At 39.2% G+C, this 72,089-nt stretch overlaps 3 protein-coding genes across 6 annotated transcripts; 2 read left to right on the forward strand and 1 right to left on the reverse strand.

Moving 5' to 3' along the window:
* Positions 1 to 20,041: 20,041 nt before the first annotated feature.
* On the forward strand, positions 20,042 to 20,686 carry LOC128133417 (uncharacterized). Its single transcript, XM_052770844.1, has one exon. The coding sequence runs from the start codon at positions 20,042 to 20,044 to the stop codon at positions 20,684 to 20,686; it is 645 nt and encodes a 214-aa protein (XP_052626804.1).
* A 1,105-nt stretch (positions 20,687 to 21,791) lies between these two features.
* On the forward strand, positions 21,792 to 24,014 carry LOC111914749 (probable anion transporter 5). Its single transcript, XM_023910460.3, has 2 exons — positions 21,792 to 21,960; positions 22,492 to 24,014. Exon 2 carries the CDS (start codon positions 22,552 to 22,554, stop codon positions 23,866 to 23,868), a length of 1,317 nt encoding a protein of 438 aa, XP_023766228.1. The 5' UTR covers positions 21,792 to 21,960; positions 22,492 to 22,551; the 3' UTR covers positions 23,869 to 24,014.
* A 462-nt stretch (positions 24,015 to 24,476) lies between these two features.
* On the reverse strand, positions 24,477 to 26,989 carry LOC111914750 (uncharacterized). 4 transcript variants are annotated; one of them, XM_023910465.3, is made up of 8 exons: positions 26,558 to 26,989; positions 26,046 to 26,380; positions 25,813 to 25,965; positions 25,621 to 25,713; positions 25,468 to 25,526; positions 25,208 to 25,301; positions 25,011 to 25,073; positions 24,742 to 24,881 (listed from the first exon to the last, which is right to left on the reverse strand). In XM_023910465.3, exons 1-7 carry the CDS (start codon positions 26,919 to 26,921, stop codon positions 25,053 to 25,055), a joined length of 1,119 nt encoding a protein of 372 aa, XP_023766233.1. In that variant the 5' UTR covers positions 26,922 to 26,989; the 3' UTR covers positions 24,742 to 24,881; positions 25,011 to 25,052. The 4 variants fall into 4 exon arrangements, with proteins under 4 accessions (XP_023766229.1, XP_023766233.1, XP_023766230.1 ...); XM_023910462.3 differs by having other exon boundaries at positions 25,011 to 25,085; XM_023910463.3 differs by having other exon boundaries at positions 25,011 to 25,089.
* Between the last annotated feature and the right edge of the window lie 45,100 nt (positions 26,990 to 72,089).

Consider the following 72,089-nt stretch of genomic DNA (forward strand, 5'->3'; position numbering starts at 1 on the left):
ATTATAATTGTATTGAATTTAGTCTTAGTATATTCATTTATGAATATAGTATAGTGTATTCATTTCTGATCACAATTGTATTGGATCCGGTCGATATAAATATATGAATTTGTAGTATAAACATATGAATTAGGTCATTGATATATTTATTTATGGATATAACTAAATTAATATAAGTTTATGAATTCAGTTGTATTATATTCATTGAAAATAAATGTAATAATTATGTCATGTATATTCATTTATGAATCGCTATATTTATGTATGAGAGAACTTCCAAATATAACTTTATTCGTATATGAATACATATGTTGAATTTTTTATTTTTGTTAAAAAAAAAATTAATATAATTATGAAGTCATGTTGTATTGTATATTCATCTACTAGGTGTGAGACCCATGTATTACATGGGTTTATTTAAAAAAAATAAATATAAAATTTTAATAATTTGAGAAGTTTGAATTTATAAGAAAAATGAAAAAAAATTTGAATTATTAAAATTAATGAGACTTTAATACATTTAATACATTACATATATAAATCATTTCTAATAAATATCTTACATATATATTACCTTACATATTAAATGTGAAATTTTAATTTAATAAAATGAAAATTATAATAAAATGACAATTGGAAAATAGAAAATTCAAAAATTCTAGAAAATGCCATGTGTCCAAATGAAGGAGAAAATGACATATGGCAAAAAAAAACCTTCATTTATTAAGGAGGATGAAATGAGATCACACATAAATCAAATGATAGAAGGAAAAAGCGTTGCTTTTATTTTGAAAGGAAAAAAGTTAATAAAATAATTTTTGCAAAATATTAATAAAGAAAAAAAGAAAAATAAATATATAATTCTTTTTTTGGTAACAGAATCCCTAGATTTTTGAAAATACAATTTTATTTAATTTTATTATAATTTAATTAATATACGTAATTACTAATATACCTTTATATCTTGATTGGTCCAGAATTGTTCTCGCGTTCTCAACCTTTTAGGCGTTCTCATTTGATATATATATATATATATATATATATATATATATATATATATATATATATATATATATATATATATATATATATATATATATATATATATATATATATATATATATATATATATATATATATATATATATAGATCAATTAAGTTGTCTAACAATTTGTTTTGTTGAATAATGCTCTTACTAGTTTCTTTAATTTAATCAAAAGAATAAACAGTAAACATGTTTGATAGTAATATAAGCCTAGTACTAAAAGTAAATCAAGGAGTACCTCTCATTACAGCCACGTCATCATCTTCATGACCTCATGTCAATGAACCCAAATAAACCAACCACTTGACCTACGCTCTTTACCGAAAGCAAAACCTTAGGATAACAAGGCCGACAGCCTTGGAACTCTCTCGCCGGAAAACACAATCACCCACCCTTTCACCGGAAAATCAAAACGAGTCAGCAAACCTTTGATGGAATGTTACCTTGGTAGAGGGTTGCACATGAATGGTGGGCAGAAACGAACCCATTTGTCATTCCTTCTCTTCCTGTTCTCGGCTCTTTCTCTCCATCATATTCTTTATGTTCGTTTCTTTCCCTCTTCCACTCTCTCTCGTTTGTTTTTTTTTTTTCTATCGACGAAGTAGCAGTCCACAAGAACGATACATGAGATCTTTTAAACGCCCCATGGTAGCCCAAACGAAAGAAAACGAAACTTATGGAGTAGGGCAAGAGATCAACGCAAGAATACAATGGCATGGGTTTTATTTATTTCATATTTACCGTTTTGGTCCCTGCCGTTATAAGCTTTATACACTTTTGTCCTCATATTCATCTCTTCTTATAAATTCATACTTCTAAAATTACATTTCATCCCCTTTACTTGTATTACTTTCATATTCTTTATTCAGTTAAATTATTAGACTTTGAGATATATTCACTAATACTTTTACGTACTAATTAACGCATTTTTTTCTTTACCTTATTTCACTTTATACCCTTAGATTCGAAATAACTTTACAAAAATTAATATCCATGTAACGAAAGACTAACATTGTTAGCATAATAATTTTTGGGTCGTTACATTTTACTGGCACAATCGGACCCAGTCACTCTTTCAGAAAAACCTTTGAATAGTAAAGTGAAAAGACCATTCCATTGAGGAGACAGATTTGGTTTCCCGAACTTCGAGATGGTGCTTAGGGTTTCTTTGTAGCCCATTTGGTAAAACATCTCTAGAAGGGTCGTACTAGACACCGTTTCAGGGTTGATCATCTCGTCTATCTGTGGAAGCCTTAGAAGTGAACAGAATCGAGTTTTGGTGATGGAAGTTGTGTGGTTGTGGATTTCAAAAGTAATCCTCTATTCTTCATTGATATAATTGGCAGAAAAGTAAGATTTATACAAGATCAACATCGGAACATTCTCCATCTTGGTGAGTGCAACAGTCAACTGAGAATACTTGAGACATTCAACGATTGGAAGCATAAAACTGTTGTACTTGCATGGCTCGAGATCGATCACCAAGTTCTGATGTTGCTTGATGGCTAGTAGGGAGGAGTGTGCAGTTTGATCTTGAATTGAACAGAGACATTTTCAGAGGAACCCGCCATTGTTGAAGCTTGAGAAAGAAGAAGATGAACAGGAGAATGCTATGATCGTCAGAAATCTTTGAGAGGATTTATGAGTGGTAAAGAATGAAGAGTCGTCAAAATCCTTATATATTGTTTGATTTGTGAGAGCGATCTGGAGAGAGAATACATTGGTTACTGAAATGTTGCTTGAAAAAGCGCGACTTGACAATTATAGATGTTAGACCCATGCGTCATACGGCGGTAAAGTAGTTGTCCATTCAAAATTTCATGCGCCCATTTGAATTCTTATCGACAGGAATTTCCGCGTCAGCATTGCCCTTTCGCAATTATAATTCTCCAGTCTCTTATGAATATGAATTTCGTTTTAAGAGAACATAAGTTGAACTGCGAACCTGAAAATAAATATAAGTACCACGAACCATACTTTTTGAAAGTCACAAAGATTTTCGTGCAAGAGTGTCAAAGATAAACAAATAAAACATCACTTTTATGTGGGATTTTGTGATGTCTAACTAAAGACACGAAACTGTGGATCTCGGGCATAAATATCTTCCTTCGAAATCAAAAGAGACAAAGAAGTGTCTGTGTGGTTTCCTGTTGAAATACAATCAAGTGTTTGATAAGAAACATTGAAAGGCATCTTTTAGTAGGCTTACAAGGTGGCTTCATCTTCATCCAAACTCCGAAACTTGACATAAGTCCGAGAGTTGAATAAAGTACTCGTGTGACCAGTGTAGTCAGTTGAACGAGTAGGTTTAGAATTATTTTGGTGACAAGATTAAATTTTGAAATCTCAAAAAAAAAAATTAAAACTGGATATTATGGGAAGAAGTGTATTGGGATAAGAACACGTCATAAAGATGTCGCAAAAGAAAAAGAGATTTCTTGGTACAAACCATAAAAGTGGCTTTCGTTAATTCCATGGTGAAAATCTTGAATATTTAATTGTTCGCCGTCAATTCAATTAAGTGTGTTGGATTTTGGGTTTCACTCAGTTCGTGGTAGACAAAGCTAAGATCATTAACACAGATGTTGACCATAAACCTCAGTGGTATTGCTAAGAGTCTCAAGAGTTACATTCATGAGTGCGAAGGCAGTGGAGAAGTGAGACGGTAGTTCCAAAGAAGTGAATGTACCTTTGTTATACAAAAGTGACCAAGCAGATAACTCTTAACTCAAAGTGAGAAGAGTAAGGTAGCTCATGAATAATGTGAGTTTAATAGCCTGGTTGGGAAGAAACGATTGGTAGAATCAGTTCATTAAGGCTTCACATTGAGTCAATTGAGGCTTCGGACAACATGCAACAACATGCTTCTAGGGACACTTAGCTAATACATAGATAAAGAGATTTATACCTGCCCCATTACACAAATTAAGATATGATACGAATCTGTGCCTCCATGATCTTCTTAAGATATATATATATATATATATATATATATATATATATATATATATATATATATATATATATATATATATTGTTTTTGAGGTTTGTGAAAATAAAAGAAATAAAAATAAACACAAATAAAATATTTTGTATTTTGAGATTTTCTGAAAAAGAATTAAAAACAGAAAATATTGAAAAACTAAATAAAGATAAGAAATAATATACATAAAGTACAATAGGATATAGGAAAATCCGAACCACGAATGAACAGTTGACTGCGAATTACTACGAGCGTTCACACCGATTCGCAATGTTAAAGTAGATTGCGAATGAAGAGTGGACTATGAACTACTGTGAACGTTCGCACCGATTCATAGTGTAATCATTATGTATGCGAAAGTGGTTTCGAAACAGATTCAGCTTCCATCATTCCTAGGCCTATAAGAACTCTATTAAAGGTGGTTTCAGGCAAGGCCTTTGTGAATATGTCAGCTAACTGATCAGAGGATCTTATGAAGTGTATTTCGACATTTTCATCTTCCACATGATCCTTGATGAAGTGATACCTCAGTGCTATATGTTTAGTCTTTGAGTGTTGCACTGGGTCGTGACAAATGTGAATGCCACTTTCGGAGTCACAGTATAAAGGGATTCATTTCATGCTTAAGCCATAATCACGAAGCTGGATTTGGATCCAAATGACCTGAGATGTATATGTGGCAACAACAATATATTCAGCCTCAGCTGTTGACAAGGATATACATGTTTGTTTCTTGGATTGCCAACTGACAAGTTTTCCATCGAGAAATTGGAATCCTCCAGTTATGCTTTTTCTATCTAATCCACATCCCCCAAGGTCAGCATCCAAAAACACTTGTATGAAGAAGCTTGAGTTCGCAGGATACCGTATTCTAAGTGATAAGGTTCGTTTCAAGTATCTGAAGATATTCTTGACGGCCACCATGTGCGGTTCACGAGGATTTTCTTGGAACCTAGCACAATAACAAACGGAAAACATAATGTATGGTCTACTAGCTGTTAGATACATCAATGATCCTATCATCTGACGGTAAAGGGTCATATCAGCAGCTAGTTTTTCCAAAGATGGTGTCTGTTTCGCTTTAGATTCTCCCACCATGCCAAACTTAGTGAGCAAAGTCTTCGTATATGCTTCCTGATTTATGAAAATGCCCTCCTGTCCTTGTCTTACGTTCAATCCAAGGAAAAACTTAATTGGAACCATGGAGCTCATCTCAAATTTAGTTTCCATCAACTTTCAGAATTCAGTTGTTAGGCTGGGATTCGTAGAACCGAAAATGATGTCATCAACATAAATTTGGACGATCATCAAGTGGTCACCCTCTTTCTTGCGAAAGAAGGTTAGGTTAACTGAACCTTGTTTAAATTTAGACATTTTAAGGAAACGAGTGAGAGTTTCGTACCAGGCTCTTGGAGTTTTCTTCAGACCATAAAATGCCTTGTCTAAGATGTAACAGTGATTGGGATACTTCTTGTTTACGTACCTAGGTGATTGTTCCACGCATATAGTCTCTTTTAATTCTCTCGTTCAAGAACGTGCATTTAACATCCATCTGAAATACCTCGAAGTTCTTGTGCGTTGCGCATGCCAAGAAGATGCGAACAGATTCCAACCTTGCAACAGGTGCGAAGGTTTCTTTGTACTCGATGCCTTCTTCCTGACAAAACCCCTTAACCATGAGTCTCGCCTTGCTTCTAATAACATTCCCTTCTTTATCCATTTTGTTGCAAAACACCCATTTTAAACCTACAACTGATACATCTGGTGGAGATGGAATTAGCCTCCAAACTTTATTTTGTTCAAACTCGTTGAGTCTGTCTTGCATCGCTTGCACCCAATCAGAATGATCGAGAGCAAGATTAACTGTTTTAGGTTCTACTTTGGAAACAAATGAGTTAAACATACAAAATTCCACTTTAAAGAATAATGTACTTTGTTTCACTTTTTTTGAGATCTCGTAAGGACTCCTGCAGAAGATTCGCCAATTACTTGAGTTCTCGGGTGATCTCTTGTCCATTTGGTTAGTGGAGGATAGTTTGGATCATAAGAGGGATCCAATTCAGCATTTACTTCTTCGAATTCTGATTGAACGTCCGAATCATCATTCGCATCTTTATTCTCCCCCTCGAATGACGAGAGGCCCTCTTCTTCAGGAATTAGAGTATCTCTTGTGAATGGAGGTTCGTGAGTCATTGTAGGAGGTGAGTCATCTTTATCATAGGGTGGTTCATAAGAGCAAGATTAAGTAAAACCCACCCCCTGTGATGGAATATTTGTCTCTTATGGGGTAGATTGCTCTCCCTGAGGACTTGTATTGGAGTCAGAATTCTCCCCCTGGAATGTAGTATTCGTGGTTTGAGGGATGTTCGCACCAGGTGGTTGTTGTGGTAAATCCTTTGCATCAACGTCAATTATCTTCTTTAATTCATCCTCTTTGTTGTCAGCTGCTTTTGATTCGGATGAAATGGACTTCTCTGGCTCATCAAAAAGCAACATCAATTCCTCATACATATTGGCTAAACGAATCATGGTTGGACATGGCTTAGGAAAGATTTCCTTCGATTGACTCTCATTCGACTGAATCCTCTTCAAGTAGTTGTCGTCAAACGTGACATAGTAGGTTTCTTCCATCTTTTTGGATCGTTTGTTAAGAACCCTATATGCCTTAGAGGTCAGCAAATATCCCAAAAATATACCTTCGTCAGCCTTCGCATCAAATTTGTTTTGTTGTTCCTTGGAGTTGAAAATGAAACACCTGGAACCAAATACATGGAAAAACTTAACATTAGGTTTGCAATTATTGATCATTTCATAAGGAGTAATTGAAAATATGGATCTGTTTTGGGTAAAGCATGCAGTTACGATGGCATTCGCCCAAAAATAGAGAGGTAGACATGCGAATGACAACATGGTTCTTGCAGCTTCGCACAATGAGTGGTTTCGTCTTTCAACTACATTGTTCTGTTATGGAGTGTAGGGAGCAGCAAATTTGTGTGAGACTCCCTTTTCATCAAGAAATTCTTCAAACACTTGGTTTTTGAATTCCAACCCATTGTCGCTGCGAACATTGCAAACCAGTTTTCGCAGTTTAAGCTCAATTTGCTTTATGAAGTCCTTGATTTTTGGTGTGGCTTCAGATTTCTATTTAAGAAAGTACACCCAAGTGAAACGTGAAAACTCATCAACTATTACAAGAATATACTTACTACCACCGACACTTTCAATTGCAGAAGGTCCACAAAGGTCTATATGTAGAAGTTCTATAGGTTCGATGACTTTTGTGTTTACTAATGTTGGATGACTTTTTGTGCTCTGCTTACCCATTTCACAGGCTGCACATAAATGATCCTTGTCGAATTTTAAGAGAGGAAACCCTCGCACATGATCACCAAGAACAAGCTTGTTGATGTCTTTGAAGTTAAGGTGCAAGAGCCTTCTATGCCATAGCCAGCTATCATCTGAGTGACCTTTTGTAAGCAAGCAAATGGCTGGCTTCCCTCGTATTGGATTCAGATTCAAATGATACATTTCTCCTTTTCTCTGTGACTTTAAGATAACTGCTTTCATCTTCTTATTTATAATCTCAGATCCTTCGTCGTCAAATGAGACTTTTAAGCCCGTCAGCATAACCAGCTGCGAAACACTTATGAGATTGTGTGCAAGCCTTCTACATACGCCACCTTACGAATCGAAAAATCTCTATTCGTTATCATCCCATAACCTTTAATCCTTCCAAAAGAGTTGTTTCCATATTTCACATTTTCATCATCATTGAGAGCATGAAATTCTCGCAATTCCTCCTTCCTTCCGATCGTGTGACGTGAGCAACCACTGTCGATGTACCATTTTGAGTCAAATTGCTCGTCACATATTACCTGCGAAAATCAAGCACATTTAGGAACCCAAAGTTGCTTGGGTCCTTGTGAGCCTTTAAAGAAAGGGGAAAAGTAATTTCATGATCAACCATATAAGTACATTTAACTAATGTGGTTTCATATTTCTTTGTTATGGTGAAAACTTTTATTTTATCTTTTACGTTCGTTTCTTTTGTAAAAGATTGTTTTTGTTTATTTTGAGTTTGACTCTTTATGAACCCTTTCTTAGCTTTCTTTGAGTTAGTTGTCGTTTTCTTAATTGGAACATCAGAATCCGAAACTAACTTTCCTTTTCCTTTATCATCCTTGGATGAGACTTTTGTGGGAAGACAATGATGAGGTTTTGGCTTCTCCATAGGTTTCTTTGAAAAAGAATGTTTTTGAACAAAGTTCCTTTTGGATTTCTGTGGAGTGCAAGAGTGACAATACGAACATTGACTGGGGTTCGCATGAGAACAAGCTCTCGCATTTTGATTGGAATACTTTTCATTGTGAACATAGTTGGGATTTCGGGATTGCCAAAATTGCTTCCTTTCATTGAGATTTCTTTGATATCTCAAATTCCTTTGCCATTTTTGATCTGCAAGTTTCTTTGAGGATTTGTGAATGTTCGCCTTAGGTTTCGCTTTTCTTGCATGAGATTCGTTCATCACTGACTTAGGTTTGCTTGGAACATCCTTAGTTCCACTTGGACTTCCTTTTTCAAAACTTGAACGATTGTTTAGTGGTTCTGCCACATATCTTCCTTTCACCTTCCAAGGTGTCATTTTTGATATACCCTTCGTTTCATGTGCATTGTCTATTGGAGCTGACCAAAAGTACTCATCGCAACCATCTTTATTGTCATCGTTGACGATGGACGTTAATTCAACAGTTTGATTTTTGTCCACTCCATTAGTTTGAAAGATGTATTAGGTATAATTTGGACTTTGGGAAAACGGTTGCTTCTGCTTTTAAAATTTATGGTTTATTTTGAGAAATGCGTGCGAACTCAACTAAATTTTTAGAAATCAAAGCTTTCGTAGGTTCAGTTTCGGTTTTAACAAACTCTGAGCAATCTACCTCATCCTCTACAGAGATTTCTCTCATATCACTATCCTCATCAAATTCAGATGTGCTTTCAATATTTATTTTGTTTTCTGAACTCAATTTGGCACTCAATGAATCGAATTTCTGTATAGTATCAGGTTTGATTTGCTTTTTGTCTTTTTCATCCAAAATATGTTTTGACATATCTTTATGGTCTTTGGACTTAATATATGATTCACTTCTTTCTAGTCCAACTCTGTAAGCATCAAAGGTTTCATCAGATGAGATGATGGATTCACACTTATAACAATCGGCATCAATTTCATCTTCCTTTAATTCAAGAAATGGTAAAATCATCTTGTGAATTCTCTTACCAATCTCACAATTAAGGTGCAACTGAGTAATGTTAAAATAAAGCCTTTTAGCAATCAAACAAAAAATGTTACGTTGTTTTAAAAACATCAAATTGTATTGTTGGAAGTAAATTAATTGATCCCTAGACTTAGACAAATCCGACTCGATCTTCTCTATCCACATTCGCCTCTCATTGCTTTTCGACGAAACCCTGCTGATTTGATCAGTTAGGTTAGAGTTTGTCAAACGAGTTCTTTTTAAACTATCACTAATGCTTGAAAAGGTTAATTTTAGGTCATTTAATTCAGTTTCGTATCTAGACACAGGTATATTGAGAGTTTCAAGAATTAGATTTACCTTTTTGATTAGTTGTTCGCACTCATTGATTTGTTCAGGAACTGGTCTTGTTGCAAAACAATTGGCGTCTCCTCTTTCACTCTCAGTGGCACTCCCCCTGTATCTGTGACCCTTCGTTCATCACCATCAAGCATCTTCCTCCAAAATGCAAACTCTCTTCTTTTGCATTGAACGCCCTGCCATGTGTGGGCTTGCGAACCTCGTCATCTTCAGATTCTGTTGACCAGACCTCATGTAACGCCCGCAAATTCGGGCTAGTCAATTTAGAGGCAATAGGGGTCGAAAACGACTCTTCGACAAAAGATTATTTAGAATGAATAATCTTAACCAAGTTGTGGAATATGTCTCAAGGTTTCCATACATATAAAGAACGCCGAAATCCGAGTTATAACGAAGAAGTTATGGCCCGTCAAAGTTTTACAGCAAAACCGGCACGGCACCGGGAAGCGTAAATAGTGAATTTATGATAGAGCGAGATTTAGCCTTAGCAATCTAAACAAAATTTGTAGAATATGTTAAACTAAGAGCGTCGATAAAAAGAACACCCAAATCTGACTTTGTATGAGGAAGTTATGATTTTTCTAAGATTCGGCTTAGCAGTGCACGACCCGAAACTCAAATTTTAGTTCGAGCGGTTTTTGGCTTACGCGACCTAAATGAGAATTAAAGATCTCATTAATAGGAACTCAACGGTAAAAATATGGACGAAAACGGAGTTCGTATGAAGGAGTTACGAATTCTTCGCGGTCATTTAATAGTCTAAACGCCTCCTACTGTTAAATTTAAGATCGGTTGAGAATTAGCCGACGAAGTCTAAATGAAAGTTGTAGATCTTGATTTTACCTACATGTGGATATAAAGAACGTCGAAAACAGAGCTCATATGCGAGAGTTATGATTTTTCTAAGTTCGAAGGCTGATACGCGATAGGGGGTGACGTGACACCACCAGAATTGGACACGTGGCACCACCAGAAGGCCACCACATGGACCAACTCGGCGATTAGGTCACCCTACTCGGCGAGTCCATTAGATATTTTCACTATAAATAGAGGTGTCGGGTCTAGCCTTCTCTTCACACCTCCCAAACTCACTTTCTCTCTCTAGTTTCTCTCTCTAGCCCCCCTAACCCCCCCTAAAATCCTAGGTAAACCCCCTAGCACCCGAAGGAAGCCCCGAGGCTCCCGGAGTCCTGAGAAAAGAGCCTTTCGGCTCGGGAACGCTGCTCCAGCGAAGCCCGGTTTTCAAGAAAAACTCATTGTAAGTGAGCTATGCCTACCCGATCTTTAGTATAGCTTATGTTTTAATATAGTAACGTTATTAGGAACTTATAATGAGTATTTGGGCTATTATTATGAGTTATATTGAGTGTTATTTAACGCTTATATAATAATAATAATAATAATAATAATAGCTAGACTATTAATTTGTCGCGGTTATCGTTAGACTAAACCCTAATGGTATTGGTATTAGGTTTTATCGAAGGAAAATTGTTTTAAGAGTAACGAAGTGATGTCCGAGTGCCGACTTACCACCTTATCAAGTGAGTGCATAGTTACTTTCAGCTTACACATAGATATGAAGTATTTTAATATAAATTACGTGCTATGTGTGCATATTGTCTGAATACTTGCTGTCTATGCTGATGAAAGATTTTTATACATGTTTTAAATGATGTAAGCTGTATAAAGTATTTTATATCTACAAAATATGTTGGGTAAAATATGGGTAGATGAATGACGAGGGATAAAAGCTGAAATAGAGGAACATTAGTAGTACAGACCTAGTGCCCTATAGGTATACATTGGCAGCAGTGGACCTAGTACCCTATAGATGAGCACTGGCAGCTGCGCCACAACCCGTAGATGATTTAGATCTACGGTAAACGTCCTAGCAGCTGCGCACTAAGGACAGTATCGGCAGCTGCGCCTAATATGAAGCCTTATGACCATGACAGTAGCGTTTAAATGTCAATACCGACAGAAGCGCCTCATAGAAAATGTCCCAATTCTGGCAGATGCGCCTAAGTGATAGAACTAGCAGCTGTGCTTGACAGCTGTGTCATTGACAACGATGGACTTCGTACCTATTCCTTAGGAAAATCCTTAGGAATGAATGAACGAGAAATAGCTGATTCTTAGGGTAGATCCTTAAGATTAAAGAAGATAATGGGGATGGGTAATTAGGTTAACTGTTTGATGATTAAACATAATAACTATATTATTGTGGGTTGAAAACCCTATGTACTCACCAGGTTTTCCAACCTGACCCACTCAGTTTATTTATATCATAGGTGACGATATGAAGTGACATTACACTGAGAGATTTAAAGAGATGTAGATCACTAGTGTAAATAATTGTAAGTTCTTTTTATGCTTATGTTTCTGTATTAACGATGACATCCCAAACGTTTTAAAATGAAATAAATACGTTTCTTCGAAAATGATTTAATAACGTATTTATCGTGTTTTTCTGGGAACAAATTCTGCAACATTTTTATTAAAAGAAGTACTCTGATTTTTATAAATCATAAACAAAATCGGTCTTTTCTGGCCGCGATTTTGGGGATGTCACACCTCAACTCCTCCAAACTCGTTTTCAGCTGCATTTTCCTGCATAATTAAAGCAGGCATAGAGTTATCAACATTCTTTTTCTTCTTAATGTGACATCCCCATTTTCACGGCCAGAAAGGACCGATTTTGTTTATGCTTTGTTTAAAAATCAGAGCAATATTTTAAATAGAAGTGTTGCGGAATTTGTCCCAAAACAATATATGATAAAGATTTATCAAAAGCATTTCCGTAGAAATGTATTTCATTAAAAAGACTCAGGATGTCATGTTCAATACAGATCATAAGCATAAACAATACAATATAGGCCTTACTACATTATTCCGTATTTACAGGCCTAAAATCCATTAATTTCTCATCCCAAGACATCACATCTATGCTCATGCGCCACTACCTGTAATACAAGAAACTGAGTGGGTCAGGCTTGGGAGCCTGGTGAGCACATAGGGTTTTCAACCCACAATAAATAAGTTTATTAACTTTATCAAACCAAACAAACCCGATTACCTGTTCCCGTTATCCTCACTTTACGTCCCTAAAACATCTAACACAAGGGACCTAGTCTAAGGACTATCATCGGTATGGACACTACTGCTAAGGGGATTCCTCAGCAATAAATGTCCTTAAGGCAACCATGTGAGGGATGGAGTACATCTGGTGAGCACACAGTTCAAATAAACACACAGTTCAAATAAACACCTACAAGTTGCGAGCCTGCTAATGTTCCACTAGACTGTCTAGAATAGTCCGTGGTCGTCATCTATACTCTGCTAGATGAATGGATCATCAATAACATCTATAACGAGGTCTCTCATTATTTTTATTTTGTCGCACAACAATTATTACATCTACCCATGTTTTTACCCAACACATTTTGTAGATATAAAATACATATACAGTTTAAATCATTGAAAACATGTATAAAACGTTCATCCAGCATAGTTAGCAAGTATTCAGATAACATGCACACATAGCAGGTAATTTATATAAAATACTTCATATCTATGTGTAAGCTGAAAGTAACTATGCACTCACTTGAAAGGTGGTGACTCAGCACCCGGACAGCGCTTCGATACTCTCAAAACAATTTTCCTTCGATAAAACCTAATACCAATATCACTAGGGTTTAGTCTAACGATAACCGCGACAAATTAATTAATCTGACTATTATTATTATTATATAAGCGTTAATAACACTCAATATAACTCATAATAATAGCCCAAATAATTATTTTAAGGACCTAATAACATTCCTATAATTATTTGAAAGCTATATTAAAAATTACGTAAGCGTAGCTCACTTACAGCGGATTTTAACGTAAACCAGAACTTTATTTGGAGCAGCGTTTCGAAACCGAAAGACTCTTTTTCTTGGGACTCCGGGAGCCTTGGGGCTTCCCTCGGGAGCTAAGGGGTTTATCTAGGGCTTAGGGGGGTTTAGAGGAGCTAGAGAGAGAAACTAGTGAGAGAAAGAATGAATTTTGGTGTGAAAAACTCAGAAAGGCTCGCACCTTATTTATAGGCTGGAGGACCTCGGATTACGCTGGGCGTACCGAGGGTACGCTGGGCGTACTTCTCGGATAAGACCACCAGCTCGGACCCAGCTGTCTTCGTACGTCGTATGGATAAGGGCGAGGGTACACGGGGCGTACCGACTTCGGACGTTGGGCGTAATGCGAAGCGACGTGTCCTTCATCCGAAGCGAGCCGTGATCAGCAAGCGATGGTCAGGATTAAGCCACGTCATCGGTCAAGCAACAGATTTCGCAAATTGCATTCTCGACTTCTAAAAATCATAACTTTCGCATACGAGCTCCGTTTTCGATGTTCTTTATATCTACGCGAAGGTGGGAACATAATCTACAACTTTCATTTAGACTCCGTCAGCTAATTTTGACTCTATTTTAAATTTTATATTATTAACAGGCCAGGACAGGATTGGTCCGTTAAATCCTCATAACTTCTTCATCCGACGTCCGTTTTTGCCCATCTTTTTCTCATTACGCTATTCTTAACGAGATCTTCGATTCTCGTTCAGGTCGTATCGGCTAAAAATCACTCGATCTAATATTCGAATTTCGGGTTGTACACTACTAATTTGAAACTTCGAAAAATCATAACTTCTTCATACGAAGTCAGATTTGGGCGTTCTTTTTATCGATGTTCTTAGTTTAACACATTCTACGACTTTTGTTTAGAGTGCTAAGGCTAAATCTTGTTCTATCGTAAATTCACTATTCACGCTTCCCGGTATCGTGTAGGTTCGGTTGCGAAACTTCGACGGGTAATAACTTCTTCGTTATAACTCGGATTTCGGTGTTCTTTATATCCCCAGAATCCTTGTTTCGAGCACTACAACTTTATATAAAGATATCGGGCTTATCTCACACTTTAATTTTGACGCTTATTTTTATTCTTTATTAATTATACATTTATAATTAAATAATAAGCACATAAACACACATAATTCACATAATACTCAAATATTTCATCTTTATTACTTCAAAAAGAGTTATAAGTGTTGACCTAGACTATTACATTGTTAAAAATGCTTAGCCCCGAAACCCTGGTGTTACACTTAATCTCCTCTAGCTTTTTGCCATGACAATAGTTGCAGTCATAGCCAGAGTCCCCTATGATCTTCTTCTCCTTTTTGTCTTCATCCTTTTGAGAAGCGCTTTTATTTTCTTCTTTCACTTTTTCAGAGTTGTAGCTGCCCTGCCAGTTTCGGTTTTTGTTTGAGGGGAACTTTTTCCTTGCGAATCGCTTAGGGTTTGAAACCATTAAAACAAACTCCTCGATCGTAGGTTTGCATTCAGATTGATCAGACTTAGATCCATCTTCTGCAACTGTCTTGTCTTTCGTAACAAGAGCCAGAGATCCCATTCCAGAAATTACTTTTGCTTCTTTAGTCACCTCATTCTCGTGTGCCTTCAAAATCCCAACAAGCTTGGCTAAGGAATAGCTTTTAAACTACTCATGTGCCTTCACAGTAGAAACCACTGCCATCCATTCAGATCTAAGCTTGTTCATGAACGTAACCTTCTGTTCGATTACTTCTCGTCCAATACCATGTTTCATCATCTTACTCAGAAGATGATTGTAGCGATTGAAAGTTAAACTTAAACATTCTTCAGGCTTTTGTGCGAAAGCACCGAACTCAAAAATCAAGAGGGTTTGCCCGTTGATACCTTTCGTCTAGTTAGCTCCTATGAGAAAGAAAAGCTAATCAACAAGTAAATACGGAATTCCACTTGTCGATCAGGCGGTAATCCAGGAAGATCTTCGGGAAATACTTCCGGATAATCACACACAACGGGAATATTCTGCATCACCTTCTTTTCCTTCTTAGCATCGATCACGAATGCTAAGTATGATGTACCCCTTGGTCAAACATTTTCTGGCTTTCATTAGAGAAATGATTCCAGAATTTACTCTGCGTTTATCTCCATACACCATAAACGATTCCTTGCTAGTTCTAATATCGTATACATATGCTTAGAATCCTAAACACATAAACCTTCAGATCCGGTCGGCAACAAACCGTAGATCCGAACAAATAATATCATATATGGCAACATATAACATTTAGCACATAAAAGCATTTTAGGCAACTTTCCTAAAAATAAACTAGTGCTCGTGTCTAAAATCCAACAGACACACATCTCAAAATTCCACTTAGCATTCTAAGTTTAAGTCTAGAAATCCTACAAATTCCTAGTTCGCTTAAACTAATGCTCTGATACCAACTGTGACATCCCCAAAATCACGGCCAGAAAAGACCGATTTCATTTATGCTTTTTAAACTAATTTCAGAGTAAATCCTTTTGATTTAAAAGTGTTGTGGAATTTGTTCCCAAAACAAAACATGATAAAATAATATTTATCAAAGCATTTCATCAAGAGATGCATTTTCATTATATAATCAAAACTCGGGATGTCATGTTCCGATACAGACCATAAAGCATAAACGATAACATTACAAGTCATTCAACAAATATATACATATACAGACTTGTAAACAAAACAACTCGATGATTCATCCATCTTACGCCCTTGCGCCACTTCCTGTAATACAAATAAAACTGAGTGGGTCAGGCTTGGGAGCCTGGTGAGCATATAGGGTTTTCAACCCACAATAAATAAATTATATTTAATTTCACCAACCAATCACTATCCCGATTACCCATTCCCGTTATCCTCACTTTACGTCCCTAAAACAACATCTATCTCAAGGGACCTAATCTAGGATTTTCATCGGGACGGACATTACTGCTAAGGGGTTTCCTCAACAATAGATATCCTAAAGGCAACCATGAGGGAGATAGAGTACACCGGTGAACACATCGTTCACAACACCTACAGGTTATGAACCTGCTAGCGTTCCACACGACTGTCTAGAAGGAGTCTACGGTCGTTATCCATACTCCGCTGAATAACTAGATCAACAACAACAACATCGAGGCCTCTCATCTGTTTATTACACACCAACTATCTACCCATGTTCTACCCAACATATTAGTAGATAAAAATATATATTTTTATACATAGTTAAAAACCTATATAGCATTTTCATTCAATATATATTCCACATAACAGATGAGGCACACCCACATAACACGTACTTCATAGAAAACAAATCAGATCTATGAGACTGAAGAGAGTGAATATACATTCACACACATAACAACAAAATTATACATATAACACGTATTTCGTATAAAATACTTTATAATTATGCGTTAGAAGAAAGTAACTACACACTCACTTGATCAGAAGATGATCGGACAACACTACGGCTTGTAGAAGTAGTATTCTTCGGCAGATCTGGAAGATCTTCACAAAAAAACCGGACTCCTCGCGGGCAGAGCTTCGGCTCGGGAATCTTACTTCTCAGGATCTTCGGGACCTCGGGACTTGCTTCGGGGCTTGGGAATGATACCGGGGCTTCGGGATAATTCTTGCACGAAAAACAATGCAAAAACGCGAGAAAAAGGGAAGAAATGAGCAAACTACTCGATTGCCCTCGACCTCCTTTTATAGGGGCTGGAAGGTCGAATTACGCTGGGCGTAACTTGAGATTACATTGGGCGTAATGACGATAAGATCGCTGACTCCCCCCCTTCGGATAATATCGGAATATATATATAAATAAAATATCGAAAATATTTAATAAACTTCAAAAATTCATATATTCCTCATACGAAATCCGTTTTCGACGTTCTTTATATCCACGCGTAGGTGAGACTACGATCTACAACTTTCATTTAGACTCCGTTGGCTAATTTTGACTTTATTTTTTATTATTTATTTTTAGTAGGTCGGGACAAGAAAATTCCGTTATAAATTCATACTTCTTGATCTGATGTCCGTTTTCGCCTATCTTTTTATTGTTTTACTCCTATTAACGAGACCTTCGATTCTCATTTAGATTGTTTCGGTTAAAAACCGCTCAATCTCAAATCGAGTATTCGGGCTGCATACTGCTAAGTCGAAACTTCGAAAAATCATAACTTCCTCATACGAAGTCAGATTTGGGCGTTCTTTTTATGCACGCTCTCGGTTTAACGAACTCTACGACTTTCGTTTAGATCACTAAGGCTAAATATTTCTCTAACGTAAATTTCACTTTTTACGTCATTCAGCGTTGTCGGTTCTGTCGCGAAACTTCGACAGGTCATAACTTCTTCGTTATAACTCGGATTTCGGCATTCTTTATATCTTCGGAATCCTTGTTTCGACCACTACATCTTTATGCAAAGATATTGGGATTATCCCACACTTCAAATTTGATGCTTATTTTATTCTTAATTCATTAAATTATAATAATTAAGAAAATAAACACATAATTCACATAATTCACATAATACTCAAATATTTCATCATTAATACTTCAAAAAGAGTTACAAGGGTTAACCTAGACTATTACATCAATGATAATGCCTAGCTTGGAAACGCGGGCGTTACACAAGATAAGTTCATATCTGAAGTTGCAACTACAAATCCTAGTCCATACCTGAAATGGTTAACATACATGCTTGAAAAGCCCTATTCTTAAACATGAAGAGATCTAGAAGGAGGAAAGTCAAGGTGACGACTTGTTACCTTTAAAATGATGCCAATAAGCATAAGATTCAGATCCACCAGCTCCTCTATGCTCCAATCCTCTTATACTTCAAGTCTTCTTCTTCCAAATCACCTTCCAAGCTTGAAAATCACACAAAATGGAGAGCACACGTGTGTTAGGGTTTTAGAGCTCAACGGGACGGTGATGGGAGGCCAATGGAGGCTAATGACCCTTTAAATAGGGTGTAAAACCCCAGAAATTAGGGTTTCATCCTCCAGCTCCAAATCGTCAAGTCATGTTCTCCGACTCGTCGAGTTGGTCACTTAAGTTACGCGGCCAAATCAGTTCCTACTCGACGAGTCAGGGCATCCAACTTGTGGAGTCGACCTTTCAAAATGAAAATATAAGACTGTAAAGTTTATACTTGAGAGTCGGGGTGTTACAACCCAAAATTCCTTAAATACCTTATTAGTACTCGACTGGAATTGGAAAAGATGTCTAAGGTTATTCTAAATAAATAATGTTCATCGGTTGTCTTGGAAGGGATACCATCAAAGATGGGAGATTTGGGATGCCTCACGTTGTCATGTGAATTTGGAAATGCAACAAAGACATATGTTTTGGCCGATTTCGGAGCTAGCATCAACTTGATGCCATGTTCATTCTACCAAAAGCTTAATTTATCGGAATTGAAGAACACGAGAATGACAATCCATATGGCAGATCAATCTATCACTTATCCTCATGGCATTATTAAAGACTTATTGGTAAAAATTGGAAAGTTCGTTTTTCCAATTAATTTTGAGATCTTAGACATGACAAAAGATGAAGATGTGTCTATCATCCTTGGACGTCTATTACTTAACACCGTAAGAGCTTTAGTCGACATTTGCCAATCTACATCTGGTAGTGGTGTGCATCGACCCTCAAGTTATGTACACTCTGTATTACTAGATTGATCACGAGTGGGATTGCTCTAAAATAAAATAAGGTCTACCCTTTTCTTATTTAGTTGATAGTTAGTTTTCCGGTAATGCCCCATCTAAGAGCCTATTCGTCGTAAGCCCTTATAGAGTCATAACCTAATCTAAATCCATAATCAATTCAATTTTCCTTAGAAATGGACATGTTTTTAATGGGTTAAGTGAAATCCAACTATCTAAGTTCAATAAACCGGTTCAAACGGTTTTTTACAAGTTCTATCATACCGGATCAACCCAGTTTTTGAAAAAACTGTCTGATCCAGTCTAGTTTAAACTTAGCAAAAAAACCGATCGTTATTTAATCGCTCTCATCTTTGGTTCCTTGTTCAAACTGGTTTTTAAAACGCTGATTATATGACCAAAGTGACAATCGGAATAATGATTTTTTCTTGTATTAAACTTTAAAGTTCAAGGATCTATGATGCAAGGCCTAAAAGAGCATTGTGATAGTGACATGAACCCTAATTAATAGTTTCAAGTTTTTGATTTAGGCCTTGTGGTATACATACCACGAATGGAATCATGGTCTAGTTGGCCACGATAACGGATCGTGCACACCACCCCGACGTTCCGTGGTTGAGCGTGGTCGTGCTTCTTCGTGTTCCCGACAACGGATTCAAACGAGAAATTTGATTGGTTGTTTGGTTTTTTGGCTATTGAATGGCTATTTTGGCCGTTTCCTTTTTTTTTCAAACTCAATTTACTAATTATAAATAAAACTTCTATTATACCAAAATTTACACCCCATTCTATTCTCTAAAACCACAAAACACATACACATGGATTCCACAATACATATGAAATTTTTAAAAAGTTTTGACTCGGATGACGACGTAGAATTTGTCGAGACATTCTTCAATATTATGCAACACATTCAAGATGAAGAAAGTTCGAATGTAGCTCGTACAAGGGCGGTCGTCAATCGTGATCGCCAAGCCACACACGACTTATTGGTACGTGATTACTTTGCCGATAATTGTCTTTATAATGACGACTCGTTCGAACGTCGTTTTCGTCTAAATAAGGCTATATTTTTACGTATTAGTAATGCTTTAGAATCTCGTTATGATTTTTTCAAACAAAAACCCGACGCTAGAGGAAGAATGAGTTTTAGTAGTATACAAAAATGTGCGGCTGCTCTTAGGTATTTAGGATACGGTATAGCATTTGATGCATCTGACGAATACTTGAAAGTATCCGAGAGGACCGCAGTTGAATGTGTAGATTGGTTTTTTGCATGCGTTTATGAGGTTTTTCACAAAGAATATTTGTGCAAACTTACTCACCGTGATATTGAGAGATTATATTCGGCTCATGAGGAGAGGCATGGATTTCCGGGTATGCTTGGCAGTCTAGATTGTACGCATGTGGCTTGGGAAAATGTCCAAATGCATCGCATGGTCAGTTCACTCGAGGAGATATAGGTAAACCAACTATCATCCTAGAAGTTGTTGCATCTCAAGATTTGTGGATATGACATGCCTTTTTTTGGAGTAGCAGGGTCTAACAACGACCTTAATGTTCTTGGCCAGTCTCTACTTTTCAACGATATTTGGACCGGCAAAGCACCTGATATGACGTTCACGGTGAATGGGCACGCGTACAAATACGGTTACTACCTTGGTGATGGGATATACCCGGATTATTCTACATTGATGAAGGGATACTCGGTTCCTCACTTGCAAAGTTGTTTACAAAAAAAAAAAAACAAGAATCGGCGAGAAAGGATATCGAGAGGGCATTTGGAGTTCTTAAGCAGACATGACATGTAGTGAAATATGCTACACGACTCTGGGATAAAGAAAGAATTAAACGAATGGTCCTAGCATGTATTATAATACATAATATGATTATTGAAGATGAATGTCGAGCGATTTGCACATATGATCCGATCGACGTTGTTGTTCCAATTGATGAGTTCGTACCCGGAACGAATGCGTTTTTAGAGCGAGTTGTTGAAATTCATAATAGTGAAACGTGTTTCAATCTTCGAGAAGATGTCACGGAACATTTGTACCAACGTAGCACGAACGACGATTAGATTTTTTATATTTATGTTTGTTTGTTTTTTTTAATTAATGTAATGTTTTTTTTTCTAAATTAACTAAGTAATGTAGTTTGAAATTGTAGTTTGAAGTTGTAATTTTATTTTTATAATTAATGAAAAACTAGTTTAAAAAAAATGAATGCTTTTTAATTATAAAAAATGTAATTTTATTGTATTCTTGAATTAAAAAAAATAAAAATAATGATGTAGAGTGATGTGTTAGTGATAGGTATCACATGTTAGTGGTAGGGAAATATGATATAATGTAGCATCCAGCACATATATGGTATGTGATTAGTATAATGGATGTTCTTAGACTTAATAGTTTAAATATGTGGTATGTGATTAGTATAATGGATGTTCTTTAGACTTAATAGTTTAAAATACAATATTTGCAATCCATTCCCATAATTTAATTGTAAAATCAAGATCCTCAAAAAGGGCTGCGCCATGTCAGGCTCTAGTAGTTGACTACGGGTATTTGACTACGTCCATGATGGTTCTCAAAACTCATTTGTCAAAAACATTTCTTCAGAACCCCCAATTGCTCCGGCTATCAAATTGATGCCGCGAACTTCCTACGAATTCGCGCAGTAGAAGAATCCGTGCTCATCTGGACTATGCAACGACGATTCTGACATCCAATTTCAGGTAATTTGGTTCTGTACTGCTTTTCACTTGCTAAATCTCGTTGATGCTGTAACTCGATCTTAAATTTTTTTTGTGGTTCTTTCTTCTTAATCACGACAACCATGCTGCATTAGTGCATTGCGCTTGTTTTAGTTTTCTGTATCCTTATAGTAGTTATCGTTGTACGTAATGCATTTCTGTGACCGTTATTTTGTCAATTTAACCTAAATTACTTGCCTTTCTTCTTAATTCAAACTTGCAGCTTGACTTTTATGATCGAAGGATCAGTTTTCCATGTTAAGCTAGATCTTATCAAATTTATAGTAGTGATCTTTTTTGGTAATGCGTTTACGAAACTGTTTTGAGAATCGCCTTTCTCCCAAATTCAGATGTGCAATTTCATTTCTATGACCGAATTCAATAATTCTCCATTTTAGCAAGTTCTTCTCATATGAGAAACCAGTAAAATATTTGTTGTTAAGTTCAATTTATTTGGCTCAATTTTCACAAAAGACATTAATCTAGTTCTCATCTTTCAATATATCTTTGCAGGAGCATCTAATCCCTCTAACAGATGAAATCATATTAACAAAGTGGATCAAAAGCAGCAAAATGAGCATCACAAGAATTCCATCACGCTATGTGATTGTGATACTAACCTTCATGTGTACATGTGTATGCTACATCGAACGCGTAGGGTTTTCAATTGCATACACAGTTGCTGCAGATAATGAAGGAGTATCTCAATCAAGTAAAGGCACTATCCTTTCAACATTCTATTACGGGTACGCGTTATCACAAATCCCGGGCGGCTGGGCAGCTCAAAAAATAGGGGGCAGGCGTGTACTCCTTCTCTCCTTCATACTATGGTCACTAACTTCTGCTTTAGTTCCACTTGACCCAAACAGAGTCATAACCTTAGTAATAGCTCGATTACTCGTGGGTATAGCACAAGGCTTCATTTTTCCATCAATCCACACGGTTTTAGCTCAGTGGGTCCCACCACACGAACGATCAAGATCCGTTTCTTTGACCACATCTGGAATGTACTTAGGAGCAGCCATGGGTATGCTTTTGTTACCAAGTCTTGTAAAATTCAAAGGCCCACAATCCGTGTTTCTGTTTGAATCATGTTTAGGTGGGATTTGGTGTGTTCTATGGTTTAAATTCGCGAGCGATCCACCTCGATCGAATCACCCGAAAGCTGCAGCTTCCGGTTTTGGCGAATCATTACTCCCGGTCAAAGATGGTCAAAGGACTAAAAACGAAAAAGTTAGTAAAATCAAAATCCCATGGGGGAAAATCTTCTTGAGCTTACCTGTGTGGGCGATTGTTGTGAACAATTTCACGTTTCATTACGCTTTATATGTGCTAATGAATTGGCTACCTACTTACTTTGAATTAGGATTAAAGTCGAGTCTTCAAGAAATGGGGTCTTCGAAAATGATGCCTTATTTGAACATGTTTTTGTTTTCGAATATTGGTGGGGTGATTGCTGACCATGTGATAACTAAAAAGATAATGTCTGTTACAAAAGCGAGAAAGGTGTTGAATAGCGTGGGATTTGTGGTGGCTTCTGTTGCATTGATTGGGATTCCTTATTTTAAGACAGTTGATGGGGTGGTGGTGTGTAGCTCTTTGGCTTTGGGATTTTTGGCGTTAGGGAGAGCGGGATTTGCTGTGAATCATATGGATATTGCTCCAAGGTATGCTGGGATTGTGATGGGGGTTTCTAATACTGCTGGGACTTTGGCTGGGATTATTGGGGTTGGGTTGACTGGTCAACTTCTTGAAACTGCTAAAATTATGGATTCAGATCTTTCGGATCCGGATAGCTGGAAACCCGTGTTTTTTATTCCGGGATTGTTGTGTGTTTTGAGTTCGGTTGTGTTTTTGTTGTTTTCAACCGGGGAGAGGATATTTGATTGAGGTGAGCTTATTAAAATCAACTTATACATTATATGATATACCTATTAATGCTTTTTCTAGCATTACAATTTTTAATAGTTTTCCTCAACCATAGGTCAGAAAGGACATTTTGTCAAATTTAAAAGAATAGTTGGTTTCATACGTGACATTTACTGTTTTGTTGAATTTACACTTATTTAAGTCGAGAATGTTTGAAGATATGGTGCGAAAATAGGGTTAATGTATAATCAACAAATATGGATTTCTCAAGGATCGTGTATGTTCATTTTACCTATTGATATTTCTCCTGAGTTGCAAGAAATGAGATAATCTTTACAAAGTTCTTATTGTTTTGGTGTTTATTGAACAACAAAAGACATATTGATGGGAAATTATGTACGAAAGAAAGAGTGGTGAAAGAAAGGGATAGTTACCCTATCAAATATCAAGTCATCATCCGTTTTTAATGACTTTTAAAATAATAATGCATATCACATATATACCATTTATTACACACCACTCGTTGCTCTTACCAATTCAACCATCACTACGAAATAAAGGAGTTGCTAACTATTTACATGCTTATACAATACTATTAAAAAGATAAAAGATAGAATCAATTTACCAAATTTAACTAAAAATCATAATTAGTTTCTTAATCCAATTAAAGGGGATTAGGGAACAACAAACGACGACATATAGCTTTTGACCCTATATTTATGTTTATGATATTATGATATAAAACATGGAAGTAAGCATATACCCTTTTGAAGGCTATATAGTATGTTACATTTACAAATGTTCCACAACTCATACTATACTAGCCTTTTCTGTACAGCAATCACCAGTATCATTAGGATAGGAGAAACAAGAAAAATCACATATGGTAGAGCTTGAAATGCTGCATCTTCCTCAACTTCGGTTTCGTTTAGAGACAAATTGTTCTTGTTTTCCACAAATGCATCAAAGAAATTTTGGTACCCAGTTTTACGTTTTGAAGCACTTGAACTCCTAACCTTCATCATCTCCATTGCCTGCAATCAATAGTGTACTTTTGTTCAAATTAAACACACGTTTTGTTTGTTATGTTATCTCCAAGATGTTTTTATTGAAATACTAATTTATATATTAGTTAATCTAGTTACTCTTGAGATTTGACTCACACATTTCTACAATCAGTCTGGTCTAGTCTAGTCCAGTCCAGTTCAGAGTTCAGTCCTCTGTCCCTGTACCAAACGCTACCTAAGTGAAAATTTTAACTCATGTGATGCTCAAAAATCAAATATAAGGTCGTAATATGCAAGTTTTGTTAGTAATTTTTGTAATAAACTTAAAATGTTTTTTATTTGAAGCAACTCACCTGGAAGCTGAACACGAACTGCCTTGCTTTCTTGCTCACACTAACATTTGGGTGAGACTGCAGCTTCTCATACATAACACGGGCTTCATCGGATCTATCAAATTTATGAAACAATTTAAAAGCTACTTTTGACAACAAAACATGAAGAAAAAAAAATCACAACATTTTCCATAAAACCTTATTCTATTTCTATATTTAACAAACACAAAAAAGAATGCAGTTTTGAAACATGATATATATAGGTTTGACTTTGACAATACCTGTTGAGGGAGTCAAGGCAAATAGACCATTGCAATGCAGCTAAACCATGAAGTTCACTCTGCAGGAAACCATAGTCCATAGATCATGAATTACACAACAATATTCAAAGATTTAATATCTCTACAGATCTTTCACCTTCATAAAACCATTACCTGGTATACCAACTTATCCATAACTTTCTCATAGAAGGGTATTGCATCCTTCAGCTTTCCAATCTCCATTAATGAGTCTCCATCATTCAAATCCTATATGAGTTAATAGAAATGTTAAGAACACATTAAGAAATACACCTAACAATTTTCAAAAGATAAAATGAAATCGATACCATCAAGTTTGAAGCACACCTTCTCACACTCTGCTTTCAATTTTGGATCAATATTCAAACCCATTTGGCGTTTATAGGCAGCAATCATTTTTTTTGTCCTTGCATCTTTTGCAGCTTTGGATTCTGCAGTCTCAAGCACATCTCCAGGACGAATAGTTTTCCCACCACCATACTAAACAGTATGACATTGACTTAATGCAGAAAGTACGACTTAATAGAGAAAATCAAAAAGGAATATGAAATAAGTCTTACAGTTTTGGAAATGTTGTTTGGTCTAGGGAAAACTCCCCATGTAGAGACTTTGGGCTTATAAAGTTCTGAATCTTCTTCTTCTTCTGTAGTTGTGTTTGATTCGGTGTTTTTTTTCTTTTTTTCAAACCTGCTTATATCCCCGACAATGATTTCCACATCAGGCAAATCCCCTGATGAAAAAGAATCGCTTATTGGAATCAAGCCAGCTGGCAATCCCCTTCCTTCCTTCTTATCAGCAAACCCTAATCCCACAAAGTCGATTGCTGAAACTGTGGGTCTGTCCTTCTTATCAACAACTTCATTCGTCAAAACCTCACTCTTTCTTTGTTGGATTCCTATGACACAAATTATAAGAGTTTTAGCTTTTAAGTAGAAAGTAGAATTCATGATAAAATGTGGGACATTTAGAACTAAACATATTCTTCATCACAAGCTGTATGTGGGGTGAATCGAGTCTAACTTTTAAACTTCATGTTCATCAGTACCTTAATAATAACTTGTGTTCTCCGTACCTCTATTTTTCTCCTTATACTCTTTTGCTCCCTCCATTGTAACTCTGGCGAGTGACCCATCGTTGTTTCCTCCAGCTTCTGCAATCTCTGAAACAGGGTTTTGGTTTTGGGAAATTTTAGGAGTTGGGTTTGACTGGATTGATTTCTTATATGCTTTGGCTCTAGCTAGCGCGAGCTTCACTGGATCTGGTGGCTGGGACTCCGAAGAGGACGGTGATGAATCCTTTTGGGCCTTGATTAAGGCAATCTTTCTTCTGGGAGTTGTTTCAATGGGGGATTTGATTGATGAAGAGAAAAATGAATATTGGGAGACAGAAGACGCCATTGTTGTGGAAGTTGTGGAAAGCTTTTCTGCTAACACCATATGGATTAATCTCTCTTCCACGTGTTATGTTTCCGACCTATTAAAACCGGTTACGGTTGAATACATATTCAGAACAGAAGCGTCGATCGACTTTTTGAGTGTTTTTGAAAATTAAAAAAGGGTTGATAAAACAAAAAATTAAATATGAAAGTTTAAACAAAAATTTATTTAAATTTAAAATTTTAGATTTGAAATTTAAAATTTAAAATTAAAAGGAAACATATTAAATATTATATGAGTAGTAATATTGTAATTTATTGGTTATTTTTAATTAAAGTAACTATTAATTGATGTGTAAATATGATGTATTAATTAAAAAAAGATAAAAAATAAAAAAATGACAAATGGAAAAAACATTTAATCAAAAATACCAAAAAATGACATGTGTCAAAGTTAATAAGAGAGTGACATGTGACAAAATCATTCTTATTTATTAGGGTAGATTTTTAAACATATTTATTATATAAGGTTATTTATTGTTTTATTTTATTTTTTAAATTGTGTCATGCTAACCAATAAAATAAAACAATATTTATAAGCATCCTAAAACCTTCATTGTAATATATTGTTTTTTTTTAATATATTTTTTTTGGTTTTTTTAGTTTTTGCTTTTAATATTGTTTATTAATTATTTTTATAAACATTATTATAACTATCAAATCTTTTTATAAAAATCAAGAAACAACTTTTTAAATTTACACCAACAATTAATAAAAGATTCTTCATCGTCTTTTTCAATTCCATCTTCTCCAATATGATCTTCTTCTAACACATTATTTGTAGCAACTTCATTATCAATTGTTATTGCATTGCTTGCAACAACAACTTGAAAGATTGAGTGGAAATCATCATTTTAAACAATGTTTACATGACATTAGCATCCATCTATAATCAAATACATAAAATCAGGAAAAAAAATCGAATAGATAATTCAACACTGATAACAATCAAATAGATAAATCAGAACATAAATTCAATCTCAAGAATTCTAGTTGTTACAACCAGTGCATCTTGCATATTGAAGCAAATAGGAACCAAAAATTAAACTGATTGAAGCAAATACAAATCAGAATTTCGAAGCAAATACATATCAACAATCAAACAACATCAGTCTATCAAACAAACAAATTGTGATTGAAGCAAATACAACTCAAAAATCGAACTCACAAATGAACCTAAACTAAACATTACAACCTAAAAATCGAAGTTATAGTTCAAAATCGAACTAAAAAACGAACCTTTAATTGAAGCCAAAAAACGTACCTTTTATGGATTGTAGTCGTCGTCGAAGACGCTGCTGGAGTCGTCGACGTCGTTGGATCGTAGGTACCGGAGTTGTAGTCACGGGAGTCCCCGGAGATGACGATCTTGCCAAAAGTTTAGAGGTGTGCATCTCATTTTTATTAATACCCAAGGAAAGAAAGATTGTTAAGAAAATAATTAGGGCAAGATGAGTTTTTTTTCTTTTATAAATTGTTAAATAATCTTATATGATAAATAAATTTAAAAGTATACCCATTGAGTAATAAGTTTTTCAAAACACATGTATGGTCAAAAATTCAGCGTCAATTACCGAAATACTCTTAAGGCTTGCTTGAAATTATGATATTTTTTTTCACTTGATGGTTCTATTTGATATTTTTTTTTCAATTTTCATTACTGTAATGTAAAAGGATTATTTTATTATAATCAAACCTTTTTTATATTTTGAATTATAGTAAAATCACATGGACCATCCATGCTGTTTGAAACTGTTTGCGCACTTGGTTCCTAATTTCTTTTTTTAACTCGGAAAGCACTTATTGTTTAAATTTCTTTCATTATTTATTTTTTCTTATTTTTTATATTATTAATTTATAAAAGAAAATATTAATAAAATGGGCCCTCTCCCATCTCATAACCTAACATGTATGCCTAACTATACATCAATTAGCCTCTATTTTTCTTTCTCTCATGAGAGATAAGAGGTGACAACTAACCCTAAATCACCATGGTCGGAGCATCATTATTAGCTCGTCATCTTTGGTGGAAACCACCATCATAGAATCACCGACTCCTACTTACCTTATTTCCCCGTACAACCCCAGCATCCTTCGTCTTCCTCGTCGACATCGAGATGCAGAAAAAAAAAGACATTGTAAAATCAGTTTTCTCTTCCTTGTTCTCCTTCAGGTGCATCGACAATTGCCTAAAGCAATCATCTTGAAATCAAACTTTTTTGTTCCTTGTTCTCCTTCAAGAAACAAAGAGTTTTCTAGATTTCATAGTTCCCTTTTTAGAGAAATAATGAACATGGTAACGGTTATCAAAGTTGCTACCTTCCTAGATCACAGTTCTCTAATCTGATACGAATTAATCAACTATTGCTACTAGGCCCAAACATACAAACCAATTACCCAACAAGTTGAGAGACTACCATATGTAGCATGGACTATAACACAACAATGCATATCCCTGATTGTTTAATTTTCTTTTATCTATTTCCTTTTATTTGGTACGTAGATGATAAAGACAAACTGTTAGGAATCAATGGTTGGAATGTTTTTTTTTTCTAGATGTGATTAACAATTGCTAGTATATGGAAGAAATTCTTAGGAAATTACAATTTCAAACTCTTTCTTTTCCTTTTTCCATCTTCTTCATCTCTTTTCTCTGTTCCTGTAATTGAAGAACCCATCATTTGGTGCTTTAATTGATTTATGCACGTCTGCTAAATCGTACTAAAATCATGGATGAAATACGTGCAACAACTGAGGCCAACACCCAATCTATCATTGATATCAACACATAACTCCTCTTTCATATTACACAAAACCCCAAACCCAAACCTAACCCTAATCCCAAAACCACGCACCTTCTTGATTCGACTGCCACGTTGCGAGTTATCCTTTTTCGATGGATCTAATCCATTGGATTGGATATTTCAAGCAAAAAGGTTTTTTTCGATGTTGATCAAATTAGGTTGTTTAAACGAGTTTTTATTGTGATTAAATGCATGTTTTAGTATCCTAAACAAACCCATGAAGTGATTTTAAGTTGGTTTGGTCATGTCGGTTTGATTCAAAAGAGATTATTCGAAATTTTCATCAAACTCGTCGAGTTGTTCATACAACTCGATGAGTTCGTTGTTCAGAATGCCCAATTTTACTTAAAATTTTATTTTTGACTTCCTTTTGGTATTTGTTTGTCTCCTATGTTATTTGATGTGTAGAAAAGATGAGAAGAGGTGGTAGAGGTCAACAAATCCCTATAGACCAAGAGGATTTCCATTGATACAATTTTCCCCAAGTTGTTTCACAAAGAAGTTTGGCTGAATAGAGAAGCAAGTTAGAGAAGTTAAAAAGAAAGGAGTTCTATATCGCAAATGAAGTGAACTGGACATGGTTAGAGGACGTTGGATTAGTTGAAGCAATGAACCCATACCTAATAAAAATGTTTATGAGTGATGGGGTAAGGGTCACATGTAATGCTTGGAGAAGATTGTTTCAAATACAATAACATGTTTACTACGAGTTGTGCCTTGAGTTTTATGCCACAGTTCGATTTAGGGGTGGTGATTATTCTTTTGATAATCATACTTTTACTTTTTGTTTAGGGGGAGAATATAGAGAGTGCAGTGGTGTTGAATTGGATTTGAGAATGGTTTTGTACAACAGATCAGAGGCGATGAATGAAGCATTTGGTGTATTTTAGATCATTTTCATAGGGAGCTTCCAAAATGGGGTTAATATATCAAATTGGTGGACGACGATCGTAAATGGGTGTATATTCCATCGGCTGCACAATAAGGTGATCATGTATGATGACCAACCATATATAAGTTAATTGAACCAACTAATTTGATTAACTATTATTACAAGTCTTACTTGATTCGAACTGAACACTAGGAAACCTGTTAGTTTAATTACTTGATCACTGTTTGAATTAACTAGTGAACATGAACCTAATCACATTAGAAATCGTTAACTAATGATATATTAATCCATTACACTTGCCACAAAATCAACCATAGGAATAAGTGCATCGAATATAAAAAGAAGTCTCTTTAATCTTATTGAATCTAGTTGTATTTTGTTTCTCCTTTAGTTGGTAATTGCTTTTTGCTAAAGTATTCAAGTTATTGCTCAAGTTTGTAGTCTTGCAAAACTAGAGAAAAACCCCTTTTTAATAATTGTTTTATTTAGATAATATTAGTAATATTTTAATTGTTTACCGTTCCCTTAGTTCGATACTCTACTTGCCTACACTAAACTGCTAATCAATAGGTATACTGACTTCTAAGTGTTTGTTTTTGTGTTTAAGTTAGTTAGGATTAAACTAGTACATCTGTAACACCTGGTTTAGAAAGTGCTCGATTGTGGTCTCGGAGGCCAAGGGTAGGGGCGATTCGGTATTTTATGGGTCTCAGGTTTTATCTGGAAGATTTTAAGGCTTGGGCGTGTGGCTAGGAGTGTAGGGCATCTCGCCACCTTTTCATGGATATAAAATTCGTCGGAAACGGAATTAGAAAGAAGAAGTTATAATACTTTAAAGTTGTTGACAAAATTGGTCCATGGATGGAAAAACTTGCATTTCAGCCCTTGCATGCAATGTGGTAAAAGTGTGAGTACGCCAGCGTAAGCTGGGGTACGACCAACGTAGAGATGGAAAGTGGACATGGGAGGCTCGGGGGCAGTACGCCTAGCGTACTGGAATTACACCCAGTGTAGTGCCCAGGACCTTCAAACCCTAATTATGCATTATTTAAGCAACTTAAGACCCAAGGCACTTCATCCTTTCAGCCTCCACTGTAGCTTAAGCCCTTTTTTCGAAAGCCTAGCCCATATTGGTGTGTTTTTATGAGTTGGTAACCATTTTGAGTGCATTTTGGTGTTGCTTTGGTGTTTTGGAAGAGGAAGAAGTTTGAAGAAGGAGCAAGGATTCAAAGGGAGCTTGTAGATCCAGGAGATTAGCACCATTTCTGACTCATTTGAGGTATCAAGCTTCAAACTTGACCATGACATGCTTAGTTAGAATGTTGGGGTGTTTTATTGGTTATTTTGACTCCATTTTTGGGGTCTCTTGTATCTTGTTAGCTTTAGAGAAAAAGAGTCGTCCTTTTGAGTCCTTAGAAGCACTTAGGGCCATAAAAATGCAACCTTTATGGTTCAAATGTACTCATGCAATTGTTAAGACCTTTCATTAAGCTCTTTTGAGCTTTAGGGTCCCATTAAGTCATTATGTTAGTAAAGTTGCCAAATTTACGAATTAAGTCATCCATGGGAATCAGATATGGGGATTTGGATCATTGACTTGAAGCATTAGGTTCTTAATAGAAGAAATAGGATAGCAAGGGAGTACGATGGGCGTACAAGCTGGTACGCGCAGCATACAGGTCACAAACCCAGTACGCCCTGTGTACAGCTGAGTACGCCTCGCGTACCCAGTTATAGTGGGTTCGCACTAATGAGCCTCAATTTGGGCCATTCTTTGGACTTGACTACTTTAGGCCTTAGTGGGCCATCTAGAATTGAACTTTTGGACCAAAGAAGCATTATTGGGCCTTTGGCTAAGGCCTATGAGAAGGGTTTGGGCCTAATTGGAAATTGGGCCACTAATGGGCTTCTATGGATTTTGTGGTTTGGGTCTTTTGTATTTTGGCATTGGGCCTTAATTATGGACCAAATTAGACTAGGGGTAAAATGGTCATTTTACCCTAAGGAGGATTATTGATTCGGAATAATTGTCATCTTGGGTAATGGTAGTGTGGGGAGTCGTGAGACCAGCAGTTCGGGGATCCGCCAGCTAGCAGCGAGAGGTTATTTGTAGGGTTCTACAGTCATCTTGTAAAGTGAGTCTCCTCACTGTTTGAATGGGTCTAAGACACTAATGCCGACCCATTTAGTTTATGTATGATAAGAAGACCCGGGGGTTAGCCCTAGGCATTATGCATGAAAGACCAGGAGGTAGCTCCTGGCACACGGTATGTTATTATGTATGGGAGGAAGACCCGTGGGTTAGCCCTAGGCAATATGTATGAAAGACCAGGAGGTGGCTCTTGGCACACTATATGCTGATTAGCTAAGTAGAGTAGTATGTATGCTAGTTGTCTTTGTGATGCTTGCATGGAAGACCAGGAGGTGGCTCTTGGTGCTTGTCTGTGAGACCGAGGGGGTGGCCCCCAGCTTGGCAAGAAAGACCACATGGCAGCCCGTGGCATAATGGCAAGACTATGTTTGGCACATAACACCTTACTTGTTTATGGATATGTTTGATATGTATGGCTCATAGTATGTATGGCATGTGTGGCCCAGTTGATATGTATGGTATGTGGTATCTGGGGAACTCACTAAGCTTCGTGCTTACGGTTTACAGTTTTGGTTTCAGGTATCTTCAGTTTTCAAGAGAAAGGAGCTCGGGACGATCGCGGCGCATTGTTTTTCGCATTATGTGATCTTTGGGATTAGACTCTGATATTTGTTTTAATTAAAATGTTTTCAATGTCTAGAATAAAGTTATTAACAGTTTTCTTATATTAAAAAAATGAAAATTTTGGCCTGAAAATTTGGGATGTTACAAGTTGGTATCAGAGCCTTGGTTAGAGGGATTCGGGCCCACTCTTGGGTGTGTGTGGACTCAAACTAAGGACTTGGTATGAAAATTTTCGAAAGAAAATTAATTTTTACAAAAAAATGAAAGGATTGGAAAAGAGAAAAGAACTTTGAAAAGAAATGGGTGTAATGCGTGCAATCGACCGAGCTCAGTAAGTGGCTCCCAAAATACCAATACATGGTTGTTATATGATATGATATGATTATGTGATTCGCATACTAGATTAGAGCTAAGGATCTAGGAGAGATGCCTTTGTATGCTTATATGAGCTAATAGATATGCATGCTAGAACTGATTATCCAGTAGTAGGATGGCCTGTCAGGGCTATGCCTGATATTATGAGCCGTTTATTGTATGCTAGTACAGACTCCTGAGTAGAGGATAACTTGATTGGAATATGTTGGTTAGATTTTCCATTATCTGAATGATGCTTGCTCTGTGCTTTGTGTGACTTCGAGTGATGGGAGTTAACTACTAGATGAATAAGTTAAGTAACATATAACTAGGGTTGAATAATCTTAGAGTGTTGGATTTGACCCTACTGCGTAGCTCTCATCTAAGTCTAACCGTTGTAGGGATGCGTCTTATACTCGAAGGATTATCTGAGCCTCACCACACGTGATGATATTCATGTAGTGTTTAATTGGCATCATGAAGAGTCTTTCAGCAGCTGAGGACTGGGTGGGTTCGGGAACCTAGGAAAGCCTAGGAGGAGAGTAGCAGAGTGCAGCAGAAGTAGAAGGGACTTGGTAAAGTCGAAGAAATCCTTGAGGAAAGTACGGATATATGTGGAAGGTAGTATGGGCCCGTACTACTGAAAGCAGAGGATCCATACTCAAGTCAAGGAGGATCGAGATATAACCAAGAAACATGTAGTATGTGAGAACTTCTGAGGTTACGTATGACCCTGATGATTATGTGTTTCGTTTCAGAATTGTGATGATTACGCGACACGGAGCAGGCAGATCAGGGTCAGGATCGGGATCAGGTATAGGTTCGTGATCCGAACCAGTTGATGAGAGTATGCGCGAGTTTATCGCATCGGAGATCACGAGAGGCATCCTTGAGGCGACCCCGATGATTTTTGGGTCGATCAAGGAAGGGATTGTCGAGTTGGTTAAGGATCGTCTCAGAGCATTCAAGAGTGATATGGCATCTGGTCAGATGGGGGCACACACACTCACCTTCAAGGACTTCCAGGGATGTGGTGTGCCAAACTTCCATAGGGTGAAAGACCCCATTGTTGCCAGGAGATGGATTGCAGACATCCAGTCTTCTCAGTTGATTAGCTTCTATCCTGAGGGGTCGAAGGTCCGATACACTGCAAAATGTTTGAGAGACAGAGCCATAGATTGGTGGCAGTTAGTTGGTAACTCTCTGGGAGCCTCAGCCATTGAGGCTATGACTTGGTCAGACTTTTTGGCCCGGTTCAGGGCTGAGTTTGCGCCAACTGTGGAGCTTCAGCAGCTGGCCAGGGAGTTCCTAGACATGAGACAGATGATGGAGACGGTGGCAAAGATTACCACCAAGTTTTGGGAGAGGGCCTTATTGGTGCCACAGTATGCAGGGGATGAGGAGATGCAGAGGACCGACTATCATGACATGTTGAGAGCTGATATTCGGGAGCATGTCAGTTTCTCAGCAAGCCCGACCCTAGACTCTATGATTTCCAGGGTGCGGGAGAGGGAGATTGATTTGGAGCACATTGCGAAGAGGAGGTCAGATCAGATGTATACTTTAGACGGTCCCGGGAAGAGACCGAAGACTTCAGATCAACGATTGGTAGGTCGGCAGGGCCGAAGTCAGTGCAGCACATGCGGGAAACTACACGAGGGAGTTTGTCATTCCAGGGGTTCAAGCTGCTACAAGTGTGGCAGAGATGGTCACGTCAGCAGGGACTACCCACAAGGGGAAAGCCCATTATGTTTCCATTGCAATCAGGTGGGCCACAAGAAGGCCGACTGTCCGACAATGAGAGGAGGAGCAGGGAGTGCACTTTCCTCGACTGCTTTGAGGATTATGGATGGGTAAGAGGGTAGGGCCTTGTAGTGACAGACAAGGGAGATCTGGATTACAGCAGGGAATGTTGCATGTATGTATCAATTGCCATTTTCGATTCTATATGTATTATGATTGTTCTTGACTCGGTCTTAGGTAATAATATCTATGATTTATCTCCCTGCTTGTATTCAGATTGTATTTTGCGAAAATGTCATATGCCAATTGCATACCGGGAATTATTAGTAGCTAGCATAAGGTCATTTCCTTATTCTGGTTTGAAGGGCTCAGTGTTATCTCAGTTACGACCGAGATCAGTTCAGGAGTGTCATGAGGAATCTGTGGTCAGGGTTCAACAGGATGGTTATCCACTATCGTCAGAATTCAGTGAAGTTCAATCTTTGAACTAGGGATAACTTTTAGGAAGCATCAAGAGAGGCAGTCTATCGCTAAAGGATTGCTCTGAGCATCGGCTAATTGGACTTAAGGGTCGAGAGGGACATCAATTTAAGCTTTTAGGGTTATTAGTGTCAGGATTTTAGGAAGTGTTCATCTAGTCTTCAGCGAGATCGCATTCTCGGGATGCCTGATTGCAAGTTTCAAAAAATATTAGGTTGGGGACTTCAGTCAGGTTAGGAGTACAACTTGGGGTACTATATCGTGCTTGTATGTTTAATTATGAGTGTGTTCAGATAGTAGTTAGTCAGCATGGAAGATGCTGTAAGACTGTGAGTTAGCTGTAGCATTCACCAGTGGCCAGATAGCATGAGAAGTGTGACAAGACTGCGGGGTGGCCTTGTAACATCCAGATTCCCAGGTATTATATTTTGTTCTTTTATTTTTGGGTGTTGTGAGGAGACTCGGCGAGTTGGCGTCTAAACTCGCCGAGTATGGTCGCGAATTCGTATGCGAGTTCACAGCTGGACTCGACGAGTTCACGAGTGGACTCGGCGAGTCCATGCTGTTTAATGAAACCCTAATTTCCAGGTTTTGGGACCTATTTAAAGGCCCTTATGGTCGTCATTTGCGGCCACCAACCCCCAGAGAGAAACCCTAAGAGATCTAGAGCGTTTGTGAGGAAGGAGAGGCCATTCTTGATCCTTTTGTGGGTGTTTTTGCAAGAAGGAAGTGACCAAGGCAAGAGGAGGCTAATGGAGGTGCAATTTTGGTGGTTTTTGAGTTCATAGAGATTGTATTGAGGTATTTTTCTTAGACCTTCTTCAGTTTTGGTGTTGATTCTTTGTGTTAGGGTTTTCTAACCCTTTAGAGGTTGATTAAGTGGAGCATTTGGTCCCTTCTCGAGTTTGTGTCTTGGATCTGGACCCAAAGAGGTCTAGAGACCTTAATCCTTGGAGCTTTATGGGTCATTTTGGGAGCCATGAGCTTGGGATGTCATTTTTGGGGCTAAATCACCAAGTTAGACCATTTTGATGTTGTATGAGTGTCAAGGTCTGAACTTTATGTGATTATCATGCTTGGGAAGGCCAAATCTATGAATGTATGGAACAGATCTGACCTCAAGAGTTGTATAGAGTTTGTACATGGCATGAACTCGCCGAGTTCGAAGAATAGACTCGGCGAGTAGTATGAAGGTTTCCCGTAAATCACTCAGTGAGTGGACTTGCCGAGTTGGGAATAACTCGGTGAGTCAGGGAGAGTCAGGGGGGGACTGAGTTTAAGGTGGAACTCGCCGAGTTGTTCTTGAGACTCGGCAAGTTGAGTCGGGGTGGCCCTGCGATTCATGCCAGGTGGAACTCGTCGAGTCAAGGGAAGTACTCAACGTGCCAAGAGAGGGTCTAAGAGAGTCAGTGGACACGTGTGGACTCGCCGAGTCGCCCTAGTGCACTCGACGAGTCGGGTCAAAGTTTGACTGTTGACCTTGTTGACTTTTAGGGTTGAGTACAGTTGTATTTATGGGAGTATTTACTTTGTGTGATTAGGCGGAGGCTAGATCACATTTCTACCGAGTCAGATACTTACCGAGACACCGAGGTGAGTCTTCTCACTATACGTTACCTAGAGTGTTATATTGTGTGGACCAGAGGGTCTTATGTGCTATGTATGAGATTATGTTATATGTGTTATATATATATATATATATATATATATATATATATATATATATATATATATATATATATATATGTTGTATAATGTTATAGACCGGACCGAAGGGTCCAACGATACAGACCGGGCCGGAGGGCCTAACGAGCTATGACCGGACCAGAGGGTCCAACGAGCTACGGGACTGGAGGGTCCTGCTGAGACACATCGACCGGAGGGTCGTATTATAGCCTCGAGTGGCGTATGTGTTGTATTCGATATTTTGGGGGAACTCACTAAGCATTTATGCTTACAGTTATTGTGTGATGTGTTTCAGGTACCAGTGATGAGCGCGGGAAGGCGCCGACATGATTCGTACACACATGCAGAGTTTATGTTTGAGATTCTGGGGAGATGTTTTATGATGATAACATTTGATACAATATGTTTTGACATTAATTTTATGAGTAAATGTATGTTTTAAAAACAAAAAATTGTTTTGAAAATTTACGTTGTTACTAGTTGGTATCAGAGCCTTGGTTTGAGGGATTCAGATGCATCTTCGGGCGTATCTGAACTCAAACTGAGGATTTGAGGAAATTTTTTGAAAAGAGTAAAAGAGTTTTGAGAAAAACATAGCAGAGTCGTGTGTATGATTAGCCAACGCCCGAACGGTGAATCCCTAAAAGTACCCTTACATTATGTGTTATGAGATATGCTATGTTATATTATGCATGCTAGAGTAGGCTAGGTATTCATATTAGGACTAGAGTGGCCTTATTTGTGATGCCTTAGCCTAGGAGATTACTGCTGCTGAGTATATAGCAGTTAGGAGTTCTTGAGAGGTCTATCGGAGGGTAGCCAATGTATAGTAAGGGTAGAATACTCGTAATCCAGGATCCAAGGAGGAGGACTTGGGGTGAATGCTGATGCAATGTGGTCGGTAGTATTGGGGCCGTACTACTGAAGACACCGGATCAGTGGACATTCCAATTAAAAAAAATCTTTTGGACAACAGAGGATGAGTAGGGTTGCGTCATCGAGTATGAGTATGCCGATCGAGTCTCTGATATTTATTGTTGTATTTTAGAGGCATTATGGTTGCGACTCGACACACACCTGAGAGTAGTGGTGTCAGCGACGAGGAGATCCGTCGATTGATTCATGAGGAGGTGGCTGCTGCCATCCGGGCTGAGATTCCTAAGATGTTTGGGGACATCAAGACCACATTGATTGATACTTTCGATGAGCGGTATGCAGCGCTGACTGAGGCTGCTGCAACTGCAGCTATTGCTGCTACTAGACCTCAGGGAGGTGACTCGTTGTTGTTTCGGGAGTTCAGCAACACGAAGCCACCAGAGTTCGATGGGACGCAGGACCCGATTGCCGCTATGAGATGGATCTCTGACATCGAGGGATGTTTCTATACATGTTCTTGTCCAGAGCACTTGAGGGTTCAATTCGCCCTGAACCAACTCTGCCTGGGAGCGAAGGATTGGTGGAAGTTCGTGACGGCGAACTTCACTTTGGCTTAGATTTCCGAGGTGAACTGGGAGAGATTCACCACCATGTTCAGAGATGAGTATGTTCCCCCGGTGGAGAGGGAACGGTTGATTCAGGAGTTCTTGACCCTCAAGCAGGGTACTGATTCTGTGACAGTGATCACCAGGAAGTTTCATGAGAGGGCGATGTTTTGCCCTGAGCAGGTGTCTTCTGATCAGGCTCGTATGAGCCGTTATCTGGGTGTTTTGAGGAGAGATATTCGGGAGTCCGTGGCGAACTCGACTTACCGGACATTTGCTGAGCTCCAGGCAAATGCCCGAAAGAGGGAGATTGAGTTGGAGACTCAGGCCAGGGAGGAGGCCGAGTCACAGAGGGTGGATTGGCGACCAGCTCAGTCTCAACCGACAGCCAAGCGGGTTAGACCTGCTGATTTGAGATCTAGTGGTGCGAAGGGCCGCACTTGAGGAAAGTGTGGTAAGAGTCACGAGGGGTCGTGCAGGGCTAGAGTATGCTACAAGTGTGGGAAGGAGGGGCATATCGCGAGGGATTGCCCCAAGGAATTTTCGGTTTGCTTTCATTGCAACCAGACCGGCCATCGGAAGGCCGAGTGCCCTCAGCTGCTTCAGGGATCTGTGCCCTCTGCTAAGGCTACCGAGGTTCAGCCGGTGAAGGCCGAGGCCCCGAAGGCTCGTGGGAGAGCATTTCAGTTGACTGTGGAGGAGGTTTGCGCGGCGCCGGATGTTGTGGCTGGTATGTATTCTCTATTCATCTTTTGCTTGAGTTGAGTTTTTATGCTTATATAATGATATGCGTAGGTACTTTTCTTGTGAGTTCTGTGCCTGCTTTGGTATTATTTGACTCGGGTGTGAGTCGGTCGTTTGTTTCCGTAGCATTTAGTCAGCATAGTAGTATCCATCGAGAGGCGTTGGATCGGCCTCTGTGAGTTTCCATAGCTGATGAGCGAGCAGTGTATGCTTTGGATGTGATTCTAGGATGTGTCCTTGAGATCTTCAGTGTGGAGTTTCTGATAGATCTGGTACCGATCGCGATGAGGGACGTGTGTGTTATAGTGGGTATGGATTGGTTGAGCCGATATGGAGCTGTGATAGACTGCGAGCGTCAATTGGTGAAGATTCGGGACCCTAGTGGGGGAGTTCTTACGGTGTACGGCAAGGGTACACATACGGGGTCAACATTTTGTTCGGCCGCCAGGGCGAGACAGAGTCTACAGCAGGGCTGTAGGGGATTTGTGGCATATGCGATGGATGCGAGGGTTGTTTCAGAGAGACCGGAGTCAGTGGATGAGGTCCCGATAGTGCGTGAGTAATGTGTGCAAACTCACTTAGTATTAAACCTACTTTTAATTATCAAATAACACACAAAAGGCAGTGAACCTATCAATTGTGATATAGTTAAATAAGTAGGGTATCGAACACAGGGAACGGCAAATTAAAACTAAAAACTAATTTTATCTAAATTAATTAATAAGTAGGGGTTTTCTCTAGTTTTACAAGACTAGAAACTTGCTAACTATTACTAATTTAAAAAACAGAAAACAAAGAATTAACTAGATTCAATAATTGGGAAGGAACTTCTGTTTAGTTCAACTCAATTGATCTTATGGTTGATTTCAAGGTAATGATGCAATGGATTAATTCTTTTGTTCGTTACCGATTCAAGTGATTAGATTCGCATTCACTACACTAATCCTTAGCAAATAAACTAACTTAAACAGTGGCCAGTTGTCTAATTTAATTAGATTTACTAGATTAATTATTCGGATTATTTTAGACTTACAATAGTTAACTAATTTAATCTTTTAATTAACTTCTTGTTGATGGTCATCACACAAGCTTGCACATGAATTTACTCAATTTTCTTATTAACTCTAGTTTCATGTTCAATAATCCTAGACATATGGCATAGTGATCACATAGCATATGAGGTTAATAATCAATAGATGTTCATGCTAATCAATTATCTTCTTATTAACTGAAAATTAATTATTATTCACACATAAGGTTCTTTAGCAAGCTAGAATAACAAAAATTCACCAACTTAGAATTAATCCTACCAACAATCAAACCATATTATCAATTTTGTATCCCCAAACAGAAGTCTAAAGGTTTTAGCTCATAATTGAAGTAAATAACAGCAAACAAATAGAGTCTAATTGTTTAACCATAATGACAAAACAAAAGATTAAATGGAATGATGAACTTTGCCTCAATTCTCCTTCGGGATTGAATTCTAGCTTATGACTTCGTCTTCTAGGGTTTTTCTGACTTCTTAATCGCAGCAAAATTCTTCTGAATCATCCCAGAATTCCCCCATATCGCTCTGTGGAGTTATCTTTATATACACGAATCGACTCGTCGAGTCAGGTGGCGACTCGTCGAGTCCATCTCACATTCCCCGTATTGTGCTAACTCTTTGGGATCCCGAGTCTTTATCTTCTCGATTCTTCAATCGGACTCGCTGAGTAGTCGCCCCTACTCGCCGAGTAGGTGCTTTTTTCAATGTTTTTCTTCTTTGTTCCATTCTCGAACTTCTAACTGTTTCTCCTGCTTCCTTTCGCTTCCGAGCTTCATTTTTGGACTGAAAACATAATTCAAACACTTTTAAGTACCTTTTGTCCATAAAATGCAATAATTTAGCTAATAAATGAATAAAAATGTATACTTAATATGAACTAATTATGCACATATCAGTGAGTTTCCGGATGTGTTTCCAAAGGAGTTGTCGGGTGTGCCTCCGGAGAGGCAGGTAGAGTTCGGTATTGAATTGGTTCCGGGAGTTGCGCCTATCGCCAAGGCGCCTTATCGCCTTGCGCCTTCGAAGATGCAGGAGTTATCCTTGCAGCTCCAGGAGCTGCCGGGGAAGGGGTTTATCAGGCCGAGCAGTTCTCCATGGGGGGCGCCTATTCTTTTTGTCAAGAAGAAGGATGGTTCGCACCGGATGTGCATTGATTATCGTGAGTTGAACAAGCTAACGGTCAAGAACCGTTACCCGTTGCAGAGGATCGATGATTTGTTCGATCAGTTGCAGGGAGCATCTTGGTTCTCCAAGATCGATTTGAGGTCTGGGTATCATCAGGTGAGGGTGCGGGAGGAGGACGTCCAGAAGACAGCATTCCGGACTCGTTATAGGCATTACGAGTTCATGGTGATGCCTTTCAGACTCACCAATGCACCGGCGGTGTTCATGGATCTCATGAACAGAGTGTGCAGACCGATGTTGGATTGCTCGGTGATCGTGTTCATCGACGACATATTGGTATATTCGAGATCCAGAAAGCAGCATGAGGAGCATTTGAGGGAGATCCTTGGAGTTCTGAGATCGGAGAGGCTTTATGCCAAGTTCTCTAAATGTGAGTTCTGGCATCGAGGCAGCTTAAGCCTCATGAGTCGAGGTATACCACTCATGATTTGGAACTGGGGGCGGTGGTGTTCGCCCTCAAGATCTGGCGATATTATCTGTATGGGGTTCGGAGTACGATATACACGGACCATAAGAGCTTGAAGTATTTGATTGATCAGCCCAACCTGAATATTTGCCCGAGGAGGTGGTTGGACGTGGTCAAGGATTATGATTGTGAGATCCTGTACCACCCGGGCAAGGCTAATGTTGTAGCCGATGCACTGAGCCGTAGGGCGGAGAGCGCCCCAATGCGAGATGTTTGTTTGAGATTGACAGTGATGACCCCGGTGTTGGATGCTATTCGTGGGGCCCAGGCTGAGGCTGTGAGGCCAGAAATCCAGAAGAGAGAGCGAGTTGTTGGGCTGATATTGGAATTCGTTACCGATAACCGGGGACTTATGACTTTTCAGGGTCGGATATGGGTACCGTCCGTGGGCGGAACGCGTACCATTTTGATGGAAGAGGTTCATCGATCGAAATTCTCGATCCATCCCGGGGCCACTAAGATGTATCTGGACCTGAAAAAGGAATATTGGTGGCCTTGTATGAAGAGGGATGTTGCATGGTTTATAGAGAGATGCTTGACCTGTCGCAGGGTGAAGGCCGAGCACCAGCGTCCACATGGTAAGCTGCAGCCATTATAGGTTCCCGAGTGGAAATGGGAACATATTACCATGGATTTCATCACCAAATTGCCAAGGATCGCGAGGGGTGTCGATGCAATTTGGGTGATTATGGACAGGATGACAAAGAGCGCTCATTTTCTTGCTATTAGTGAGAGCTCTTCCGCAGAGAAGTTGGCAGAAATGTACGTGAGAGAGGTGGTATCGCGGCATGGAGTGCCGATCTCGATTGTATCAGATTGAGATGTACGTTTCACTTCCAGATTCTGGAAGAAGTTTCATGAGGGATTGGGTATGAAACTGCATTTTAGTACCGTATACCACCCACAGACTGACGGGCAGAGTGAGCGGAAGATTCAGACGCTCGAGGACATGCTCCGAGCATGTGTGTTGGATTTCGGCGTGAGTTGGAACACGTATTTGCCCTTGGCAAAGTTTTCTTACAACAACAGCCATCATTCGAGCACTGGTATGCCGCCCTTTGAGCTGTTGTATGGGAGGAGGTGTCTGACCCCTATTTGCTGGGGAGAGGTAGGGCAACGTGTGATGGGTAGCACTGAGATTGTGCTTCAGACGACGCAGCAAATTCAGCAGGTCAGACAGAGGTTACTGACCGCTCAGAGTTGTCAGAAGAGCTATGCGGACAGACGTCGGTCCGAGCTCGAGTTTCAGGTCGGCGACTTCGTGCTCCTGAAGGTCTCTCCTTGGAAAGGAGTGATCCGATTCAGGAAGAGGGGAAAGTTGGGGCCCTGATATATTGGTCCTTTCAGGGTGATCGCGAGGGTAGGCAGGGTAGCCTATCGTTTGGAGTTGCCAGCAGAGTTGGGTCAGATTCATGACACTTTCCACGTGTCGCAGCTGCGAAAGTGTATAGCCGACGAGTCGGCAGTGGTCCCATTAGAAGATATTCAGGTGGATGCGAGCCTGAATTATGCTGAGAGACTGGTGGCGATCAGGGATCGGAAGATCAAGGTTTTGAGGAACAAGGAGGTGCCACTGGTGCAGGTCCAATGGCAGCATCGGAAAGGGTCAGAGTTGACTTGGGAACCGGAGCGTGAGATGCGGGAGCAGCATCCAGAGTTGTTTGCAGAGTGAGACTTCGAGGGCAAAGTCTGATTCTAGTGGGGGGGGGGGGAATTGTAACATCCGAATTCCCAGGTATTATATTTTGTTCTTTTATTTTTGGGTGTTGTGAGGAGACTCGACGAGTTGGCGTCTAAACTCGCCGAGTATGGTCGCGAATTCGTATGTGTGACAACCCGAAATTTCCATTCGGTCAAACCCTAAAAGTCAACCACTTCGTATCATAAATTAATGTCATTATTTCTTATTTTTAAGAAATATAAAGTTCGTTTGATTATTTTAATATTATTTTTAAGCGAACGGGTGAAAGAAAGTGTCGTCTCGGGTTTTGAATTTTAAAAACCGCAAACACTTCGCGTATTAGAAACACCCGACCAAAATTTTATGTGTTGGGTTTAGAAATCACCCAAAACCGTGAACTCATGCCTATGTATGAGTTTACTCCCCAAAAAGTTAGTCATTTGTGTTTACTCCCCAAATGTCAAAAGAGTAAACTCCAAAAACTCTCTCAAGTATCATCCTAGATTTAATTCCAAATCTTCAATCTTGTAAGTGTTCTAACCATTTCAAGTTAGTAAAACACTTAATCTAGTGTTTGTGCATCTATTCATCCATTCATTTATGTATTTTGTCTAGATTTTTCCAAAACACCAAGAACACACACTAAGTGTTCTTGGCCTTTTAGCTCAAATCAAGCTTCGTTATAGTAAGTACTTCCATCCTTTAGTGTTATTGAGCTATCTTTACATTTAAACATCAAGAAAATATGTCAAGAACACAAGGATTTAGGTGTTCACGGTCCAAGGAGATGCTTGGGCCGTAAACACCATAAAGGGCACCAAAGTGTGCCTAAGTCCTTATCTAATCCCTAGTTTGATGTATAAGCCTTCCTTGATATGTTTAAGCCTTCCTTTGATGTGTCTAAGCCTTGAAAAACACCAAAATCCAACATTTATAGGTGTTTACGGTTTGGGGATCTCCCAAAACCGTAAACACCCTAAAGTGTGTCTAAATGGGTTATTTTCCTTCCTTAGGCTTAAACACTAGCTTAGATACTTACCTTGTTGTGTTAAGGACTTGAAAACATGGCAATACCCTTCTCCATAAGGGTTTACAGTAGTAAACCCAAAGGAAAATTCCATGAGGCCGTAAACTCCTCAAAGAGGGTGTTTTGTTGCCCTAGTCCATTCCAAAGGCCAAACCACTTAGTAGAATTGCTTCAAAAGGCTTCCTAAATCACAAAACAACACATAGTCATTAGGACTAGAGTTTACGACCGTAAACTCTTTGAGTCATGACCATCAAAACCGTAAACTCCAAGGGAGTTTACCCTTGAACCCCAAACACACTAGCCTTTCCCTATAACACTTAGATGCAACCCTTGAGACTTATAACACTTGTATAAAGTGTTTAGCATGCCCTAGAGTGTCTTAACTTTGTTTATTAGTTGTTTAAAGACTAATTGTTTATATACATATGTCCTCATATGTAATTAGGATCTTTGTGCGTGTCTAATTCTTCACTTGACACCAAGCACTTATCCGACACTTCCTTCCAATCCACTTGCTACAGGTGAGTTCATACCCATTAATCAATGTTTTAACTGTTTTTAAATGTTTTATGGGGGGGGGGATACAAGTAGAATTATGCTAATTATTGTATCAATCACATGTGATTAATAAGCAACATTCAAATGATTGGCTACTCACTAGCCGTTTTACCAAACAGTTTCCTTCAAATGTTTTTCATAAACACTTTATGTGTTTAGAACTCCTTATTACACTGTACATTTTACTCTGTATGTTACATTTCAAACTTATTTACAATTGTGTTTCAAACAAATGTTTCTTTATATTAAACTGTTTTATCAAACCCATGTCTCCAAACCGTTTTATAGATTGACATCAAGTCGATCTTTTCTTAAGATAATAATTATGTTCAAAGGTTTTACAAAACTTATTTTATGCTTTTATATTATAAATTGTATGTGACAACCGTCAATATTCGGTCAAGTCAAAGTCAACTAGAGTCAACAAGTCAAACAGGTCAACTCAATTTGCCCGTAGGTACTAGAGTTTACGTTATGTAATTTCTAAACAACTCTCTATTCTAATGAGAGATCATAAATCGAAAAGTGCGTACATCTAGATCTCCTTAACCTAAAACGGTGGTACGTGGAGAGCCCAAACCGATAAAACAATGTTACATACTCATCGGGAGTATGCAAGATCCTTAAACAAGGCTTAACGGGGTTTACGGACCTTGCAGTGCGAAGCCGGACATTCAAAAAGGTCACAAATGAAATCTCTCTCAATCGTTTTCACTCCATCTCTTCGTATCAGAAATCTCTCCCACATATCTCTTTGTATGAGAAATCTCTCCAAGAATGTCAAATCTCTCCTAAATCTCTCTAAGAATGTGAAATCTCTCCCACATATCTCTTTGTATGAGAAATCTCTCCAAGAATGTCAAATCTCTCCCAAATCTCTCTAAGAATGTGAAATCTCTCCCAAATCTCTCTCTGAATGAGAAATCTCTCCAAGAATGTCAAATCTCTCCTAAATCTCTCTAAGAATGTGAAATCTCTCCCACATATCTCTTTGTATGAGAAATCTCTCCAAGTACGTCAAATCTCTCCCAAATCTCTCTGAGTATGTGGAATCTCTCTCAAATCTCTCTCGAAATCTCTCCCAACTTTCTATAATCACTCGGGGCATCCCGACCCTCGAATTTGGCGAAAACAGCCCAAAAACGGAAGTCTACGCGAAAAACGGACTTAAGGAACCGAAACCCCTCTTAGGACCCGAAAGTCCTCTTAGGAACCGAACATTATGATGAAGAGGAACCGAACCGAAGGTACTGTTCACTAACCGAACCCGAAGGTACTGTTCACTACTGTTCACTACAGTTCATTCGGTTCTCGCCTTTTATCTCCGGACCGAGGACCGAAGCTTCCCTTCTGACCTTCGCTTCTGACCTTCGGACCGAGCCCATCGCCCTCGTTCCTTCTTCTGGCTCAGCCTCTCGCTTCCGAATCAGCACCATCCTGACCGAACCTCGGCCTAGGGACCGAACCTCGGCCTAGGACCGAGAGGCCTCGCTGGGAAGCCCTTTTCTCCCGGTTTTCGATTTAATTCGCGTTTTAAACCCGTTTTTAATTGTTTTAACACGAGATTTTCACCCAAAACTTTATTTTAACATATAAGACCCCTAAATTAATGATTTAATCACATTTTAAGGATAAAACCTTATCCAAAAGAGAGTAGGTAAAGTACAAAGGTAGAGTGTTGACTTTGCTTTACTTTATGACACAAGCAACCACTCCCACACCCACTCTATGACCAGCGACACCTCCCCACCTTACCTAGGTCACATCAATGTCCTTTCCACTCAATCATCACTCTTTCCCACGTTTTTGAGAGCTGAATATTCATCCTCTCTCCTCACTTCTCTCATTTGCTCTCATTTCACAAGAAGATCAAACTCTTTTCTCTCTCTAGGAATTCGAGATTTCCAGAGCTGATCTTGAGTTTTTCCTCCACATTTGGTAAGCATAATCCATTCTCTTTATGATTATCTCAATTATTTCCACTCAAATCATGGATATCTTACACAAACTCCATTATAATTGTGTTAGATCTTCGAATCTTCAAGTGATTCTTCAAGTGTTCTTGGGTTGAACACTTCTCTTCTTCAACACTTGCCTACTGAAATCACTTAAGGTGAGTTCATATCCCTACATTTTCATGTTTTCTCAAGTTTTTAGGGGGGGGGGGGGGGGAATACAAGTTAAAACACCAAGAACATAACTAAACTTTTCTAACAGCCTTCATCAGAAAAGTTCAACTCCACTCACGGACTGTTTTGGACATCTTAAACATTTTAGTTTTCAAAACTGTTTTAGGTGCATGTAGTTACACTTCCTAGCTTTAAAATGACTACTTGCACATCTCCATACGATTTTTCTACAATTTATGGTGATTTTTACAAAACTGCCTATCATTTCAAACATCAATCTGGACCAGTCTGTGATTATGGACTTTTTCACACAAGTAAGAAGTCATTAAAAATTATAATAAAAATTATGAACAAACTAGACTCATTTTCCAAACTCTCAGAAGTTACAGAACTTGATTTGGACATTTTATGATTTTTCTACAATTTTTCCAATAACAGTTACAGAAAATGTTATTAACAGAAAAAGACTATAAATTTCATTTCACCTTGTAACATGTTTAGCAAGGTATACATCATTATGTGATTATGTGTTGTTGCAATATATGACAATTTTGTATTCTTATATAGACATACATCAGAAAACAAATGGATTTATATCTCCACAAGTATGGTAAATATATAAATGATATTACAAGGCTATATCCATTAAAATAATAAACATTAGTAAATTATGACAAGTAAGGCTTATGCTCACTACCCACACAAATAATTAATAAACTATAATAGGTATAGTTTAGGGTTATTTTACATAACAAACTCATTATTAAAGGTTTTACACATACAAAGGTGTTATTACCACTATGGATAATTATGATAAACTATAATAAGTATAGTTAAGCCATTATACCCTCACAAACGAACACGCTAGTTATAATCGGTATAGTTATGGCATATATATATTACAAACAAAGTGATAAACTATAATAGGTATAGTTTATGTTTCATCTACACTATGAACTTAATTACAAGAAAGGAATTCACCACCACTTTTGATAAGCTATAATATGCATAGTTCATGTTCACTACTCACTATTACTATTCGATGAACTATGATATGTATAGGTTATATTCACCATCACCACCACTTTTGATAAGCTATAATATGCATAGTTCATGTTCACTACTCACTATTACTATTCGATGAACTATGATATGTATAGGTTATATTCACCATCACCACCACTTTTGATAAACTATAATATGCATAGTTCATGTTCACTACTCACTATTACTATTCGATGAACTATGATATGTATAGTTTATGTTCATAGTTACTATTACTATTTCGTACACTACACTAGGGTTTGGTTCCGGTTTTTGGATTTAAGTCCACATTAAATTTTCGCATTGTTAGACTTCAACTATAATCGTTGAGCGTATATGCTTGAGTCATACAAGAATTTAGTCTGGATTGGCTTAGAATTGGTGGTGCCCGCCTCATCTCTTGTTCCTCATTGGGTTGTGGACCTAGGGCAGACCCACTATATTCAACGTTTTATCTAACTTAAATCTTATATAACTTATATACGCTGGACGATTATAGGGGAAATCTACGGGTCAATCTAGGGTTCATTAATACATCATATAGGAATATTCTGTTTACACTTAGCTAAGAAAATATTGGATTTTCTGGAAATCAACTCTATCGATTTTATAAGGAAAACGGTTTCTACTCCAAACAAAACTCTTATGAACTCACCAACTTAATTATTGACACTCTTTCAAAACTACTTGTATTCTCAGGAAGTCAGTGAAACAGGAAAACTTCAGCGCTTTGAGGATGGGACGTTAAACCGTCAACAATTTATTTTTGTCATCATAATGTAATTGATTTTGAAACATGTAAACATATACTTTGGTGTAACTTTTTCAATTATATTTATGATGGTTGTATTTACTTTGAGCACTATTATACACGTTGTTGTGATACTGTACATGAAGTCCTCCACCCCCGGACGTTTCCGCCATCCTTGGTTTGGGGGTGTGACATTGTATGCCTCTATATGTATAGTTATATAAGAAATGTTTAAAAGACTTAGGAAGGCTATCCACCCTGTTTCCTTTTCCTCGATTTGGATGTGGTTTGGTGGGATATCGGGTACCCGTCCGAATGTCGTTTAAATATTAGTTATATATTATGTGTACATATATAGTCATAAAGGTCCTTGCAGTTCATCCAATGCCTTTGGGTAGCAAGGGTGTATATCCAGGTCCATACGTACCAGTTAGATTACTAGTAAACTACCATATGGGTAGTTTAGGAAGATACTAGAACTATTACTAGAACGCGATATCATACAATGAGTCAGTTCATTCATGAGTCAATACTTTCTAGAACATTACCGTACATTACTATACTTGCTAGATAGAGAGAGCATACATTACAGCTAGAACATTACAGTACATTACTATACTTGATAGATAGAGAGAGAGCATACATTATAGCTAGAAGATTACAGTACATTACAATACTTGCTAGATAGAGAGAGCTTACATTACAGCTAGAACATTACAATACAATACTATACTATTACATAGATATGTTTGCATGATCACACTTACATGAGTACGCTTACATATACATAGAACAGATGTCACTAGGTGCTATAGCATGGAACCAGATCAGGATCTAACTATACCGATGAATCACAACGCAATTGTGATAGTTATATCGAGTATACATGATCATAGTAATGTGGATGCTCACGGCTTGCATATATGCAGGGGTCGTGGGTAGGTCCCAAAATCCCTTTGACAGGGGAGCGTATAGCCTAGGATCTAGCCATCACATTATACCTTATCCCTCAAATAAGGAAGTTGAGTACCGATGTAGTTTTAATTACAAATACTACAGTACTTAGAAGAATTACCCTAGACTTTAGGTAATTGGTACGGTTTTAGTTCGACACTACACCATAGTACTATTTCATTTTCCCATACATTCACTTCGTGAACATTCACACGACGCACGGTAATGTAGAAACTATCTTTTTAGTTAATGATAGTCAGACTTGGGAAAATACACACTCTTACAAGAGACACACACAGACACTAGATGCCTTGGTAGAAGGCTACATAGAGATCAGTTAAGTCTTGGTAGAAGACTCCCTGTTATAATAGTAGGAATCATAGGGATTTCTAGGGTCTTTCAAACGTTTACAGTTGTTTTACAAACATTTTCATACTTACAATTCATATACATTTTTAATACTTACAATTCATATACATACAAATACTTACATACAAATTAAGACACTAAAATACTTATGATCTCACCAGCTTTATAGCTGATACTCGCTTTCAAAATAACTTGTATCCTCAGGTCAACGATAGACAGGTACCGATGCAAGGTTTAGAGAAGATGGAGCTTGTTCAAGACTCATCTTTCATTTTGATTTATGCTTTAGTGTCTATTATAATTTGACAAAACTAGAGCTGGCAAAAACTGACCCAACCCACTAACCCAACCCGAACCCAACTCAAAATTAGCAGGTTGGGTTGAGATTTTCAACCCATTTATGTTAAATGGGTCAACCCGTGTATCCCATTTAATTAAATAGGTTGGGTCGGGTAAAAACTATCAACCCGTTTTCAACCCACCAACCCATTTAACTTTATTTTTACATTAAATTTAATAATTATTAAAATATTATCATGTATTAATCTATGTATTAGTTTATAAATTACAATGTTTGTATTATTATTTATGTTTTAAAAAATTAGAATCCTACTACCTTTTTGCTTGGCACCGACAACACTAACCACTCTAAAAAATCTCTTAGAAATTACATATCTTTAATGTTATTTGAATAATTTCTTTGTATATGTGAATTGTGATTGTGCTTTTGTCATACATTGAAATTTTATTTAAGTCTATAACTAATTTAAGTGGTGTAATCTTTAGTTAAATTATTTATTTTTTTTATTTTAAATGGGTCAAACCAAATTTAACCAATTTATTTAATTGGTTGGTTTGGGAATTACAAAAACGGGTCAACCGGTGACAACCCATTTATCTGAAAGGTTGGTTTGGGTTGGAAATATCAACCCATTTAAATAAACAGGTTGGGTTGGGTTGAAATTTTCAACCCAATTAATAAATGGGTTGAACCCGAACCCAACCCAGGTCGACCCATTGCCACCCCTAGACAGAACACACTTGTATAATAATTATATTATTAATGCAATGGATGATGTTGTGGCTTGTTTACTACTTTTCATTGTTGTGATACTGTACATGACGTCCTCCGCCCCAGAACGTTTCCGCCGTTCTTGGTTTTAAGGTGTGACAATATGCGAGTTCATAGCTGGACTCGGCGAGTTCACGAGTGGACTTAGCGAGTCCATGCTGTTTAATGAAACCCTAATTTCCAGGGTTTGGGACCTATTTAAAGGCCCTTATGGCCATCATTTGCGGCCACCAACCCCCAGAGAGAAACCCTAAGAGATCTAGAGCGTTTGTGAGGAAGGAGAGGCCATTCTTGATCCTTTTGTGGGTGTTTTTGCAAGAAGGAAGTGACCAAGGCAAGAGGAGGCTAATGGAGGTGCAATTTTGGTGGTTATTAAGTTCATAGAGATTGTATTGAGGTATTTTTCTCGGACCTTCTTCACTTTTGGTGTTGATTCTTAGTGTTAGGGTTTTCTAACCCTTTTAGAGGTTGATTAAGTGGAGCATTTGGTCCCTTCTCGAGTTTGTGTCTTGGATCTAGACCCAAAGAGGTTCAAAGACCTTAATCCTTGGAGCTTTATGGGTCATTTTAGGAGCCATGAGCTTGGGATGTCATTTTTGGGGCTAAATCACCAAGTTAGACCATTTTGATGTTGTATGAGTGTCAAGGTCTGAACTTTACGTGATTATCATGCTTGGGAAGGCCAAATCTATGAATGTATGGAACAGATCTGACCTCAGGAGTTGTATAGAGTTTGTGCATGGCATGAACTCGCCGAGTCCGAAGAACAGACTCAGCTAGTAGTATGAAGGTTTCCCGTAAATCACTCAGTGAGTGGACTTGCCGAGTTGGGAATAACTCGGTGAGTCAGGGAGAGTCAAGGGGGACTGAGTTTAAGGCGGAACTCGCCGATTTGTTCTTGAGACTCGGCGAGTTGAGTCGGGGTGGCCCCGCGATTCATGCCAGGTGGAACTCGTCGAGTCAAGGGAAGTACTCGACGTGCCAAGAGAGGGTCTAAGAGAGTCAGTGGACACGTGTGGACTCGCCGAGTCGCCCTAGTGCACTCGACGAGTTGGGTCAAAGTTTGACTGTTGACCTTGTTGACTTTTAGGGTTGAGTACAGTTGTATTTATGAGAGTATTTACTTTGTGTGATTAGGCGGAGGCTAGATCACATTTCTACCGAGTCAGATACTTACTGAGACACCGAGGTGAGTCTTCTCACTATACGTTACCTAGAGTGGTATATTGTGTGGACCAGAGGGTCTTATGTGCTATGTATGAGATTATGTTATATGTGTTATATATATGTTGTATAATGTTATAGACCGGACCGAAGGGTCCAACGATACAGACCGGGCCGGAGGGCCTAACGAGCTATGACCGGACCAGAGGGTCCAACGAGCTACAGGACTGGAGGGTCCCGCTGAGACACATCGAACGGAGGGTCGTATTATAGCCTCGAGTGGCGTATGTGTTGTATGCGGTATTTTGGGGGAACTCACTAAGCATTTATGCTTACAGTTGTTGTGTGATGTGTTTCAGGTACCAGTGGTGAGCGCGGGAAGGCGCCGACATGATTCGTACATACATGCGGAGTTTATGTTTGAGATTTTGGGGAGATGTTTTATGATGATAACATTTGATACAATATGTTTTGACATTAATTTTATGAGTAAATGTATGTTTTAAAAACGAAAATTTGTTTTGAAAATTTACGTTGTTACAGGCCCATAGCATTGGTTAGCAAATAATGTTGGAATATTGTAAGACTATGGGTGACCCGCAGCATTCACTAGTTAGCAGATAGAGCAGGAACGTTGTAAGACTGCGGTGTGGCCCGTAACATTTGTGTATTAGAATAGTGAGACTACTGGGTGGCCCGTAGCAGTCGCTGATCCTTATTCGGCATTAAGAATGTATCAGACGCGTGATTCACTGGTAGGTTTCTTTAGATGGTTTAGATAAGGTCAGGGCGGCCCATACGGATGTGAGTAGCCCACTGTATGATTGGTTTCGAAAAGTAGAGGAAGTTGGAGACCCGGGGTGATGTAAGATTACAACGGTTCTGGTAGTATTCACCTTTTGTAGTAGATTCACAGGCAATGAGTAGTCAAACAGTAAGGTCGGAAGGATCAGCAGGAATGCTGGAGCCATGAGTGGCGGTGTGGATCGAGTGGTTTTGATGGGATTAAAACAACTTTTAATCTATGAAGATCGATTAGATCTTGAACAAGTATATGAATATGAAATAGCAAAAATGCAATAATAAGAACAAAACAGCTTGAATCAAACGTGTCGAATGATTAAATAAAATCCTCAGAAGAGCTCGATTAAGAACATCAATTGTAAAGGATTAGAAGATTACAAGAACGATTACAGGAAAATATAATACTCTTGATGAATCGCTATAACGACAGTCTCTGCAATCTTGACCTAATATGCATGCAAGCATTTAACTTATATACTATACATAAAAGGCTCACGGTTGGACAGGCCCAAACCGGAGAATACAAGGCTAATCTACCGCAAAAGACGCAACATCAAATAAAACTTCAGCCCTACAATCTCCCTCTTTGCGTCAATTTGGAGCGAGACCTTCACTTTTTACTTGGGCCGGCAGCTGAAGCTGGTACCTTCTTCTTCACGGTGCTAAACAGACACTTGGTTATGGAGAGGATGGTCTGTCTAAACCGGATGTACCAATTGATCATATCATTGAAGTACTTGATGTCATCAGCCGAATTGTCCTTACACCGCTTGATGATAAATAAGACGTGTTCCAAGCAGGCTGTGGTGTAAAGGTGCTTGTCAGCTAAAGCGAAGAGACATTTCTGTCCTTCGGCTCTGGTGAACATCACTGAGTTTCGCCTTGGATCTATCTTACCCATTTGCATTGTGTTTAGATCACTGGCCGATCCCACTGGTGCTACTTTCGGTTTCTTTTTGAAAACAGTTGCGACCTCCTGATCCATTTGGGCAACCTCCATGATGTAGCAAGCCAACATCCTTTTGACATGGTCTATGATGGGACCATATTCAGATTCATTTGTCAGCAGGATATTGTACAAGACTATCCAGTCATGAGGATTCAGATTCGGCAGATCCGCCAAAGTGATGATGTGAGCAGTTCTTGCAGATCCACGAATAAGCTTGAACTTAACATTCGTGAATCTCCCCACGGCAAAAGGCTTCAGCACCCGAACATTAACAATCTTCTGTGCGCTCCATGTAAGGTATTGAGGGCGAGCGGCCTCCAGGTAGAAGTCAATGAGCTCCCTGTCAAGCTCATCGTTCGGATGCGGGACTTCAAAAATGTTAGAGAAGGTGTGGAAGATGAACGCCTTTCGAGTCAGCGACATATCAAACTGCGAATCGATAGAGTTGTTGCAGTCGAATGATATCACCGGCTCGAGCCATAGTATGCTTGGAGTCTCTATGGCCTCTTTTATCAAACGATCCCTGGTCCAGGCAGGGAAGAGCAACTTTCGGCTCTCAAGGAGATCGTGGGCTTCTTTTTGCTTACGTTCGGCTTCTTCAGCCTCACGCGCCACACGACTGGCATCGCCTTCAGCATTGCGACTATTTTTCCGTTTCAACATGTCGGCAATGGTCTCCCTGTCTTCATCTTCATCTCCTCCCTCAACTATATTTTTTCCCTTGTTCTTCACACCCGAACCCGAGGTATGACCAGTTGGGGGTGGTTCGGTTGTGTGAGTAGCTTTGGAGGAAGGAGGTGGTTTCGATCCTTGCTTCTCATCTCCCCCTTGTTTCGGAATGGACACAAAACTCGGTAGGCCTTCAATTTTGCTTAAAAGGTCCATGGCCGAGGAGAGCTTTTCAGCGAGGGTACGCCTCACTGAGTGGTTAAGGATGGGGTCGTGTGTTTCCAGGATGTTTGAGAGAGCTGCGTGGACATCCGAAACACACGTCTTTATGACTTCCCTCTCGGATCGAAGAGCTTCCAATTGTTGCTGGGAGTTGGAAAGCTGCGTGCTCTTGACCTTAAGGGCGGTAGTCTTACTCGCCAAGACGTCCATCAGTAAATTTTCTACCGCAAGATCCTCTTGTAGCTTTGCCAAGCGGGCATCGATGGAGACACGGAGTGCCGAGTTGTCGTTGCTGATATTTTGTCTGAGGGTAGCGAACGAAGTCAACTCCGTCGAGACGAACTTGGACAATTGTTGAACAATCGGTTCCAGAGTTGTCTTTGTGGCGTCGACGCTTTCCTGCAAGGACTTCAGCAGGTCAGAAGCGTCGGAGAATAGTTTATCAACTTTTTCGGTCGCAACCTCACAGGCTCTGGTGGAGGCGTCTATCGCAGCAGTTGCTGAGGCCACTGAATCATGTTGAGCCCTGGAGAAGGCATCAACTATCTTCTGAAGGGCAACTTCAGACAAAGATGACTGCTGGTTGGAAGAGGAGGCGAGAAGTTGATCAACCTTCTCATTGAGCTCGCGAAGATGCTTCTTTGTCACTGGAGCATCATCCTCCTCATCACTCTGAACTTGAAACGGACTATAATAGACCGTATCGAAGTTCATGTGATCACCACCAAGGTATGTATCACCGCCATCGGAGGCGTCTTCTGGAGAGTGAGGTGGTGGTGAAGCTGGGGGTGTTATGGGTTTGGTTGGTTTAGGTTGAGTGGGTGGGGGGTTAGTTTTGGGTGGTGGTTGTGTTTCGGTTTGAGGAGGTTCGGTTACTGGAGGGGTTTTGGTGACAGGTGGTGTTTCGGTTGATGTGGTGAATATGGGTGGAGGTATGGGGATTGAGGTTGGGGGAATAGTGGGGTTTATGGTGGGAATGGAAATAGGAATTGTAGGTGGAGGTGAAGGACCTGGTGATTGATGAAGTTCCATCTCTGGGGTTGGGGACCGAGGTGGTGTATTGCCTCGTTGAGGAGATTCGTCTCCTTGAGATCCTTCAGAGTCCGAACTTCTACCTTCGGATTCGCTCGAAGAGGAGGGAATAAGGAGCTTTCGCTTCGGTTGAGTCTTCCTCCTCTTAGGCTGTGGGGACGGAGCAGCCTTCGGTTGTTTGCGCTTTTTGGGAGAAGGACCCTTTGGTGCTTTGGACACTTGCTTCCCTTTGTCACCCTTTTTGCCCCTGGCCGCCGGTTTATCGGCATCATGAATCGATCGCAGCATGTCCGGTGTCAGTTCCCTCGGACCAGTTGGGCGAAACTCTTTGATCGTTCTGATCAGTCTGCTATCAGCGGGCACATCGGCATACATCGACTCCAGGATAGAGCCAATGAAAGAGAATTTTGATGCATCGGAGACAATGATCTTCTTGGTATGAAACGTACCAACAGAAGACATCGGTGCACCATCAGCGGTTGGAACATCGAACTTGTCCATAGCCCATCGTGTGATCAAGATCCAGAACCGGGCCAACGACACCTCAGAGTGTCGTGAAGAAGAAGAGAGGCTCTGAATCAGTTGTTGCCAAAGGACAAACCCATAGTCCAGGTTTATCCCGTTGTATACCCCATACATTATCGAGAGGAAAAGACGACTTGCACTGTCAGATCCTGAGCTCCTCTCTGACAGACCCTTAAAAAGGACTGTAAATAAGCCATTCCACAGTGGCGGTAAGCAAGACTTTTTGAACTTAGGTACGGAGGAGAGAACTTCTGTATATCCCATGTTGTAAAACATGCTAAACAGCATCCCAACCGGAATCGTCTCCGGGTGAACTCGCGATGGGTCAGCAGCAAACCCTAACATAGTGCAGAAACGGGGGCGAGAAATCGAGGTCTTGTGTTCTGCAAGCTGGAAAAATACCCTGTCAACGGCTTTGTCGTAGTAAGCCGTTGCGTAGACCTGAGATAAGGCCACCATTGGCACCGTTTCAATCCTTGATAGTGCAGGAGCAAGCTGGGAGTATTTGAGGCATTCAATGACCGGCGACATGTAGGAGTCGTACGCCAGTGGGTTGAGATCAATGACCAGACATTGCTGAGGACGGATGGGGAGGATCTGAGAAGTAGCATGAACGGAAGAAGATTCAGCCATTGTTTGCAGGTTGGAGAAGATGATGAACAGTAGACGGTTTATGAGTTTTTGCTCTTGAGAAATTTCGGAGGCAGTAAAGAGGTAAAAGGTTTTGTGGACTGGCTTTTATAGAGAGGGATTGGAGAGAGAAAGATCGTTTCATATCTTCTAGGCGATGATCACGTAGGAGAGAGATTGTCAGAATCCTAGGATCACGCTACCCAACAAGCGCCGTTTCAGAAGAAAATCGCTTCAAATCCGCACGCGCCATTAATTACCAGAGATATGACGCTTGAATTTCGCACACGAGTCCATAAGTGTCAGTAAAAGCGCGGCCGTTTCAAATTCACACGCGCCTGTCTTTTACCGTCGTTTGAATTTCTATCTTTTGAACTCCCACCGCGTCAGCAACCTTTTCGTCTTATCCGTTTTTAAACGGCATCTTTTGAATTAAACGCCCACGTGGATTATTGCTGACCACAACTTCATTATTAACCAACCAAAATTGATCCAGCATGTAAAATAATTAGTAACGGAATTTTTGAAAATCAAGGATTTTCGTGCAAAGAGTGTAAAAGAAAAAGAAATAAAGCAACTCTTTTAAGGATATTCTGTGATGTCAATAATGACACGAAACTGATGATCCCGGGCACGAATCTCTTCCTTCAAGGTCAAGAGAGACCTCAAAGTGTTAGTGTGGAATCCCGTTGAATTACGATCAAACATTTATTAATAAATGTTGAAAGACTTCTTTTAATAAGGCTAATTAAGGGTGGTTTCGCTTTGATTCAACAATTCAATTCTTGATATAAGAACGAATGTGAACAAAGTACTTGTGAGACCAGTGTAGTCTGTTGAACAAGTAGGTTGGAGTTGATTTTGTAGTGGCTTGGATTAATATGAAATCTCAGATAAAAATTTAAAACGGGATCCCTTGGGAAGAAATGTTATGGTGTGTAACAATTTCATTGGAATCATGCAAAAAGTAAAAAATTTAGATTTCATGAAGGTACATTCGTCGATTCATTGGTGAAAACTTGATCAAGATAATTGGTCACCGTCAATTCGTTGGTGTTGAATTTTGGGTTTCACTCAGCTCGTAGTGGCACGAAACTAAGATCATAAACACAGATGTTGTGTAACCATAAACCTCAGTGGTAGTTTCTGAGAGTCTCAAGGGTTACAGTGATGAAACGAATGTAATGGAGAAGTGTAGTGGGGATGGTGAAAGAAAACATAGTACCTCTGCTGCGAAAATAAGGACCAAGCAGGAGACTCGGAACTCATGTGAGAAGAGAGTGAGGTAGCTCACGATTAGAATAAATGAGTTAGCCTTATTGGGAAGACAAGGTTTGTGTTTACCAGGTCATGAAGGCTATTATTCAAAATCTTATGAGGCTTGGGACACATACAGCAGCATGCTTCTAGGGACACTTAAGAAAGTCATCAAATATATTCCTATAAACAAATGAGCACACGAAAAGAAAAAAATATTTTTGGAGTTTTGATATTTAAAAAGATAAAAATAAGATAAAAAAAAATAAGACTTAAAAAAAAATATATAAAAGAGTGAAAAGAGAAAGAAAAGAAAAAGAAATACGATTTAAAAAAAAAACTTTGGAAAAAATGAAAAACCGAACCCGAACGTTCGGTTGGTTTCGGTTCAGGAAAATTTTGGAAAACCGAACCCGAACCTTTGGTTGGTTTCGGTTCAGGAAAATTTTAAAAAACCGAACCCGAACCTTCGGTTGGTTTCGGTTCAGGAAAATTTTGAAAAACCGAACCCGAACCTTCTGGAGGTTTCGGTTTTGGAAAATTTTGAAAAACCAAGGAGTTTAGATATGCAATTTGGAAAAACTTTTTACACAAAGAAAAACAAATTTTGCACAAGAAATATACAACATAGAAAAACTACCTTTGAAGTAATGAGCGAGTGAGATGGTTGAACCGAACCCGAACGTTCGGTTGGTTTCGCTTCTTACGTTTGAGGTTGAGAGGTAGTGTGAGGTACTGACTCTGATTGCATCATTCCTAGCCCTTGCAATATTTTATTGAACAATGCTTCTGGAAGTGCTTTGGTAAAGACGTCAGCCAGTTGATCAGTGGTTCTGACGAAGTGAACTTCGACATTTCCATCTTCCACATGATCTTTGATGAAGTGATACCTCAGTGCTATGTGTTTGGTTTTAGAGTGTTGCACTGGGTTATGACAGATCCTAATTGCACTTTCAGAGTCACAATATAGTGGGATCTTCTTCATATTGAGTCCATAGTCTCGAAGTTGACTCTGGATCCAAATCACTTGTGATGTGCAGGATGCAGCGGCAATGTATTCCGCTTCGGCAGTAGACAGCGACACACATGTTTGTTTCTTGGATTGTCAGCTGACCAATTTCCCATCAAGAAATTGACAGCCACCAGTTGTGCTTTTACGGTCGAGTCCACATCCTCCAAGGTCAGCATCAGAATAGGCTTGAACGAAGAAGCCTGAATTAGATGGATACCATAGACCTAAGGAGGCGGTTCGCTTGAGATAGCGTAGGATGTTTTTCACTGCCAGCATGTGAGGTTCGCGTGGGTTAGCCTGAAATCGAGCACAATAACACACAGAAAACATGATGTCAGGCCTGCTAGCAGTTAAATACATCAGTGAGCCTATCATTTGACGATAGAGCGTGATGTCGACAGCCGGTTTATCTAGTGAAGGGGTAAGTTTGGTGCCGAATGCCATTGGGACTTTTACTTTTGAGTCTCCCATCATTCCAAACTTCGCTAGGAGAGTCTTTGTGTAAGCTTCCTGATTGATAAAAATGCCTTCGGGTCCCTGTCTTATATTTAAACCAAGAAAAAATTAATAGGACCCATTGAGCTCATTTCAAACTTAGTCTCCATCAGCTTTCTGAATTCAGCTGTTAAGCTGGGATTCGTAGAGCCAAAGATGATGTCATCGACATAAATTTGAACTATCATAAGGTGGTTACCTTCCTTTTTGCGAAAGAAGGTTGGGTCAACCGAACCTTGTTTGAATTTAGACATCTTCAAAAATTTTGTAAGCGTTTCATACCAGGCTCTCGGAGCTTGTTTGAGGCCGTACACAGCTTTATCCAGAATATAGCAATGATTTGGATACTTTTCGTTCACGAACCCAGGAGGTTGCTCCACATACACAGTTTCTTCGAGTTCTCCATTGAGAAATGCACACTTGACGTCCATTTGGAAAACCTCAAAGTTTTTGTGAGCAGCATAGGCCAGAAATATTCGAACCGATTCTAGCCTAGCTACTGGAGCGAATGTCTCTTCATAATCTATCCCTTCCTCCTGACAGTATCCTTTGACCACCAGACGAGCCTTGTTCCTGATGACATTACCTTCCTTATCCATTTTGTTCCTAAAAACCCATTTGAGACCAACAACCGATGCATCTGGAGGAGTTGGAATGAGGCGCCAGACTTTGTTCCTTTCAAACTCATTCAGTTCGTCTTGCATTGCTTGAACCCAATCAGAGTGATCGAGGGCAGTGTTCACTGTCTTCGGTTCAACTTTTGATACGAATGAGTTAAACATACAAAACTCAACCTTTGAGAATAAGGATGTCTGTTTTGCCTTCAGTTGAGATCGGGTTAGAACTTTTTCAGATACATCACCAACCACTTGAGAGATAGGATGATCTCTGGTCCATTTGGTAAGAGGAGGGTAATTCGGATCAAAGGTTGGATCTAGTTCAGCGTTGATCATCTCTTCTGGCTCAGATTGGCTATCGTAATCAAGCGTCATATCATCATGCTCCCCCTCAATTGATGAGTCTTGAGAAACATGAGGTTCAGGGGTTTCTTGTGGTGCTGGATTTTCAGGCGTTGAAGCACCTTCGTTTGGAGGGACATCTTCGGTCGGAGAGGCACCTTCGGTTGGAGAAGTAGAGCTTGGCTTCCCCTGGACTTGTGAGCTTGGCTCCCCCTCGACTTGAGTACTTGGCTCCCCCTCGACTGAAGCATTGTTGGTTGGAGATTCAGCAGTGGGCGATTCTCCTTCATGCATTCTTCTTGCAGCATCTTCGACAATCTGCTTCATATGATCTATTTTGTTGTCAGCTGCACCTGCTTCTGAGAGAGAAGCTTTTTCCGGTTCTTCAAAGAGTTCCAGAAAATTCTCGTACAAATTGGCGATCGAGACTGGGACTTGGCCAGTTTGAGGAAAGATCTCCCCGGCAGTGTCTTCTATGGTCTGTAGCTTCTTGACATAGCTATCGTCAAAGGTCACATAGTATGTCTCTTCAATCCTCCTTGAACGTTTGTTTAGGACCCTGTACGCCTTGGATGTGAGTGAGTAACCCAGAAAAATTCCCTCGTCGGCTTTGACATCAAACTTGTTGCGGTGTTCTTTAGAGTTAAAGATGAAACACATTGAGCCAAACACGTGGAAAAATTTCACATTGGGCTTCCTGTTGTTTAATATCTCATATGGTGTGAGCGTGAATCGCTTGTTGAGATAGGACCTGTTTTGTGTATAACAAGCAGCAGAAATAGCGTCAGCCCAAAAATAAAGAGGTAAGGAAGCGAAACTTAACATAGTTCGGGCAGCTTCACACAGAGATCGGTTTCGTCTTTCGACTATTCCGTTCTGCTGTGGTGTGTAGGGAGCTGAGAAATTGTGACTAATTCCCTTTTCTGCAAGAAACTCTTCAAACTCCCTGTTCTTGAATTCGAGACCATTGTCGCTCCTGATGTTACGAACGACCTTCTTGAGCTGGACTTCAATTTGCTTGATAAACACTTTCAGCTTTTGAGTCGCTTCAGATTTGAGCTTCAGAAAGAACACCCATGTAAATCGTGAGAAGTCATCAACGATAACAAGAATGTACTTGCTACCACCGATGCTTTCGATAGATGAAGGACCAAACAAATCGATATGAAGCAATTCGAGTGGTTCAACAACTTTTGTGTTGATTACAGATGGGTGACTTTGATGACTCTGCTTTCCCATTTCGCATGCAGCACACAAATGCTCTCTGTCGAACTTGAGCAATGGAAGACCCCTAACGTGACCTCCAGTGACAAGTCGGTTGATATCTTTGACATTGAGATGAGAGAGTCTTCTGTGCCACAACCAGCTTTCGTCGGATTGAGCTTTTGATAGCAGACATATGGCTGGGTTTCCTTTGATGGGTTTCATGTTCAGAGGAAACATTTCACCCTTTCGCTCTGACTTCAGAATCACTTTCTTTGTCTTTTTCTCTATGATTTCAGAACCTTCATCATCGAATGAAACTTTAAGACCTGTACCTCCAACAAGCTGAGATACACTGATGAGGTTGTGTTGAAGTCCTTCCACATAGGCCACCTTCCTTATGGTAAAATCACCATTCGTTATCATCCCAAATCCCTTTATGGTGCCGAAAGAGTTATTTCCAAACTTAACGTTGCCACCATTTGTAAGAGATCTGTATTCCCTGAGCTCCTCTTTCCTCCCTGTCATGTGACGTGAGCAGCCACTATCGATGTACCATTCTTCGTCAAACTGCTCGTCACTGATAACCTGCAAAAGTTAAGCAGATTTAGGAATCCAAAGTTTCTTGGGTCCATGTGAGCTTTTCATGGGAACGGGAATAGTAAGAGAGATATCAACTAGATATGTTCGTTTTATTAGAGTTGTTTCATCTTTCTTTTTAATGGTAAAGACTTTTATTTTGTTAGGATTAGATGTGTTCGTTTTGGACTGTGGTTTGGATTCATCGACCTTCTGCTTTCCCTTCTGTTCCGCTGATGAACGAGGTTTACGAGACTGAACTGGATTAGCTTTGGAGCAAGATGGAGATGAATTGGTGGAAGTAGAAGAATTAGATGTACGAGAAGAGTTAGAATGAGAGGTTTTGGATGGAGAAGACTTCCTGGCTGGTGATTCTTGGTGACTCTTTTGCTTTTGATCATTGGGGGGACTGACCTTAGAGTCTTGTTCTCCTTTGACTTCAGAACCGAACCTCTGTGTTCGGTTGGAGTTGTTCTTGGAACCGAACCTTTGGTTTCGGTTGAAGTCCTTTTCAAAACTGAACCTTGACTTTCGGTTGGTATTTTCCTGTGAACCGAACCTTGGCTTTCGGTTGGTAGCTTCTTGTGAAGCGAACCTTGGCTTTCGGTTGGTATCTTCTTATGAACCGAACCTTGGCTTTCGGTTGGTATCTTCTTGTGAACCGAACCTTGGCTTTCTTACAGGATTGTTTTCATACTTCAGATTCTTGTCTTTGTGTGAATAGTATGCATTCTGGGAGTGCCAGAATTGTTTCCTCTCAGAAAGATTTTTCCTGTATCTTAGGTTCCTTTCTATCTTCTTATCCCTCATCTGCTTAGGTTGATGATGAACGTTCGCTTTCGTTTTTGTTGTCACCTTGGCTGGTTCCTTCTGAGCTTCAGGCGTTTTACTTTAAGCCGAGGGAGCAGAGGGAGTTTCTGAAGAAGATTCAGTTTGCACTGAGGAAGTGGAAGGAATATTTGATGAAGTTTCACTCTGAGCTGTTCGAGTAGAGGGAATGTCTTCTTTTGCTGAACGATCATCCTCTTGAGGAATATCTTTCGTACCACTGGTGCTTGGTTCACTGAAATTATCAGGCTTATTCAAAGGTTCAGGTATGTATCTTCCTTTTCTCATCCAGGAGGTTCTTTCAGATAGGCCAACAGTTTCATTTCCATTATCTATTGGAGCTTCCCAGAAGTACTCATCACAGCCATCAGCATTGTCTTCGTTTACAATATTTGTGAGCTCGACTGTTTGATGTTCGGTTACTCCAGTCACTTTGTATACTTGATTTGGAGTTGTCCTGACCTTTTGATAGACCACTGCTTTTTCTACTAATTTCGGGGACTTTTGTTGGGACAATCTAGCGAATTCCACAGAATTTTCAGAAATAAGATTTTTGTGGTTTTCAGTTTCGCTTTTAACAAATTCTGAGCAGTCAACCGTATCCTCTACAGAAATTTCACTCATGTTTTCGTCCTCGTTGAGCTCAGATGCATTTTCAACATCAATTTTATTTTCTGAGCTTACGTTGGTGTTTAGAGAGTCAAATTTTTGCATTGTTTCGGTTCTCAGTTTAAGTCTGTCATTTTCGTCCAAAAGATTTTTGAGCATGTCCTTGTGGTCTTTGGATTTGATGAAGGACTCAATTTTGTCCAGTCCATACATATAGGTTGGGTTGACATCATCAGACGATATCACACTCTCACAATTGTAGGCTTCGGCATCGATTTCATCCTCCTTAAACTCTAGGAAGGGCAAAATCATGCGATGGATCTTTTGGCCTATTTCACAGTCTAAGTGAAGTTGAGTAATATTGGAATATAAACGTTTAGCTATTAAACAAAAAACATTTCGTTGTTTTAACAATTTCAAATTGTCTCTCTGCAAATAAATGTTTTCGTCTTTAACTTTAACTAATTCCGACTCTTTTAACTCAATCCACATACGCCGCTCCTCACTCTTCGACGCCACCCTGCTTAATTGATCAGTCAGGTTAGAATTGGTGACTCGAGTTTGAGTTAAGCTACTATCTAAATGAGAAATTCTTGTAGTAACATTTTTTAGATCTTTCTCATATGAGGATGATGGTACTTTAGATGAAATAAAAACAGATTGTACCTTCTTTATCAGTTCATCGAGCTCATTGAACTGCTGGCTGAGTGGTTTGGCCGTAAAGCACATATCCTCTTGCACCTTCGGTCCATCGCTTCCTCCATCGGTGTTATATCCCCTCATTTGTGATACGTCAGTCACCATGAAGCATTTTCCTCCACTGCTTTCCTCCTTAGCCACATACGCCTTTCCATGGGTAGGCTTCCTCACTTCTTCATCTTCTGAGTCAGTGGACCAAACTTCTGTGCTACCGAACTCATCGTCATTAATTGAACCCTGCACAATAAGAGCATTAATAGAAGGGTTAACTGTAGACATCTTCTTTCTCAACTCATCCAATCTCTTCTGCAGCACGACTTCCTCATCCTTTCCATCGTCCTTTTCAGCCATCTTCTTGAGAACACAGTCCTTAGCATAGTGGTTCTTGCCACCACAGTAGAAACAGCTTACTCCGGAATCGCCATCTGCCTTCGGTTCCTTCTAGGGCTCCTCAGCCTTCGGTTCATTGTTTTCCTTTTCAGAGTTGTAACTCCCCTGCCAGTTTCGGTTTTTGTTGCTGGGGAATCTCTTCTTTATGAACCTCTTAGGATTGGATACCATCATGGCATAATCCTCTGTTGTGAGGTCATACTCTTCCAAGTTGAGCTCTTCATCCTCCATCACAGCTTTACTTTTAGATAGGAGGGCCAACGAACCAAGACTAGAAACAGCGTTCTTCTCTTGAACCACAATCTTCTCTTGAGACTTTAGAATACCCACCAGTTTCGCCAAAGAGTATGATTTAAACTGTTCATGGGCTTTGACTGTGGAAACTACTGCTCTCCATTCAGATCTCAGTCCGTTCAAGAAAGTAACCTTTTGTTCGATGAGCTTCCTTTCAATGTCGTGTTTGATCATCTTGCTGAGAAGATGATTGAAGCGATCAAATGTCTGGGTCACTGTTTCTTCGGCCCCTTGCCTGAATTCTCCAAACTCAGATAGAAGCAAGGTTTGGATAGAATGTTCAAGATCTTCGTCTGTGGAATACAGTTCGCGAAGTCTATCCCACACTTCCTTCGCCGTAGTGCATGAGCTGACCAGTCTGAATGTGTCGGACTGAAGGGCGAATCTGATCAACCTTAGCGCCTTAATATTGCACTGGAATTTGTCTTTTTCATCTTGCGCAATATTCGTCACGTCCTTAAGCAGATCATTGTACTCTTTTTTCGTCTTAATGATTCTGGATGTCGCAAAATGAGAAAACAGTCCATTGATGATGGCTTCCCATATGAGATAACCATTTTCCTCCGATCCAATCACGTAATCTTCAAAATGATGCACCCATACTTCATAGTCATGGGTGTATAAGATTGGAATCTTTGTCGTCGAACCGATGCTGTTGGAAATATTAATAGGGTTTGATTGCGTCGCGTCCATAATGATCGTAAAACCTGTTCAAAGATCAGACTTGTAATAAAGCAGATTAGGGCAAAACAATAAATACTAAGATATGTCAATTAAGATGACGGCTCAATAAATATCGATGATTGCGGAAAACCCTAATGGAAATCTTTTTCACAGAAAAGATGTGTATCGATTACACAGCCTCCTGCTCTGATACCAATTGATGGGATTAAAACAACTTTTAATCTATGAAGATCGATTAGATCTTGAACAAGTATATGAATATGAAATAGCAAAAATGCAATAATAAGAACAAAACAGCTTGAATCAAACGTGTCGAATGATTAAATAAAATCCTTAGAAGAGCTCGATTAAGAACATCAACTGTAAAGGATTAGAAGATTACAAGAACGATTACAGGAAAATATAATACTCTTGATGAATCGCTATAACGACAGTCTCTGCAATCTTGACCTAATATGCATGCAAGCATTTAACTTATATACTATACATAAAAGGCTCACGGTTGGACAGGCCCAAACCGGAGAATACAAGGCTAATCTACCGAGCCCAAAAGACGCAACATCAAATAAAACTTCAGCCCTACAGGTTTCGATAGCCGGAGTTTCTTTGGAAGTCGCTGGAAGCAACTGGGAGATTGTGCTTGGGATTAGTAGCCGGTGGGAGTCCGATATTCCAAGTAATGACAGATCGGTTGGGGAGAAGGGTAGTCTTAGTTCATCCGAATAGTGGTTAAGAGACAGCAAGATGTCCGGATAGAAGGGAGTAATGTGAGGAATCTTGTTTGAGGATTAGCTCTCCGAACGAAGGTACTATGTCACTTACAGACGAATTGAATAATCTCAGAGTAATGGGTTTCACCTTGTTGCGCAGATCTCGTATGAGTCTAACCGTTTCAGACTTTGGGGAGACAAAAATGGCTTACGGAAGCTTGAAGTTCGGTTTGGTTTCTAGTTGTCCTGAGATGATTGTTTTTCATGCATAATCATCGGTTACATCCCTTGGATTGTTGGTGTGGACACATGTGTTAGTAAGGTGCGATTTTGCGGACAAAATCTAATTTAAGTGGGGGAGATTTGTAACACCTGGTTTAGAAAGTGCTCGGTTGTGGTCTCGGAGGCCAAGGGTAGCGGCGATTCGGTCTTTTATGGGTCTCGGGTTTTATCCAGAAGATTTTAATGCTTGGGCGTGTGGCAAGGAGCCTAGGTTGCCTCGCCACCTTTTTGTGGATATAAAGTTTTTCGGAAACATACTTAGAACGAAGAAGTTATAGTACTTTAAAGTTGTTGACAGAATTGGTCCCTGGATGGAAAAACTTGCATTTCATCCCTTTCATGCAAGGTGGTAAAAGCGTGAGTACGCCCGATGTATGCTTGGGTACGCCCAACATAGAGATGGAAAGTGGACACGGGATGCTCGGGGCAGTACGCCCAGCGTACTGGAATTACGCCCAGCGTAGTGCCCACGACCTTCAAACCCTAATTATGGACTATTTAAGCAACTTAAGACCCAAGGCTCTTCATCCTTTCAGCCTCCACTGTACCTTAAGCCCTTTTTCGAAACCCTAGCCCATATTGGTGTATTCTTATGAGTTGGTAACCCTTTTGAGAGCATTTTGGTGTTGCTTTGGTGTTTTGGAAGAGGAAGAAGTTTGAAGAAGGAGAAAGGATTCAAAGGGAGCTTGTAGATCCAGGAGATTAGCACCATTTCTGACTCATTTGAGGTATCAAGCTTCAGAATTGACCATGTCATGCTTAGTTAGAATGTTGGGGTGTTTTATGGGTTATTTTAACTCCATTGTTGGGGTTTCTTGTATCTTGTTAGCTTCAGAGCAAAAGATCCGTCCTTTTGAGTCCTTAGAAACACTTAGGGCCATAAAAATGCAACCTTTATGGTTCAAATGGACTCATACAATTTTTAATACCTTTCATTAAGCTCTTTTGAGCCTTAGGGTCCCATTAAGTCATTCTGTAAGTAATGCTTCCAACATTACGAATTAAGTCATCAATGGGAAACAGATCTGGGGATTTGGACCATTAACTTGAAACATTAGGTGCTTAATAGAAGAAAGAGGATAGCAGGTGAGTACATTGGGCATACAAGCTCGTACGCGCAGCGTACAGGTCAAAAGCTCAATACGCCCTGCGTACAGCTGATTACGCCCCGCGTACTATGTTCGAGTGGGTTCGCACTAATGAGCCCCGGGTTGGGCCATTCTTTGGACTTGACTACTTTGGGCCTTAGTGGGCCATCTATAATTGAACTTTTTGACCAAAGAAGCATTATTAGGCCTTTTGCTAAGGCCCATGAGAAGGGTTTGGGCCTAATTGGAAATTGGGCCACTAATGGGGTTCTATGGATTTCATCGTTTGGGTATTTTGTATTTTCTCCTTGGGCCTTAGTTATAGACCAAATTAGACTAGATATTAAAATAGTCATTTTACCCTAAGGAGGATTATTGATTTAGACTAATTGTCATGTTGGGTAATGGTAGCGCGGGGAGTTGTGAAACCAACAGTTTGGGGGTTCCGCCAGCTAGCAGCGAGAGGTTATTCGCAGGGTTCTATAGTCAGCTTGTGAGGTGAGTCTCCTGACTGTTTGAATGGATCTAAGGCACGAATGCCAAACCATTTAGTTTATGTATGGTAGGAAGACCCTGGGGTTATCCCTAGGCATTATGCATGAAAGACCAGGAGGCAGCTCCGGGCATACAACATGTTATTATGTATGGTAGGAAGACCCCGGGGTTAGCCCTAGGTAATATGTATTAAAGATCAGGAGTTGGCTCCTGGCACACTATATGCTGATTAGCTAAGTAGCGTAGTATGTATGCTAGTTGTCTTTGTGATTAGTGCATGGAAGACCAGGAGGTGGCTCTTGGCACTTGTCTGTGAGACCAAGGGGGTGGCCCCCGGCTTGGCAAGAAAGACCATGTGGCAGCTCGTGGCATAATGGCAAAACTATGTTTGGCACATAACACCTTACTTGTTTATGGATATGTTTGATATGCATGGCTTATAGTATGTATGGCATGTATGGCCCAATTGATATATATGGTATGTGGTATCTGGGGAACTTGCTAACCTTCGTGCTTACGGTTTAAAGTTTTGGTTTCAGGTATCTTCAGTTTTCATGAGAAAGGAGCTCGGGACAATCGCGACGTATTCACCCATGCTTTTCCGCATTATGTGATCTTTAGGATTAGACTCTGATATTTGTTTTAATTGAAATGTTTTCAATGTCTAGAACAAAGTTATTAACAGTTTTCTTATATTAAAAAAAATGAAAATTTTGGCCTGAAATTTTGGGATGTTACAACATTCCACACGTATCAACCATCCCTAGCTTCTAGAGTAGCTCATACTCTCAAGCATGGCTTAAAGGACCATAAAAGCATAAAAACAAACCCTAAACTAGATCTATCATATGGAACCATCAAGTAAAGATCTTTATACTCAAATAGCTTGCAAAGTTGATGAAGATTCTAGATCTTCAAGCTCCATGTCCGCCAAAGCTTCACCACCAAGCTTTAACTCCTTCAAAGGATCCAAAAACACCTCAAAATCACAACAAATGCTCTCAACACTCAAATGAGTATTAGGGTTTCGTTCTTAGGGTTTTGAGAGATGGATGCTGGTCATAATAAACCCCAAAGGCAACTTAAGGTGTTTAAATAGGGCACAAACCCTAAACATTACGGGTTGTCTCTGCCAAGCGTACGCCTCACGTACGCCCAGCGTATGTGGGCACCTCTGTGACCATCTTGAGAGCCAGTACGCCCAACGTACTCGTAGAGTATGCCCATCATACTCGACTAGGACCAATATTGCTAGCTTCTTATATAATAAGGGGTTTAAAGGGAAAACCTAGAAATACAATGTTACAAAATCCTATATAGGAGTAACGAACACATGGCAGCTAAGAGCATTGGCCACCATGTTGGCCTTCCAAGGGTGGTAAAGGATCTCACAATCATAACCCTTCACCATATTGAGCCACATGCGCTACCTCATGTTAATATTTGGTTGATCCATCAAGTACCTCAAACTTTTGTGGTCCGTGTATTTCACACCCGGCTAAAGCGAAAACACGAGGTGCAACTGTATAAAGGGTCTCATTGAAAAAGTTATAAGACAACACTAACCGTAGTATTAAAAAGCATTGCAATTTACAATAAATTTTGAACAAATTTTAAAGAAGTTACAAATACATTTGAAAAATAACGCATGTGTAATGGTTCTGCAAGTGATATGTCCCTAAGTGTCATCTTATAGACGAGTTCCTGAAAAAGCATGTAAAATGAGCGGTCAACTACCATTAAGTTGGTGAGTTCACAGGTTTATAACATAACATACTTCTAAATCATGAAAATCCAAATATTGTTAAAAATTTACCTAAACGGAAGTTTGTTGCTAAAATAGGTAATAAACTTCGTTGTTAAAATGATGTAATAGAGTTTGTTGTTAGTTATTCCTTGAACTAAGTTCCACACGACCTACTACCGATGTCATATGATAATGGCACACAATTGTGAGTCTCCAATCGAATTCTAATACTAGTATATTTACTCGTACGTATAGAGAAATGTCAATATTGTTTTAAATTTAGGTTTTATATGAGTTGCAAATACTTTTCTATAAAATTAAGATTTATATATACCAATTGACTTATTAAATTTTGCAAGTGATAAATCTCATTTTGTGATATTCTTAGAAATGTATTTTAGCACTTTTGGAAGTGTTTTACAAGCTAAAAATTCAGAAGCTAAATCAATTCAATTCTAAAAAATTTCAAACTTTAGATTTTAGTTCTAACTGAAATAAAAGACCTTCAGATAAATTTTCATGAATTTTTGATGAGTCCAAATATTTTTCACCATTAAATCCCTTGAATAATCATAAAATCATGGAAAAAATAGTAACTAGTCATGAAAAAGTCTTAACATTTATGTGTAACTGTTTTGCAGTATCCACAAACT

The sequence above is a fragment of the Lactuca sativa genome, chromosome 4 (genome assembly GCF_002870075.4).
Source record: "Lactuca sativa cultivar Salinas chromosome 4, Lsat_Salinas_v11, whole genome shotgun sequence".
Lineage (NCBI taxonomy): Eukaryota > Viridiplantae > Streptophyta > Magnoliopsida > Asterales > Asteraceae > Lactuca > Lactuca sativa.

Excerpts from the sequence above, each read along its gene's own strand:
- LOC111914750 (XM_023910461.3), bottom strand. The coding sequence starts at position 26,921 with ATGGTGTTAGCAGAAAAGCTTTCCACAACTTCCACAACAATGGCGTCT. Across the intron at positions 25,527-25,620 it reads TGGATAAGTTGGTATACCAG|AGTGAACTTCATGGTTTAGC; the intron begins GTAATGGTTTTA and ends GGTTTCCTGCAG. Across the intron at positions 24,882-25,207 it reads AGTTCGTGTTCAGCTTCCAG|GCAATGGAGATGATGAAGGT; the intron begins GTGAGTTGCTTC and ends TATTGATTGCAG.
- LOC128133417 (XM_052770844.1), top strand. The coding sequence starts at position 20,042 with ATGGATTCCACAATACATATGAAATTTTTAAAAAGTTTTGACTCGGAT.
- LOC111914749 (XM_023910460.3), top strand. The coding sequence starts at position 22,552 with ATGAGCATCACAAGAATTCCATCACGCTATGTGATTGTGATACTAACC.